At 41.1% G+C, this 56,242-nt stretch overlaps 1 protein-coding gene across 2 annotated transcripts; it reads left to right on the top strand.

Annotated features, from left to right (window-relative positions):
• The first annotated feature begins 23,602 nt into the window (after positions 1 to 23,602).
• RALBP1 (ralA binding protein 1) lies at positions 23,603 to 55,389 on the top strand. 2 transcript variants are annotated; one of them, XM_036419296.2, is made up of 10 exons: positions 23,603 to 23,797; positions 36,408 to 36,703; positions 37,779 to 38,237; positions 40,521 to 40,870; positions 42,258 to 42,419; positions 45,942 to 46,073; positions 47,837 to 47,944; positions 52,945 to 53,066; positions 53,328 to 53,451; positions 54,973 to 55,027. In XM_036419296.2, exons 2-10 carry the CDS (start codon positions 36,460 to 36,462, stop codon positions 55,018 to 55,020), a joined length of 1,749 nt encoding a protein of 582 aa, XP_036275189.1. In that variant the 5' UTR covers positions 23,603 to 23,797; positions 36,408 to 36,459; the 3' UTR covers positions 55,021 to 55,027. The 2 variants fall into 2 exon arrangements, with proteins under 2 accessions (XP_036275189.1, XP_036275188.1); XM_036419295.2 differs by having other exon boundaries at positions 23,604 to 23,797; positions 55,002 to 55,389.
• Positions 55,390 to 56,242: the final 853 nt, after the last annotated feature.

Here is a 56,242-nt window from a genome sequence, read left to right as displayed (position 1 = left end):
GGACGTGTTACACTTTTGGAGTGTAAGCTTGTGTTCATCAGGACTCCTTGCCAGTCCAAGGTAGCCTGGATTGTGGATCTATACTTTCTGGGGAGAGTTTTTGTATCTGGAAACAACTCCAGGGGTTACCAGCCCAGAAAACCTTGTTGTGAGTTTCTTGGTTTACAGGACTCAGTAAAGATGGGTAGTAGACATCTGAACTCCAGCACGCAGGTGCATGATCATGAACTCTCAGGGAGAGAGTTGCCTCATCCTTTGTTCTCCCATTGCCAGAGAGAGAATTGTTTCCAGGCCATATTTTGGGGGGACTCTTGAAAGGGTTCCAGCTTCCTGGACAGGTAGGGGGGGAAGGAGGAGGTAAAAACGGAGGGAGGCCTTCTAAGCTATACTCCCTAAATTTTATGGACCTGTCCTTCATCACCTTTCTTTTTCTTGCCAAATTAAGGTTCGAGTCTCTTGGTTACTGAGATCAGCTGACACCCCCAGGGCAGGAGTAATCCCTGCACCAGTCTGGCGTTTAGCTTCAGAGTCAGTTTATTTTGTTTCTGATCTGGAGAGCTGCCTTAAAGAAAAGTCTGAACACATACTTCCCAATATAAAAAAAGTACATATTAGCCCTCACTGGTTTGGCTCAGTGAATAGAGCGTCGGCCTGTGGACTGAAGGGTCCCAGGTTTGATTCCGGTCAAGGGCATGTACCTTGGTTGCGGGCACATCCCCAGTAAGGGGTGTGCAGGAGGCAGCTGATCGATGTTTCTCTCTCATCGGTGTTTCTAACTCTCTATCCCTCTTCCTTCCTCTCTCTAAAGAAATCAATAAAACATATATTTTTTAAAATGTACATATTAGCAAAGTTGAGGATTCAGAGAAGGACAGTGTCAAGAATTCAAATTTGTCGTAGACATTAACCAGGGTAACTTCCTTCTCCCTAAGACCGCGAGGTGGCCTCTCTGTGTTGTAATTACCCAGCATTCCAGTCACAGCTGATTGACCCTGTGGTCAAAACACCTGACCTAAGTGAGGAAAGCCCACCTCTAGCTCAAGAATTTGAAAGTTGAAGACAGTGACCCAGAAACCCAGTCACATTTATGACACACTCTGGCTAGAAGTTCTCCCAGTGGAACTCTCTGGAGTTGATATGCTGCCCTTCCCAATTTAAGACCTTTGATTCCAAAAACTACCCCAACAGCCTTCCAGTCAAATGCATTATCTTGCTAAAAAATCTCTTTCTGTTGCTTGCAACAATATTAATTATTTTTCCCTCCAAAAAGCTTTATTGTTGCATTTGGTCCAATGCATGGGAGAGGGCTTTGGGTGGTTAGAAGAATGGCTAGTAGTTTGGGGAGAGGCCCAGGCAAAAGCCAGACACAGGGGTGCAGAGGCCTCTCCAGGCCTCTGGGCTCCAAAGGCTCCTGGTGGTGCCGGAGGGTGAGCCTTCCCAAGAGATTCCGGCCTGGCCCACCTGGGGCCAGAGCTGCGGAGGGGAGCCATGTGCGGCCCATCTTCCTGGTGAGTTTCACCTCCTCACCCGGAAGTGGTTCTGCAGGAGCCGCAGGACGAGGGGCTGCTGGGGAGAACCCAGGGCCTGCAGCTCCAAAGGGCCTGGTTCAGGTGCCTCTCCCAGGCCAGGCGGCCGCCATGGCCCTGAGCTTCGCCCACGCATCCTGGGGAGGCTTCAGCGCGTCCCGGGAGAGAATGCGGCCTCCGCGCTGGTTTTGCAGCTTTAAGAGCCGCTCAGCGCGTTCTCCCTTCTTCACCAACTTGCAGAAGCAGCCTACGCCCTCCAGAGCTGCATCATCGCACTCAAAATAGAAGCCCAGAGAGAGGTAGGTGCAGGCGGCCGGCAGATGCAGAAAGGCCAGGCGGTTGACCACAGCCTTCACCTGGTGGAATAATGCTGACACACGTGGGAGCTCAGGGTAATTCGGCAATATGGAGTGAAGGTGGGAAAAAACAAGAAACAACGGTGTGTTGGCTGGTCTCAGAGGTGGTTCTGAAGGTGGTGACTGGATGAGAGGCTGGAGAGTGGCTGGAGGCTGGAAGAAGGGGTGTCCCTGAGTCTGTTCCGTTTAAACATTATTAAAGCAAGAGACAGCCGAAACCGGTTTGGCTCAGTGGACAGAGAGCATCAGCCTTGAAGACTGAAAGGACCCAGGTTCAATTCCGGTCAAGGGCATGTACCTTGGTTGCGGGCACATCCCCAGTGAGGGGTGTGCAGGAGGCAGCTGATTGATGTCTCTCATTGATGTTTCTAACTCTCTATCACTCTATCTTCCTCTCTGTAAAAAATCAATAAAACATATTTTAAAAAATAATAAATAAATAAAGCAAGAGACAGATCCGGGACACCAAGAACACTACAACAATACTATGTGTGTGTTTTTACCAAGTATATTTAAAATCAGGGTAGGGACATTCAGCATGGTATAAGTGTTAGAGTCATTAGAACAGAATGGTACTGGCATAGTAACAGAGGATAGCTATGGTACAAAGAAGTCCCAAATGCATAAAATGTGAAGTATAGGATAAAGGTGGCGGGAACAACTGTCCACGTCAGTTAGGGCTGCTGCAGCAAATACCATAGACTGATGGCAGAAACAGCGAGCATTTATTTTCCTCATAAATAAGTTTGAGGTCAGCATGCCAGTTTGACCAGGTCCTTGCTGAGGGCCCACTTCCTGATATGTGCTCACAGGGTCTTTCCTTGGTGTGTGCACAGAGGGAGAGATTTTCTTTCTTTCTTTTTTTTTCTTTATTGATTGTGGTGTTACATATGTGTCCTTATTCCCCCTTTACTCCCCAACCCTCCCTTCATACCCCTACCCCCCTATTGTCTGTGTCCATTGATTAAGCTTATATGCATGCATGTAAGTCCTTTGGTTGGTGTCTCCCCCTTACCCTCACCCTCTCCTACCTTCCCTGAGGTTTGAGGTTCTGATCAATGGAGGAAGAGATTTTCTGTGTCTTTCTTTTATAAGGGCATCTAGTTCATCCTGGGAGCTCTAATCTCATCATATAAACCCATTTACCTCCCAATGGCCCCATCTCCAAATACCATCACTTTGAAGATTAGGGCTTCAACATATGAACTTCGGGGAGAACACATTCAATCCACAGGGTTAACCATCCAGAAGAGAATAAAACTGGAGTAATACCTCACGTCTTATTCCAGAAGAACTTCCATATCAATCAAAGATTTAAATTAAAAAAAAAAAACTTAAACTGCAAAATTTCCCCCAGAAAAGAGAATTAATCTTTAATCCTAGTGTAGGACAGGCCTTTCTAATTATAACTTTAAAATTTTAAAAGCCAGTAAAGATGGAAACATTTATTACAAACCCAAAATTTGAATTTGGGAATTTAAAAAAGGACATCATAAACAATGATACGATAAAATGGGAAGATTTTTTTTTGTTAATTCAGTAAGAAAAAAGAGTAGCAACCTGATATAAAAATAGTTGAAAGGATATAAATGGACTATGCAAAGAACAGGAAATAACAATCAATTGCTATTAAATGTTTTCAATCTCACAAAATTTAAGAAATGCAAATTAGAATATGAACACAAAATAAAAAGCATGGAAATAGCATTTTCATCTATGAAATGGACAGTGGTCAACATTTTTCACGACTGTGTTAACCTACAAAGAAGTGAAGGCAACAGGAAGGTATTGGAGATCCCAGGAATAGCTCTTCGGGAAGCATGATTCAGGCAGAAAACCAAACAGAGTTCCTATTAGGAGCAAAGGCAAGGGTGTTTATGAGAAAGGGGAGAGGAATCATTAAATTGACAAAAGAGGGGGGGATTACAATAGAAGGAAGACATTTCTGTAGATGCAGTAAGCTCACAGTGATGTTAAGCTAAAAGTTTCTCATTTTCAGTCATATCTGCTTTCTTATTATCTTAGCAAACAGTTGCCTGGAAAACGTTACTTTAGGCTCAGACCAAAGGTTATTTTGCCCAGTATTTTTGGTGGTGTTCTTGTTAATCCTCACCTAAGGATATTTTTTCCATTGAGCTCTCAGAGAAAATGGAAGGAAAAGGGGGGAGAGGGGAGGGGAGAGAGAGAAAGAAGGAGAGAGAAACAGAAAGAGAGAGAGAGAGAGAGAGAGAGAGAGAGAGAGAGAGAGAGAGAGAGAGAGAGAGGGAGGGGGGGGAAAGAAAGAGAGAGAGAGAGAGAGGAAGAGAAAGAGAGGGAGAGAGAGAGGAAGAGAGAAGGAGAGAGAGAGGGAGAGAGAGAGGGAAAGAGAGAGGGAAAGAGAGGGAGAGAGAGAGAGAAACATCATGTGAGGGAGATACATCTCTTGATTGCCTCCCACATGTGCCCTGACCCGGGCCAGAGTTTGAACCTGCAACCCAGGTGGGTGCCCTTCACTGAAATAGAATTGCGACCCTTCAGTGCACAGGCTGATATTCCAACCACTGAGCAACCCAGGCCAGGGCATTTTGCCCAGTTTTAACATTCAAATCCGAAGACATGCAAGGTAATTCTTCTGGATGGCAGCTCCAACTCCCTTTTAAAATGGCTCCTTTGACATTGTTATATTTTTTACAGCAGTGTTTAAAAAGCCATGTAACATTTAATATTGAGGAGGTTATGGGAAACCAGTCATGCATTATTTATGGGAATGCCGTTTTCCATAGCCTGTTTGGAAGAGAGGGGTCCATTTGGCACTAGCCCAACTATTTCATGTCTGAGAGTTTATCCTACAGATACCACTCCTGTGTGGTACAGATACCCCTCCCCCGGCTTCCACTCAGCATTAGTTGTAATGCAAAACAGTGAACCTACTTGTCCAACAGCAGCTGATGAACCATGGCACATTCCTTTTTTTTTTTTTTTTTTTTTTTTTTTTTAATATATTTTATTGATTTTCCACAAAGAGAGGAAGGGAGAGGGACAGAGAGCTAGAAATGTCGATGAGAGAGAAACATTGACCAGCTGCCTCCTGCACACCCCCTACTGGAGAAGTGCTTGCAATCAATGCACATGCCCTTGACCGGAATCGAACCTGGGACCTTTAAGTCCGTAGACTGACACTCTATCCACTGAGCCAAACCAGTTTCGGTCATGGTACGTTCTTATAATAGAATGCTGTGAAAAATAATGGATAATATCTAAGATGTATTATTAACAGGAAAAAAAAAAAAAACCCAGGTGTAAAACTGTATAATATTCTACAATTTGTTTAACACGGAGAAAAATGTATGTACATATGTGCTTGTGTACAAATAAAATATCAGGAAAGATTCACAAGAAAGTGAAAACGTTGGCTGTCTCCAGGGAGGGGCACCCAGAGGCTGAGGGAGAAGGCAGGAAGGAGACGCCATGAGAATGTATTACTTTTCAAAAAATAATAACTAAAATTTAAATGTAAAGAAGACATGAACAGAAATATATTTTTTAAAAATATGTCTTTTGGCCCTAGTTGCTTTGGCTCAGTAGATAGAGCGTCAGCCTGCAGACTGAAGGGCCCCAGGTTCAGTTGCAGCCCAAGAGCACATGCACGGGGTTGCAGGCTCGATCCCCAGTGGGGGGCGTGCAGGAGGCAGCCAATCCATGATCCTCGTTCATCATTGATGTTTCTATCTCTCCCTCTCTAGCCCTTCCTCTCTGAAATCAATAAAAAGAATACTATTTAAAAAAAAGAAGAAGAAGAAGAAGAATGCTTTTGTGATCACATAAAACACACTAACCAACAACTTCACCTGTTGCTGCATTTGTAATCTTTAAAACGACTGCCTTCCAAGCTTTTTGACCTCCCCTATCCCCCCGCCCCCCATGGGGCCTCCTTTACATCCTGGCCATGGAATGTCCTTGCCGTGGCTGGTTACAAAGAGCTCCGTCCATTTGGGCAGCACCCAGCGCTGCGAGGGTGGGGAGAGGAACACGCACTCACTTTACAGTAATTGTCAACTTATTAAAGCCAGCCTTGTCTGTCAGAGTGTTGACCCTCTCCCCTGTTGGGAGTTGTTCTGAATAGACATTCCAGATTTCCTCCGAGGGACCTCGTTCCGGTGCAGAGCTCAGAACAAAGCTCCTTCCGAGGGCCCGGGCACACGCTCAGGGGGTTTCCGGTGGCAGGGTGCCAGGCCTGGAGCTGCCCTCTGGGAGGAACACGCTCTCCTGTGGATCGGGGGTTCTGGACGACATTCGGGAGGTGCAGGTGCTCGGCAGCTCTGGGGGCGAAATTCAAACAGCAGACCCCTCCCCCGGCTGCCGCCCGGGGCCCACTCAGCACTTCCCCACCCTCATCACCAAACATCGTGTCTTTGTGTCAACGACTCTGCTCTTCTGTTCCTCTCTTTGTTATCCAGGTAAAAAGAAAAATAAACATTCACTGGGGGAAGGCGGGACTATTTTTCATTTAATACTGGATTTTCCCGATAATAATAAAACAGGAAAACAGGTTCATGAAACAGGTTGAAAAAAGCACCAGCCCATAATGGACTCATTTCCAAATTCAGATTTTTCTGTGGGAAACAGGAGCACAGAGCAGACAGGCTGGCAGGGGAGGGCGGGGCCTTCTCTGCATGTTTCAAGCCCAAACTTGAAGCGGAGAGCGCAGCGGCCCCAAGCAGGGCCGGGCAGGCTCTGCAGACGCGGGTGCGGGCCATCAGGGCGTCTCCCGCGGGGACCGCGGCCTTGCTCACTCCCAGGGCAGCTGCTAACAGGCGGTGCATGTTATCTGTGTCATGTGTGTTACCTGCGGCCCCTGCGGCAAGTGCACCTCAGTTTCCCCACCACCTCACAGTAACCCAGGCCACCGTGCTGACTGGGTCAGGGAGCACAGCCCAGTGGTCAGCGGCGGGGCTGAGGAGGAGGCTGGCACAATCCAGGTGGGCCGTGGGCCATCTCTCCTGGGCATGAGGACGAGAAGCTGCTGAAAGGACGGAGGTCAGCCGTGGGGACTTGGCGGGAAGAATCACATTGGGAGGATCAGCGCAGCCCGGAGGGTCCTGTGCAAACCAAAGCGGTGAAGGCGCAGGAAATCCATATAGCGGCTGTGAGAAAGAAGAGGCAGGAGATGGAACGAGGGAGCTAGCTGGCTTGTAAAAATGGCAAAGAGAGGTCCTCCCCTCCAGCCCCCCACCCCCCACCCCACACCCCACCCACTCCATAGCCCAGGCTCATCTATGAGGCCTCTAGACCTGCCCTGCGTCCAGAATGGCCACCCATCCTGCCGGTCCGGGCTGCTCCTGAATCCTTGTGCAGGTGCTCCCTCCTTTTTTCTTGAGACGTTTCTGTGAGTCTGTTTTTTTACAGCCCCAGTTCCTAAGTCACACAATGTTCTGCCACTCGTTTTCTCTCTACACAAATCGATGTGCTTTTTCACAGGAAACTGGATCATGAAATGCTATTTTTTAACCTGACAGTGTGTTCCGAGAATTCTAAATATCACTAACACTTTATAGAATTTCTTTGCAAGTTACCCAAACTTCTGAGCAGCTGTCATCCCACAGCAAGGTCCCTTAGCTGCCGTCCTACCAACAGCATACCATCTCGCGCAGAAGCCCTCCGCAGAGCTGGGTGATATTCTCACGTTCGGGGTCCAAAATCAATTTTTAAATAGCAGAAACATATTGGAGCTGTCAGAAGAACATAAAATGAGCCCCCAAAGGTATGAAGCATAACTTGTCTATTTGTTCTGTGACATTTTTTTTAAAATAGCAAATCTGGCTCCAGTTGGTTTGGCTCAGTGGATAGAGTGTCGGGCTGCGAACTAAAGGGTCCCTGGTTCGATTCCGGCCAAGGGCGCATGCCCTGATTGCGGGCTCAATTCCCCCCCAGTGGGGAGCGTGCAGGAGGCAGCTGACCAATGATTCTCTCTCATCATTGATGCTTCTCTCTCTCTCTCTCTCCTTTCCTCTCCGAAATCAGTAAAAATATATTCAAAATAGCAAATGTGTTATCAAAAAACAAAACAAAAAACTGAAATAGAAAGTCTGAGCACTCAGGTATAACTCACGTGAAGCTGATCCTGCAATTGAACCATCTCAGGGTGCTGCCAAATAAAATGGGCCTGCCCTCACCTGGGTGCAGTGCTGAGCATGGACCTATGAACCAGGAGGTCACGATTCGATTATTGGTCAGGGCACCTGCCGGGTTGTGGGCTCCATCTCCAGTACAGGGCGCGCAGGAGGCAGCTGATTGATGATTCTCTCTCATCATTGATGTTTCTCTCTCCCTCCCTCTCTCTCTCCCCCCTTCCTCTCTGAAATCAATAAAAATATATTTTAAAAAAGAAGAATGGGTCTTTCAGGCAACATTTAGTCACCTTCAGCCCACACCTTTCATGCTACTGCGGCTTTAAAGGTCTGCCCTTGGAGCATTCACAATAGCAGCTGCAGCCAGGAGTGCATTAATGGACCTGCAGACCCTGATGCGGGAGCCACAGGCTTTTTCACCAGGAGGTTTATACAAGCACCGTCTGTCCCCCCGGGTCCCTCCTCAGCTTGTTCCTTGCACAAGCCGTGCGGTGGCCTCTCTCTCTGGCCCTTGCTGGCCCGGGCGCATCTCCATCCTGGTCCCTGTGCTAACGGGTGCAATGAGCTTGCTCTGTCACTGCATCAGAGGTGCTTCCCAGGAGCTCTAATGGCTGAACACTGAACTCAGAGTTTCTAAGAAATGTCCATTGTGCTTGGCCTCTAGCTGCTCACTCCTGGCTGCCAGGAGCCTCCTTCCTCTGCTTGATCTAAGAACACTCGGGGCCTCTGAGGACAGCTCCATCCTTCCTGCCTCATGGCTTGGTTGTGAGGCTGTGCCACGGGGAGATGCCGGCGCCATGACACTGTCACCACCTGGCATCAGTTTACACTGGTGCTCACTGAGGTTTCATCCTGTCCCGCCCCCTCATCATTTCTCTAAGGTCATCCAGGAGATGGGAGGGAATGGGTAAGTCAGAAGGCTATAATGCTGGCCTTGTTCCAAGGCAATGTGTCTTAGATGCCTGGCAGGGAAAAAATGTCTTAAATGTTGCTCACTCCTCACAGTGTCTGAACCTGGAGTTACCTGATAATCACCATCCTGGTGGTCACATAGGTTATACAACTGTCAACTTATTGGGCTGGTGCAGTGGATCAGTTGGTTGGAGCGTTTTTGTTTTTTTTTTTGTGTGTGTGTGTGTGTGATTCCATTTTTTTCTTAATCATGCATACACACATCTTTTTAAATATATATATATATATATATATATATATATATATATATATATATATATATATATATTTCTTTATTGATTTCAGAGAGGAAGGGAGAGGGAGAGAGAGCAAAACATCAATGATGAGAGAGAATCATTGACTGACTGCCTCCTACCCCTGCTAGGGATTGAGCCCATAACCCAGGCATGTGCCCTTGGCTGGAATCGAACCTGGGACCCTTCAGTTCACAGGCCAATGCTCTATCCACCAAGCCAAACCGGCTAGGACTACACATACATCTTTTTAAAAAAACGTGAATAGAATCATATTGAATTGATTTTCCTGTCACTTGCTCTTTTCACTTATACTCAGTGTTCTGAGTCAGTATATGTAGAGCGATCGCATTCTTTTTAACGTGTGTTGCCTTTCTTTAAAAATTAGATGGTTGTTTTGTTGTAGTTGATTTGAGAGGAAGAGGCTGGCGATGAGAGAATGACCTGAGAGGGCTGGAGAGAGACTGGTAAGGACCTAACTGGACGCGAGGAAGCCTTGCTATTAACTGGGAGATGTCTAAGGGGGTGGGGCGGCACCAAATATTACTTGCCTCGGCCTCTACATCTCTGCTGGAGGGGTGGGAAAAGTTGGGGAAAAAATCCCATTTGGACCTTTTGAAAGTATTTGCATTTCATCTAAGGTTTCCTTCTACAGCACAAGCCTGTCATGCCTTCAAAGACACTTTAATGACATTAAATGGTTTTTCCTTCCTTTTGTTTCTTTTCCTCCTTTTTGAAAGAATCAAAGAGAAACTTCAAACCTTTAGAATGTCAACGTCATCCAGTTTTAAGCTTTTATGTGTGTTGCCAAGGAAGAAATTCCCCGAGGCAAATGTCCAAATGATACTTGTGAGAGGGGAAAAAAATTTAAAAATCTTATTCCAAATGTCAGTGGTCAGCAATATTCTTGAAATATGATCAGAGTCTTTGAGAATCATCTTTCTTAACATGGATTGTCCCAAAAATCACAGTTGGGCTTTTGTTTCACAGAATGTGCAAATAACCTGAAACTTAATATTAACTGGCAATTTATTTTTCATAAGAATGGCACTGAATCTTCTTAGCAGTTAGCTTGCATAAGTTAATGAAATGGGGCAACACCCAGACCTGGGGGCAGGGCTCAGGGCTGGGCGCCAAGCAGATGTTCCTCCCACGAGCCTGCCTCCCCCCCTGGAGCTTCTCAGGCAGCTTTGCTTTCCTCGCCCAAGAATTTACTTGTTTCAACAACTGCCCAGGCAGCAGAGGAGACCTATGAGCCTGAGTCGGAGAGTTGAGATTTGACTCTTTCTTGTCAGTGCACAGGGGATTTCTCTTGGCAGAAATGCAGCTTTTAAATTATAAAGCTGTATTTCCAAATTCTCTCCAATGTGGGTGTACGAGAGGACCTGTGTCAATGGCTCCTCCATCCCATAGAGTCTGAGGGAGGAAATGCTGAGGGGAGTAAGAGGTCCGGAAACTCGAACAGGGACATCTCCCACTCCCGGTGAGGGAGCCCCCTGAGGAGATCTCAGAGCAGTGACTTCATAAATCAGAGGGGTAAAGGGCATTGTTAGGAGATCGAATTTTAAAAATAATACAGCAATTACTTTTTTAAATTTCAGCCTTAAAACAGAAAGTTTGAGACACACAAAATGACTATCAGATGAGCCAGCTCACATTTTGATACTTGGGGAGGTCATTACTCGGACACAGCTGGGTCACTGGATGGGGTGGACCAGTATGTAGTTTTCATTCTCTTACCCTTAGTTCTGTATCATTTAATTTACTCTATACAAAGTGTGGAAGCAGAGTGAAAAGGAAGCTCACTGAATGGGAGAAAATATTTGTAAGTCATCTACACTAATAAAAGAGTAAGATGCAAATTGACCATACGTTTGTGATGCACACCAGCCAATCAGGAGTGAATATGCAAATTAATCCAACAAAGATGGCTGGTTAATTTACATACAGACACCAACCAGCTGGGAATAGGGTGGGATGTAGGCATTCCACACTACCCCAGCTGCTCAGGGCCTCTGGGCAGAGTGGGAAGGCAGAAAGGCGGCTCTGGACCTGAGCAAAAAGGAGCAAGTGCCGGCAGCCAGGGGAAGGAAGGCCCATTCTTGCACGAGTTTTCATGCATTGGGCCTCTAGTGTATCTGATAAGAGATTGATATCCAGAACATATAAAGAACTCCTAAAACTCAGTAGCGAAACCACCAGATTAAAGTAGGCCAAGGTCTTGAATAGACATTCTTCCAAAGAAGTATTCAAATTTTTCCCACTAGGTCTGTAAGATGTACTTATCTGAGCACAATTCTTACAGAGCACATCAAACTATTTCTGCTTCGTCAAAAATCAACGTAAAAAGAGAAAATGTAGTAAAAGTAATCCAACTTGGCTTTTCACTTATGGAGAAAAAAAGAAGTCATCTATTCACAATGTATGATTTCTGAACAAATAATATCAAATAGTTAGAAATCTTCTCTATCTCCTTTTTTAGAAACTCAACAGAAAAATTATAAAAATAAACCAACTGGTATTTTCTAACCATAAAATACTCACATTGAAGACAGCTGCTTTGATCTATTTTTGATGTCAGAACATAGTGCAGAAAATTTTAATCTAAATTTTTTTCTCATTTAAAATTTTATCCACATAATAGATGTAAATTACTTTTTTAAAAAAATCATGGACTACAGCAGGATTTGTGGAGAAAATCATCATATCTCTCACAACCCAGGCCTGCACTTTTCTATCTTTTGTTTCTCTGGTAAGTTGCCTTCATAATTTTAAATAATGTGTTCATATCACTGCTTCTAGATTAGAAAGGTATTACCTAACAACTCTCTGCTCCAGAAGATGACTTGCATCCACACTGTTGCCCTTCTCTTCTCAGTGTTTGTTTTTAAATATTATGATGAAAGATATTTATTTAAATGCTTCATGGAAAATTAATTCTCTTGTATTTATTTTTAAATTAAATTTATTGGGATGACATTGGTTCTTAGGACCATATAGGTTTTAGGTGTGGATGTCTAATCACAAAATCCGTATTATTGCACTGTGTGCCCAGCACCCAAATCATCTTCAATCACCATATGTTAAACCCCTTCACTCCCCCCACCCCATTTCCCCAGACCCTTCCCTTGGGAACCCCCCACATTGCTGTTGAGTTTCAGTTTTATAACCCACATGTGAGTGAAATCATATGGTCTTTAGCTTTTCCTGCCTGACTTGTTTTACTTACTATAAAATTCCCATTTTTATAGTTATTTTATTCTTAGTTATTCTTGTTTAAACCAAAAATAATATACTTAGACCTCTATTTCTTGTCCAATTAATTTTATGCAATATTCTTTGCCTCTAGGACGTAACATTAGATTTCTCTAATCTTCACCTCTCAACTTAGGTGTCTTAGTCTTCTGTGGATTGTCTGTAGATTAATTTTTAAAGTTCAAACCCATTAAAATATGTTAATTATCATCACTGGGTAGATATTAACTGCAGAAATTTAAAAAATATCCTATATAATAAAGATGTAATATGCAAATGGTTGTTATACCGTGAAGGGTAACAACCGACCACATAACTACCAGATCACTGATCAGCAGGAGGGTGGGGCAGTGAGCTACTAGCAGGCAGCAGAGAGCTACAGGAGGGGCCAGGGCAGCAAACTATGAGTGGGGGAAAGAGGGGTGGGTGGGGAGCTACAGGAGGGGACAGGGTATTGGGCGGAGAGCTACTGGAGGGTGGCAGTGAGCTACTGGCAAGCCACTGGGGCACGGATTCGTGTGCAGGGCTACTAGTATGTATATATTTTTATTGATTTCAGAGAGGAAGGGAGAGGAAGAGAGAGACAGAAACATCAATGATGAGAGAGAATCGTTGATCGCCTGCCTCCTTCATGCCCCATACTTAGACAGGACCCAGAAAGTAGTAATCACAAAATAGTAAGTTGATAAATTGACTTCAGCAAAATTGAAAAAAGCCTACTCACTGATAGACACACTTAAGATAAATAAGCAAACGAGAAGAAAACATTTGTAAAATATATATTTAATGAAGGATGTGTATACAGAATACAGAGAACTCTCACAACTCAATTATAAAAACAACCTCCCAAAAAGCTATTTTTTTAAAGGCAAAAGATTTGAACAGATGTCTCACAAAGGAAAATGTATTAATGGCCAATAAGCAAATAGAAATGTTCAATATTGTTAACATATCAGAAAAATGCAAATTAATAATTTACTTGTCACCACCACTAACCAGATTGCTATAATTAAAAACACTGACAATACCAAACACTGATAGAGTTGAAATAACAAGAACTCTCAGACATTGTTGGTGGTTATAAAAATCGTTCATTACTTTTGGGATATTAGAGAAACATCTATCTTGTAACCAGCAATTCTACTCTTAGGATTTTACCCAGGAGAAATTAAAAACATGTTCACAGCCCTAGCTGGTTTGGCTCAGTGGATGGAGCTTTGGCCTGTGGACTGAAGGGTCCCAGGTTTGATTCCGGTCAAGGGCACAGGCCTGGGCTGCAGGCTTGATCCTCAATAGGGGGCGTGCAGGAGGCAGCTGATCAATGATTCTCTCTCATCATTGATGTTTCTAAATCTTTCTCCCTTTCCCTTTCTCTCTGAAATCAATAAAAATATATTTTTTAAAAATGTTCACAAAAAGGCATGTACAAGGTTTCTTTTGGAGACAGTTCTGCATGGGCCTCTGGTTTTTTGCATGTCTTTTGAGCAGAAGCACTGGCTGCCTTTGTTGTGAGCTGTTTGTATAAAGAACAACCTTGGAAGATCAAGATAATGTCTTTCTCCAGAGCAGTCATAAATGATTCAGGTTCCCTAAGATCAGGGCTTGTCTCCTGTGACATAACTGGGCGTAGCAGGTGTCGCTAGGTCCTGTTACTTCACCCTGTGGAAATGGGGCTTAGGGAACTGGAGCAAATACTGAAACTCTGGCTACCACTATTCCTGTGAGCAATAAAACCCTTCGTGTCTGACTCAGGAATCTTTGTGTCTTCTGCCAGCATCCATGAAACTAATTGTCCCAAAGTGGAAACAACCTAAATTTCATCAATGGGAATGCGATGAGTTGTGATACAGTACTTAATGATGGCATGCCACTCAGTAATAAAAAGCAATGAACTACTGAAACCCATAAGATTGACTCTCCAAAACAGGCAGAAAGAAGCCTTACACAAAATAGTACCAACTGGCTGATTGCACTTCTATGAAGTTCTAGAATAGGCACAACGAATTTGTTGTGTAACAGATGAGGCAGCAGTTGTTTCTTACTGAGAGTAAAGCTGGGGCCTGACTAGGATAGGGCTTGAAGGAACTTTCTCGGGTGATGAAAATTTATCTAAGAGAACCGATTGTCAGCTGTCAGAGGGGAGGGGGATTGTGGGGCCAGGTGAAAAAGGTGAAGGAATGAAGCAAACACAACAAACAAGCTCATAGACACAGACAACAGCATGGTGATTACCAAAGGGCAAGGGGGGCACATGGAGGTAGAAGAGGGCATAGAGGGACAAACGGTGATGGAAGGAGACCTGACTTGGGGTGGTAAACACACAATACAGCATACAGATGATGTATTACAGAATCATATACCTGAAACCTATACAATTTCATTGACACCCCAATTTTAGTGACACCCCAATAAATTCAATTAACAAAGAACTTTTGGACATAAAAAAAACTAGAAAATGTATCTATCTAGATAGGGGATGGGTTGAGTGTTGCATATTTCTGAACCCAGAATGGTTCACTTAATATTTGTCTATTTAACTGCATGCAAATTTTACCTTAAACTGAAAAGGAACTACAGAACAAATATTGCAAGCTGAAATGTTTAGGGATAAAGTGTACTCATGTCTGCAATTTTCTTTGAAATGCATACAAAAATAAGATGAATTGATGTATGTCTTTTTGAATTTATGACACAATTTTGATCAGATCTGTAATGCTTTTAATACTGAAATAAACTAGTATATTAATTTTTTGGAAAAAAATATTTACTCTGTAACACAGTTCTCAGCAACATTTTTTAAAAAAAGGTACTATTTGTATTTTTAAGTTAATAATTAAGTTATATGAGTTTTTGAGTGTTTTACTATCTATATCCCATGTGAGGAAATTGAATTGGGTGACCATACATATCTTCAGTCCAATATTCTGCTTTTTGCTCTGTTTCCTGAGCAATGAAAATACGAATTACAGATGCTTTTTTTCCAAACAGAAAGCATCATTATTTTTCTCCTTCATAATGCATCATTTTAATAAATAGTTCAAATAATACAGAGACAGTGAACACATTCTCATACATGTTCTGTCCAGATAACTAAGTTTGCTGTTTGCTGTCAATCAGGGACATCTTTCATGCCAAAACATACAGATACACAGTACTTTTTAAAAATATATTTTTACTGATTTTAGAGAGGAAGGAAGAGGGTGAGAGAGAGGGAAACATCAGTGATGAGAATCATTGATTGGCTGCCTCCTGCATGCCCCCACTGGGGATTGAGCCTGCAATCCAGGCATGTGCCCTTGACTAGAATCGAACCTGTTACCCTTCAGTCTGCAGGCCTACCCTCTATCCACCGAGCCATATGGGCTAGGGATATACAGTAACTGTTTATATAAGAAATATGGTATTCTATTGCAGTGGGCATATCATAATTTATTTAATCAATCCATTGTTGCTGGACCCCAATGTGTTCATTATTAAAAATAACAATATTATAAATAGTCTCGTGTATACCTTGACCTAGGATAGCTTCGGAATAAGTTTTTGGATTACAGTTTATGCATACTTTAAATTTTGTTAGAAATCTCTGTCTTGTAAGGCTATAGCAATTTATAGTTCCACCAACGGCAGCTTCTAGAAACCTGCAGCTCCTATCTTGCAAAGTAAAATATTTAACAAAGGAACTTTTAAATATTTACTAAAAGAACACTTCTCATCCTTTACTTACCAAAGATTTACAGCTGCTTTTTTCCCCCAAAGACTGCTATTTCACTAAAAGACTCTCTAAAGATGATTCCAATTGATACTCTGTTGTAATTAGACCCACACATAAACTTCCCAGGGAGATGGCAACCCACCATATTTTTAAAAGCCTATGTAGTTTTAAAAGCTTTCAACAGCCACGACAAGGAAATCCTTTTGATGGCGAACTTCAAAGCCTTGTTTTGGTTAAGGCTCTTTTCTTTTTGTTTCCGCTTCAGCAGAAAGATGAAATACCTGATTCCTTTCCTTGAGAAGTAGGTCTTCAGTCGTTACAGGCATGTCTCCACAAGCAGAACTGCACCAGAGCCAGACCGCAGGGAGGTCAGCGAACCAGAAATTCTGCTGCTCCATTAAAAACGCTGCAAAATTAAAGTATGTCAGCTGTTGTCCGATCCTGCCAGGCAAGAGCTTAAGAAACTTGCCCAAGGTCACCTGCTACTAGTTAGTGACAAATCCCAGGCCCAGCCCAAAGATCTATCTGACTTTGGGAACTCATTTCAGTGCCTTGGTTCATATTTTCCCCAACTTAAAATAGAAGTTTAATTTTTATTGAGATAGAATTGACATATAACATTATCTTAGTTTTGGGTGTACAACATGATTCCATATTTGCATATATTGCAAAATGATCACCATAATAAGTCTAGGTAACATCCATCACCACACATAGTTATAATTGCTTTTTCACTTTTTAAATATATTTATTGATTGATTTCAGAGAGGAAGGGAGAAGGAGAGATAGAAACATCAATGATGAGAATCATTGATTGGCTGCCTCCTGCACACCCCGCACTGGGGATGGAGCCCGGAACCCAGGCATGTGCCCTTGGCCGGAACTGAACCTGGGGCTCTTCATTCCGCAGGCTGACGCTCTGTCCACTGAGCCAAGCCGCCCAGGGCTAGTTACAATTTCTTAAAGAACTTTTAAGATCCATCATATTGTTTTCTATAAGTGCCATAACAACCTTACAAAGTAGTTAGCATTAGAACCATTTTTGCAAACAAGGTAAGAATATATGTCCACAGGGCAGAAGTTAGCAAAACACCTCCACTTGTTTTTCCAAATAAAGAATTTTTGGAACATAGCCACACTCATGTGTTTATATGTTGTCTTTGGCTACTATTCATTACAACAGCAGAGTTGAGTAGTTCTAACAGAGACCATATGGCTCCCCCAAGACCTAACAACTTACTTTCTGGCACTATAATGAAAAGTCTGTTGCCTGGCCTATGTGGTTCAGTGGTTGAACTTTGACCTATGAACCAGGAGGTCACGGTTCGATTCCTGGTCAGGGTACCATGCCCAGTGTGAGCCATGCAGGAGGCAGCCAATCAATAGTTCTCTCTCATCATTGATGTAACTCTCTCTCTCTCCCTTCTTCTCTGAAGTCAATACAAATATGTCTTTTTAAAAAAAGTTTGTTGACCCTGCATATAGTAGAAATTAGAACCAATAATCAAATTCCAAAAAATTTATGCCCCATTACTTAGTCTAATTATGCCTGCTCATTGTGTATACAGATTTTTGCAAAGTTTTTGACAGTATTCCTCATATCCTTGTGGACACATTAGAGTACTATGGCCTGGATGACAGTATAGTTACATGTTAATCCTGTGTCTATAGATGAAGGCCATCTCACAGTCATCACAACTGGACTTGCCCAGTCAGTCACATATATGTTTTATACATACAGTAGTGCTCTCTCATTAATGAGGGATACATTTCAAGACCCCCACTGAATGCATGAACTACAGATAGTACCAAAGAACCCTATACACATTGTGCTTTTCCTAAGCATGCATACCTATGATAAAGTTTAATTTATATATTGGACACACTAAAGGATTAAAAATAAAAAAAATAATAAAATAGAGCACTTATAACAATATACTATAATAAAAATTATGTGAATAGGCGAAACTGGTTTGGCTCAGTGGATAGAGTGTCGGCCTGCGGACTAAAAGATCCCAGGTTCGATTCCAGTCAAGGGCATGTACCTTGGTTGCGGGCACATCTCCAGTAGGGAGTGTGCAAGAGGCAGCTGATAGATGATTCTCTCATTGATGTTTCTAACTCTCTATCCCTCTCTTTTCCTCTCTGTAAAAAATCAATAAAATATATTTTTAAAAAATTATGTGACTAGCTTTTGGGGTAGACCTACCGTAAGTAAAATTGAACACAAGCACTGAGATACCACAGCAGTCAATCTGATAACCGAGATGGCAACTAAGTGACTAAGGGGCAGGCAGTGTATACGTGTGGATACACTGTACAAAGGGATGAGTTATGTCCTGCGTCACATCCTGGCAGGATCGAGCAGGATTTCATCATGCTACTCAGCGCAGCATGCGCTTTCAAATTTATAAATTGTTTACTTCTGGAGTTTTTCATTTAATATTTTCAGATCACTGTTGACCGTAGGTAACTAAAACCACAGAAAATAAAACCACGGATAAAGGAGGACTCTGCATGTTATTTTGGTGGTTTCTTGGAGCCGAAGAAAGCCTTACTTACCATGCTTTCTTTTAAGGAGGGGTTTGACAAGCTATTTTAAAAACTCAGAAGGAAAGGGGAAGTTTTAGAGATAATGCTATTTCAACTTCAGCGAGAAAGAGAAAGAAGAATTTGGCAGAAGTATAAACAAATAAATAAATAAATCATTTCCATCCCCCCTTCACCCCACCAAACTTGGAGTCCCATCATTTAGTATAGCTTCATTGTTAATTTGAGTGATTTCAAAGAACATCCAAACACAATAATTAAACTGTGTTCTAGTATTAACTATAAATTATTTGGCATAAACTGGGATTTGTATAAATATAGGGTTAAATCCAGGCAGACTGGCTCTAGAATCCATGATCTTAACCACTACGCAATATAAATATTTATTTCACTGACAGTAAACATACATTTAACCTAAATGCTTGGCACAGAAAGTCAAGTCAATGAGTAACAGATGTTATTATTTCAAGCAGAGGAAGAAGACATATACAGTTGTGGGGTACACTATCCAAGAATATAAACGTGGTGTGTTTGTTACTACATGGAGCGAGTCTTTACCAGAAAATAAACCGAACACAAAAAAAGAAGAATCAAAAGATGGTAAGGAAGAATCATGATGAGGCATTTGAGACCCAAGAACCAGCTGTGCCTGGAGTCAGTATATTGGCCTTGGTTATGTGTGCCAATAAGTTCTCCTTTTATTTTTTAATCCTCACCCGAGGACATACTTAGAAGGGAGAGAGGGGAGGAGGGATGATGGAAAGTAAGGAAGAGAAAGAGAGGAAAACATCAATATTCGGGAGAAACATTGATGTGATAGAGAAACATTGCTAGGCTGCCTCCTGATTGCAGCCCACTAGGGTTCAAACTCACAATCTAGGTTTGTGCCCTGACCGGAATTGAACCGGCAACCTTCTGGAGCATGAGGCGATGTTGCTCAACCAACTGTGCCACTCCAGCTGGGCAAATTCTCCTTTTTTGTTTAAGCAAAATTGAATTGAATTTTCACACTTGTTAGAGTTTTAGCAGCTTTACTGTACAAAAACTTACTATCGATAAGCATCTATTATGAGCCAGGCACTCTATCAGCAATCAGTTAGAACGGTGAACATACTTATGATTTTTGTTCTTGGATTTATTTCAATACTTTCACAGTGCTAGCCGACTACCTGAAGCAGCTGGTTCAGAAAAAGATGTAATTTCACGGTAACTGACAGATCCTGGGAGAGTAAACAATTACCCCCTCAGAAGCCAAGGAGCTCCAGGAGTTCTTGTCATAGATTGCAAATAAGTGACCACAGATTTTTGTGGAGTCTATTTCTACATCCTGGGGTTTGGCTTGTGACATGCTTTGGCTAAGGTGACATTGGTAAATGACATCCAAACATTTGAAATTTTGTGTGCAGAGCAGTGATTTTCAACGTTTTGCATCTCATGCACACCTAAACTAATTATTAAAATTCTGTGGCACACCAAAAGGTGTGTGTGTGTGTGTGTGTGTGTGTGTGTGTGTGTATTTTTTTTTTTTTTTTTTTTTGCCAATCTAACAAAATAATGTAATATTGATTCATTCACACCAATGGCTATTGTGTTGTTGGCTGTTGTCATTTTTAAATTTGACAGTCTAAGGGAAAACAGGTCTGCCCCTGACTCAATAGTCAGTTATTGAATGTTTTAACAATTCTTGCAGCACACCAGTTGAAAATTGCTTGTGAAGAGGAATCGTTGGCCATGCCACATAGCCAAGGCCAAAAGTCTCTTCCACGGTTTATTTTTAAGTATTAATTTGTATTGTCAACACCTTTCAATGTCAAGTAAAGAAATCCAGCAGAATTAGTACGTGTAGAGTTTTGAGTCACAGAACACTCCCAATACAAACCTGCCTAAACAACAGGACGTTCATGACATCATTCTAAACAGTGTAGACATGAGGCTGTATGTAGGTCAGACAGGCGAGGTCTGAAAGTGCAGCTCTAATGATGCCACCAAACATAAGGCTCTTCTCTCCAGAGCTCATCTGACAGTACTGACTTCACCTTCAGGCTCTCTGGTGCCTTTGCCTTAAACCCATTTCCTTCAGGCTTTCCTCTTGTAGGAGCAAAATGGTTGCATGTGTTTAGACTTCATGCACTTACACCACACCAGAAAAACAACTCACCGCAAACCCCAAGTGAAGTCTCTGCGGAGCTCATTGGTTCTGATTGGGTTCCATGACCATCTCGAAACATTCAGCCACTTGAGGGTCTGATTATGCTGCATGGCTTCGGTGAGAGGAATGAAGACTCAGGAGGCAAAAAACAAGTATGTTTGCCGTAACCAGTTTGGCTCAGTGGATAGAGCATCGGCCTGCGGACTCAAGGGTCCAGGTTCGATTCCGGTTAAGGGCACTTACCTTGGTTGCGGGCACATCCCCAGTGTGGGGTGTGCAGGAGGTAGCTGGTCGATGTTTCTCACTCATCGATGTTTCTAGCTCTCTATCCCTCTTCCTTCTTCTCTGTGATAAATCAATAAAATATATTTAAAAAACACACAAGTATGTTCTATAACTACACCAATTAATCCTAAATAATAAAACATAAATAAAAGTATTAGCTGACTCAGCTAGTCTCACATGCTCAAAGCACTCAAAGAAGAGCTATAAAAACGATGGCCTCTGAAATGGGAAACCAGTTTTCATGCTGCCAGCTCTTGGTTTCTCTGCCTTTCCATCCACACCACTTGCCTCTCCCACCTTTGGCCTCATTCATTCCTACTGTAGGCGGGCCTGTTTACGTTATGAAGAACATGGCCAGCAGCTGTTATTGTTAGGCCTACAGGGCAATACAATCCTTAAGGGCCATAAGTTTGCTTCCCGGCACAGAACAAAAAGACCAGGAAAAACTCGCTGGACACCAGGGTTAAGACCACACAAGGCATGAAAACTGCCTGAAGGCAGCTGCTCACACACCTGCATTCCCTTCATATTCCAACCTGCCAGCTCAGCCCCAGACCCACTGATGACAAGTTTCCCACCAATGACTGTATGGAAGGATGAGACTCCAGGTCCTAGGGGCTGCCATCACGGACCCAGTGTCCCCTTGGCTGGGTGCTGTGCAGCCCTTCCCTTTGGATATCTCATCCCCCATGCCCTTCCCTTAAATAAATTCAATTAAACCACCATCTGAGATGGCTATTTAGCCTCCCCCGGCACACCACCATGCTAACCACCCACCATGTTCACCTTCCAGTTACCTCAAGAAAAACCTCTCCCCTCTCCCATGTCTATGTATTGTACATATAACAATTTCAAGCAAGGGCTCAAAAATGCCCCAACTTTGAGTCAGTGTCTACCTTTGGCCCTGTTAGTGTTGCCAGAGGCAAAGAGTATGGGGAGTTGCCCATCTTAGTAACCAGGGGACACTTTTGTTGCCAGAGGGAAAACAAGAAAGCTCAGCAAGCAGTGGGAAGACAGTGTCTTGATGTCTCATTGTGGGAGGCTCTTGAATGTCAGGCGGCGGGGGCTGACTTCACTGGGTAGAAAATGCAGAGTACAAGGGAGAGACCTCTTGTCCAATTTGAGGGATTCTGCTTTGGGAGGTCCAGTGCAAGATGGATTACAGAGGTCTAATTAAATAGGCAAGGAGGTTCTAAAGAGAGTATTGACTGTAGGAATGTAAGGCGTTGGGAAGAACTATCTATCCCAAGTCACATTTCCCTTTCTAAACTGCCAAACTTTGTAAAACAAGAACATTTCAAAAGATCCCTGATTTCCAGCCATGCATTAACAGAACAATTCCTTAAGACTTTATGACAGACTTCCGGAGGAACTCCTTATTTCCACTCTTCCTCCAGATTCAGTTCTATTTGAAAGCTCTAGATGCACTGAGCAATTCTAAGCTCTCAGTCAGCTGTTTCTTTGTAAATGTTAAACCAAAGAAGATGGCGGAAGAGCAAACCCGACTCTTGTCAATACCGATTTTTAAAAGATATATATTTTCACTGATTTCAGAGAGAGGAAGGGAGAGGGAGAGGAAGAGATGGGAGAGAGATGGATACATCACTGATGAGAGAGAGAGTAACTGATCAGCTGCCTCCTGCACGCCCCATACTCGGGATCAAGCCCACACCCTGTGCCACTCCAGCTGGGCAAATTCTCCTTTTTTATTTAAGCAAAATTGAATTTAATTTCTGACCGGGTATGGAAACCCAGGCCCTGCAGTCCCCAGGCCCATGCTCCATCGCCTGTCTTTTTTTTTTTTTTTTTTTTTAAATCTGAGGATGGTCCAGGGCTTCATGCTTTTCCTCACGGGCCAAGACGCTTTCCTTAACCCAACAGCCCTCAGAGAAGGAGTCCTCGCCCCCAGGCAGAGATGCTGCACCCAGCCTGCGGCCGGGAAGATGTCCCACCCAGTCACAGGCTGGGCCGGCCTTCTAGGCTGGTTGAACTGGTTAGGACGACTGAAGCCGCTGGCCCAAAAGGTCTGGTCTTCAGTAGATGAGGAACAGACGGGCCAGAGCGTGAAGAGGGGAGGAATTTCCTTTCTCAAGGCGCTGCCCCCAAACCAAGATAGTAAGAGGCGGTAGGTGTACGTCCCACCCAGTCCCCCAAGACCAGGCACTGCGCAGGCGCCCCCAGGACCCCAGCGCGGCGCGTTCTTTCGCGCGCTCCCTCAGTCTCCTCCGCGAGCCTCGGGGGCCACAGGAGGCGCGGTGCTTCCTGGGAGTTGTAGTGTGCTTCCTCCACAAAGGACCCTCCTGAAGACTGGGTTCTGGGTTTCCGAAAACTACGTCTCCCGACGCACCCCGCGCGAGGGCACCCGCGCGCTTGCCCAGGTCGGCCTCAGCCGTCACCGCAGAGTGGAGGAAACCTGGAAGCCGGTTGCGGCGGGAGGAGGGAATGCGCTTGCGCGCTGGGCCAGCCTGTCCCGTTCGTCCCAATCATTGTAAACAGGCGGAGGCTGGGCGGGGTGAGAATGGGGCGCCCGAGGCCGGCCTGGGGTGCAGCGCAGGAGGAGGCTTCGGTGGCTTCGGTGGCTGCGGCGGCGGCGTGAGCGCGAGGAGGCGGCGGCTGCGGCGCGGGTGGGCGGTCGCGCGGCGGCGGGCACAGGTGAGTGAGGGACGGCGGTGGCGCACACAGGGGTCGCAGTTCGCCCCCCTCGCGTGCCCGGGGAGCCCTCTCCGCACCCGCCTCGCCGCGGCGTCTGTCAGGCAGCCTGCGGGGCCGGGCTGGAGTTGGGGGTGGGGGGCGTGGCTGCCCCTAGTGCGGGTCCTTCCCAGGCTGGCTTTCCCTCCGTTCTCGCCCTTCGCCGTGCGTTCGTTCCTCCCACTTCCTTCCCGGCCGGGCCTCCCTCGTGGCGGCCGCGTTGGTCATTGGGAGCTCGAGGTCCGGAGGAGCACCGCCGGGAGCCGAACCCCTCCCCCCTCGGGGCTCCCAGGCCTCAGGGCAGCTCTCGGGCACCTCGGGACGGAGAGAGGGGGCTCAGCTTTTTATGTAACGGCGCTGCTTTCCAGTCGCACCCGGAGTATTGGTTGACCCGTCTCCCAAGCGTTCCCGGCGGACCCGGAGCAGGCTCTTGGTGTTGCCCACAGCCGGCGTGTAAGCTGCGGGGCTCCTTTGCATGCTGCGGTCCCTAGTTGAGGTTTCAGTGGGAAGGGGTGGACACATCTGGGGCTGAGATTTACTTTCACAGCACATTTCCACCTGTGCTTTTGCCAAAATGCTGTTGTTGAGGTCAGCTGTTTTGTGTGTGTGTGTGTGTGTGTGTGTGTGTGTTAATCGTTGTAAAACAGGTTTTACAAAACATTCCACCCCCCCAGTTTTATCTGAAGTAATTATGCTGTTTCAAGTTTGGGAATTCATTACTGCAGAGCCTCCCTCTTGAGCAAGCATCCTTATTCCCCGAGGGCCTAATAGAATTCTTGAAGATAATTAAAATGTTAATTCGAGATTGCTTGCATGTGCGTGCAGAAGGAGTGTACTGTACAGTCGTTCGGACAGGGCGTTAACACACTGTCCAGCCTCATTCGAAAAGCTCTTCCCTGAATTTTTTCGTTGAGCGGAGTGGGCATGTCCAGTGCTGGAACACTTTGAGTAGCATTCTTTCATACTTGGCAGGTATTCACAAAATCGATAAGTGAATAGATAAGGAATAGGCCCACTCTTGGTTTGGTGATCACGGAGGCAGCATTTACTTCTAAATGGGACGGTGAATGAGAAGGTAACCTCGCTTTCTGCCTTATGAGTTGTCTCGGCGATTTGATCATTCCTCTCTGAGTGTTTTCCCGAAGGTGAATAATTGCTGTGAGCTGTGTTGGCAGTAGGAGAGAATTAGTGGAGCGGTTCTGCTTTTCAAAGTGACTGATGGTTTAAGTGGGGTAGACAAGTTTTAACAGTAACCATTGAGAATTCTTTAAACAAAGTATCTTCAAGCAGTGTACCACAACTTAGATGCTTTCTCTTCAAAATAGTATTTCTCACTTTAGACCTTTCAGGGACCATGTATTCCCTATTTTAGAGAAAGAAGTGGTATCAGAAAATGCATATTAACTTTAATTATTTAGTTGTATTTGCACAGTTGTTTGCTTGTCCAGAAGAGATTGGGTCCTAGACGTAACTCAAAAGTATGTGTGTTTTTTGAAATATATTTTTATTGATTTCAGAGAGGAAGGCCGAGGGAGAGATAGAAACATTAGTGATGAGAAAGAATCATTGATCTGCTGCCTCCTGCATGCCCCTACAGATAGAGCCCACAGCCCAAGCATGTGTCCTTGACTGGGATCAACATGGAACCATTCAGTCCTCAGGCCGATGCTCTATCCACTGAACCAAACTGGTTAGGGCTTCCTTTTCTTTTCCCTTTTTTTCTTTTCTTTTTCTTTTTGAAAGAAAAATCACAATAGTATCTGTGGAGAGAATAAGGGAAAATGTGGATCACTTATTATAGAGGTATTACTGTGTAGCAACTGTACTAGGTGAAGAGGACTTACAGATGGGAAAGGCAGTGCTCCTGCCTTCAGAGTGGTAAGACTCTCATTTGAATTGTAACAAGTACAATATGTTGTTAAGATTGCTTTAATTGTAGAAAGTATGAGGTACAGTGGGTGTAGAAAGGAGAAGGAGGAAGCGGGCAGTAGTAAGGAAAAAGTATATTTAAGAGGGCTGAAAACATTTAAGTATAGGCATAGAAAGTATACAGACAGATGGGCATTTAGGTAGAAGGAACAGTGTGAGCAGAGAAGCACAGGAGTCTAAACTTAAATAGTGAATTGGATCTGCAAGTACAGCTGGAGAGAGTATAGGCTGGTGGCAAAACATGAAATTGGGGAGCGAGACAGAACCAAATTATGGATAGTCTTGTATACAATTGAAGTGATTTCAACTTTACTTTGTAAGTAAATGGGGTCATTGAGACAGGATAAACGAGAGGCTTAAGCCAGCACAAACTATTTTAACCACCTACTGTGTGTTAAGCATTATATCAGATTCTTTCTACCTTAGCTCCTTAAACTTAGGCATGACTGAAGGAAGAAAGAAACTTAAGACAGAGGGAAAGTTGGACTTGATGAGAGAGAGCCTGGTACATCTTTATGAATGGAAAGTTGCTCTCTACCGCAATATCATTGGGTTTATTGGTTTTATGGTAAGTAGCAGAAGATGAGACTGCACAGATAGATCCTCAAGTATTTGGCATTCTAAGGGTTCTAGAAATCTTTTCCTATAGATAATAATAGAGTTTATTGATTTTCAATCAGCGAAGAGTCGCGATAGGGGTTTTATTTAGAAAGATCATTCTTGGTATTGTAGAGTATGAATTTCAGAAGGAATAATGGGAAGATAAGGCAGCAGGCAGAAAGGCTGGTTAGTAGTTTTTGTAATAATTGAGGTGACAGATAAGGGCCTAAACAAGGTAGTGTCAGTGGAGACACAGTGGAATAGGTTAGTACCACAAATATTTAGTAGAAGGTAGACTTCATAGATTTGGGAAATGAGAAATAATAAGATAAGATGACTTGGATTCTAATGTGGGTGACTGAATAAACAATGGTAAAATATACTGAGAGGGAATTCTGGAAGAGGTCCAAATTTGGGGAGGGACAGTATGTTGCTTTTGAATACATCGAGTGGAAGTTATTTAGGAAGCATCCAGGTGGAAACCCCTACTGCAGAGTTGGATGTGTGGGTTTGGAGTTCAAGAGAGGTCTTGATAAGATAATCATCAGTCTATGTATGTTATAAGTGGTAGCTGAAGCCTTCGATGACACTACATAGGAAGAGTTTACTGATGGAGAATAGTTCTGGCAATAGGGCATGGAGAAAAACACATACAGCCAGATAGGAGAATTGGAAAAGGGATTGCCAAAGTGTTTCGAGTTATGGAGAAACAATAAGAAAATATCGTAGAAACCCAAATGGGGTCATTTAAAAGGAAGCTATACTTTATAACCAACTCCAGAAAAGATAAATATTTTAAAAAGGAAGCTGTACTTCAAATGCTCTGAGAACTTTAGTTAAACAAGAATTATTATTATTAATAATGCAATATTCTATTGAATTTGATAATAGTTTTGTAGCCTTCTTAATGCTTACAATCAGGAAAGAAGCTAGGTTTCCTTTAATTTGTGGGGGAAGGTGTCAGTCTGAGAAAAGAAATGTAGACTACTTCAAGAATAAACAAATCTTAGCTGTGAGGGGAAGAATAGAAGGAGGTATTAGAAGGGGGGTAATAAGAGGTTAAAGGGGTTTTTAACATGGCAAAGACTTGAGACTGGTTTTTTCTAACAGTTTTGTTAATATATAATTAAGATAACATAAAATTTATCTTCTTAAAGATTACAAATGACTCAGTGGACTGGTCATGGTTTGGTTTCAGGTGAGGGCACATGCCCAGGTTTGGGGCTCTGTCCCCAGTAGTGGTCTTCAGGAGGCGGCCAATCAATGATTCTCTCTGATGTTTTTCTATCGATAGCTCCCTCTCCCTTCTCTCTGAAATCAATATAAATATATATATATTAAAATAAAGTTTACAATGCAATGGTTTTTAGTATATTCACTGAGTTGTGCAGCCATCTCCACAATAAATTTTAGAACATTTTACTTGGAAAGAAAAACTTTGTACTCATTATCAGTCATTCACCATTCCCCCTCTCCCGTCCACTAGCAACCACTTAATTGGCTGTCTGTCTGTCTGGAGTTGCCTACTCTGGACATTTCACATAAATGGAATCATATATGTAACTGACTTCCTTTCCTTAGCATAATGTTTCCAAGGTTCCTCCATATTGTAGCGTTTCGCAGGACTTCATTTCTGTTGTTTTTTTTAAAATATATTTTATTGATTTTTATACAGAGAGGAAGGGAGAGAGATAGAGAGTTAGAAACATCGATGAGAGAGAGTCATTGATCAGCTGCCTCTTGCACACCCCTACTGGGGATATGCCCGCAACCAAGGTACATGTCCTTGACCGGAATCGAACCCGGGACCCTTCAGTCCCCAAGCCAATGCTCTGTTCATTGAGCCAAACCGGTCCCGGCTCATTTCTGTTTTTGTGTGTGTGTGTGTGTGTGTGTGTGTGTGTTTAAATCCTCACCTGAGGATATATTTTCATTGATTTTTAGAGGAAAAAAGAGATGTGAGAGAGAAACATTGAGGGATTAAACCTGCAACCTATTGGATGACCCTGCAACCAATGGAGACACCTGGCCAGGGTTAATTTTCTTACTCTATCTTCACTTGGTGTCCTGTAATTTTCAATAGTTTCCTTGTGTATTCTTTTGGGTTTCCTATGTAAGGTGATGTCATTTGTGAATAGAGAGATATTTACTTCTTCCTTACCATATATTTATTTACTTATTTCTTTTCTTGCCTAATTGCCCTGACTAGAACTTTGAGCACAACATTGAATGGAAGTGGGAAGAGCAGACCTTGTTTTGTTCCTCATCTTAGGAGGAAAGCTTCTAATCTTTTGCCATTAAGTCTGATGCTACTGTGGGCTTTTCATTGATGCCCTTTATTAGTTTGAAGAAGTTCTTTCTGTTCCTAGTTTGGGCAGGACATAGCCAGATGGCATGAGTTTTTATCACACTCCTCGATGTACAGCTTAAAACTTATGCAGTTTGTTTCTGGGATTTTCCATTTAGTATTTTCAGACCATGGTTTACCGTAGGTACAAACCACAAAGCAAAACTGGATAAGGGGGAGACTGCTGTACTGCTCTGTTTCCCTCAAATTCAAGATAACCCCATGGCTCCTCCGTGAGTTTGCTGAGCCTCAGGTGCTCTGGGTGCCTCAGGGCATTGCTTTGGATCAAAGACTGGATACTTTTAGTCAGTTTCTCTTGTAACTAGTGGTGTGCTTTTAAAAAGGTTATTAAGTAAAGTTTTTTGTCCTCCTCCCCCACTCCTTAGTGAAGTTCTAATTTAAGATTTACTTGAAGATAGAGCCTGTGATTATGAAATGTGGCAGAAAAGAGGCCTGCCCCCACCTAAGGATATATCTCCCTGTAAAAATGTTGTTTCACTGGTAGGGACTAAATGGTATTTTATTATTTTTTATAAGAAAACTTTTGTTTTTTTGTCCTCTGTATTAGAATGACTGCTAGTGATAACACTTTGGATTTTGTTAGAATTTGGCAAGAATCCAGTGTGGGTTTTCCCTCAATACTTAATATACAAATACGTTATTTTACTTGGGCAGCTGTTTGTAGAACTGAATTTGGTCCTTTTCAGCCTTTCTAACCTTATAGAAATTATTTGTCTGCTAGGTTCAATATGTTTTGGCTGTTTAGTTTCTAGTACCTGACACTCTAATCCTCAAAGAGTTTGAATGCTCTTTATATTTTGGTCTCATCTGGAGGTTGATTTTACATATTATGCTAATCTCCTAAAATAACTTGTTAAATTATTTTGTTTTCATGTTATTAATCATGTAATACTTATCAGCATTAAAAACTCATTCATATTCATTATGAAGAACTTCAGAATTTCATATTTTTAAAACTGATTTTAGAAAACATGTCTTAGCTATGTTTTAATCAGTAGCACTGAGAATGTTGGGAAGCTGAGTGAAAAACAGTAATTCACTGTGTCATTCATTGAATTTCTGTGAGTGGCATATGGGATTCTAATTAAAAGTTTGGATAAGCACCTGGGGGTAGGAGAGAAACTAAAATAGATGAAATCTGATTCTATATAAGAAGGATACAGAAAGGAAACAACCTAAATTAAGAGTAAAATCTCTATTAAAGTACAGCCTTAAATGTTAGGGGATTTGAAGGGACTGATTACATAGCTAAATTGGATGACATTTAGTCTGTGAGGATGTGCATGAGAAATTACTGTCAAGGCTATAAATTCGAATACTACGGTAGTTTGCATTTTTACTGGGTACCAGCCATAAAACCTCAAACATATTATCATGGGAAAGATTTCATTGTTAATGATGTGAAACCCTTCAAACCTAATCTGCTTTGTCTGAAGGATTGTTTCTCTCCCATTTCAGTTTGTAAACTTAAAAATTTGAAAGCTCTTTATTTCTTTTATTAGATTTTAAAATGATTTGCAATGATCTTTTCTTGTGAGATATGATTTTACTTTTTGTGTTTTAAACTTTTATCAGTAATTCATAAGGACAGTTTCACAAATCAAATAGTACTGGGGCAGAAAGCGATAGCAGACCTGGAACTGCTGTCTTTAGAAAGGCCTGCTTGTTCGGCTGGCCCTTTGGCCCTTGGCTGGCATCTGGGAACTTGACTGCTAAAGTTCCTTATATAGAAAACCTTTCCTAAATGTGTAAAAGTGGCTCACTGTGCCTACACCACTTACAAAAATGCTGAATATCTGCTGTCTCTCTGGGAGTCTGGAATTTTGGTACATGCTAGAGGGAGCATGCCTACATGATCCAGCTCCACACAGGCCTTGGCCTCTGAGCCTAAGGAGCTGCCCAGCAGACACTTAACACATGTTGTTACTGTTGCTGAAAGAAGTCCTCTTACTTCTTTCTTTCCCTTTGCTGTTTCAGCTTTGTATCCTTTTATCGTAATAAATCTTAGCCATGGGTATGAGTACTATATAGTGAGATATGCAAGTCCTTCTAGCAATCACCTATCCTGAGGGTGGTTTTGAAGACTGCCAACATAGAACTAAAAGACTTACAATGGAAATGCTATGCCCTACCTCATTCTTGTATCTCAGTCTTAGTTTTGTTCTTTCCTCTGTTTCTTCTGGTATTTTCTTATTTCTAAATAATACACTTCAACTGCTAATTTTTAAGATACGTGTTTTAGACATTGTCTATTAACTAGGTGTTATAGTACTAGAGAATTTAGGTCTCACATACACATCCCCTAGTTTCTGCCTCAGTCCTCTGATAGAATCGTTATTCGTTGTTTTCATTATGATGATTAGAGATATACTATCTAATGGTGAGCCAGGCAGTAGACTACGATTTCATTTTCTTATCTACATTTTTATTTTTCTTAGAGTTAATGCTTATTTTTATTTGCTATTTTAGTCTATTCTTATGACAAAATTATTCTAAGTGCACCAATGGCTTTTTACCGCATCTTACTATTCTTTTCCACATGGTCAGATGTGTCTGTGTTTCCCATTGTCCTCTGGAGCTCTTTCCTCAGTGTCAGAGTGAAATGTGTCCCATGTTGGTGACAGGCCTGCTTCTCTGGGGCTTCCTTTGCTGCTCTCCAGGCTTGCATTTCAGATTCTCGGGATTTTTGAGAAAATGGGAACTGCCTTCCCTGCCATGGTGTGTATGGAAATGCCTTTATTCTACCTATATACTTGAATGGTTATTGGAACTAATTTTCTTTAAAAAATTTGAAGATATTCCTTTATTGTCTTTGTTTCCACTGGTTGTGTTGATAAGTTGGTCCCGGTCCTTTGTATGTAAGTTTTTTACCCTGTCCCAGATCCAGCAGGAATCTTAGTATCCTCTTTCTATCCCCTGTGCTCTGAGACCTCGTGATGTGCTTTGTTCTGGGTCTCATCATTTGCAATGCAGCGTACCTAGTAGTCCCTTATGATCTGGACCCTCTCTTAATTCTGAGAAAAAACTTTTTCACATCATTTCAAGAAGAAAAATATATAGTATATACAAATACTGCTTACAGAATTTGGCATTCTCAAATAGTATGTTAATACTGGTTAGTGTTTAGTATGTAATATATTAATGAACTGTATTTGGATTCCCTGATAGAGTTTTAGATTAGAGACTTTTTTAATTTACAGATGCTTTTTAAAAACCATAAAATAAGGAAAAGCTGTTTCTAGTGAATTTTAGCCTGGTAATTATTAATAAAGAACATTTATAAGATATTTTAAAAATATATTTTATTGATTTTTTTACAAAGGGAAAGGGAGAGGGATAAAAAGTTAGAAACATCAATGAGAGAGAAACCGATCAGCTGCCTCCTGCACATCCCCTACTGGGGATGTGCTTGCAACCAAGATAGATGCCCTTTACCAGAATTGAACCTGGGACCCTTCAGTCCGAAGGCTCTATCCACTGAGCCAAATGGGTTTCAGTGACATTTATAAAATATTTAATTTGTTTAATTTATTAGCCAGTTAAGCTGTTTGTTTTCTGGAATAGGCATGCGTATGTATGTATGTATATGTATATATAGACAGACTAGAGGCCCAGTGCATGAAATTTGTGCATGGAGACAGGGCGTGTCCCTCAGCCCAGCCTGCATCCTCTCCAATCTGGGACTCCTTGAGGGATATCTGACTACCCGTTTAGGCCCGGTGGGATTGGACCTAAACGGGCAGTTGGACATCCCTCTCACAATCCAGGATTGCTGGCTCCCAATTGCTCGCCTGCCTAGCTGCCTGATTGCCCCTAACTGCTTCTGCCTGCCAATCTGATCACCCCTAACCATTCCCTGCCAGCCTGGTCAACCCTAATAGCCCTCCCTTGCCTGCCTGGTTGCCACCAACTGCCCTCCCCTGCTGGCCCAGACACCCCTAACTGCCCTTTCCTGTTGGCCTGGTCACCCCCAACTGCCTTCCCCTGCAGGCCTGGTTGCCCCCAACTGCCCTCCCCTGCAGGCCTGGTCGCCCCCAACTGCCCTCCCTTGCAGGCCTGCCCCTAACTGCCCTCCATGCAGGCCTGGTTCCCCCCAATGCCTTCCCCTGCAAGCCTGGTCCCCCCAACTGCCCTGCTTTGCAGGCCTGGTCCCTCCGAACTGCCCTCCCCTGCTGGCCTGATTGCCCACAACTGCCCTTCCCTGCTGGCCATCTGTGGCAGCCATCTGTGTCCACATGGGGGTGGCCATCTTGTGTATTGGAGTTACAGTCAATTTGCATATTACTTTTTTATTAGATAGGATATATATAGTCTCAAATGTGTTCTCCAGGCCTTTTTGACTTGACTATTTTTCTTATAGTGTCTTTTGATGTGCAGAGGTTTTTACTTTTGATAATAGTCCAATTTGTCAAGTTTTAATTTTGTACTTAATGCTTTTTGGTCCAGTCTGGAAAATTCTTATCCCAAGGTTTCAAAAATATGGTTTTAGAAGTCTTATGGTTTTTAGCTTTTAAGTTTTAGGTCTGTGATTTATCATTAATTACATCTTGTGTGTGATCTGGAGAGCTTTTTTCCACATGGTTATTTAGCACCAGTTGAAGTCTTTCCTTTTCCACATGAATTCCTTTGGAATCATTGTTGAAAATCAGTTGATACCTTGGTCAGGTATTATAGTTCAATTGGTTAGAACATTGTCCCAATAAGCCAAGGTTTCAGGTTTGATCCTTGGTCTGGGCATGTACAACAATCAACCAATAAATGTATAAATAAGTGGAACAACAAATCAATTTTTCTCAAATCAATCAATCAAAGAAATTGAAAAAAATCAATTGACTATATTCAGATGGGTCTCTTTCTGAATTTTGTTTTGTTCCATTAACATCATTACTTTGGCTTTAATAACTTTGTTCCTTTTCAAGATGGTTGTGGCTGTTCTAAGTTCTTTCCATTTCTAAAAAATTTAGTATCAGCTTGACAGTTCCTTTCAAAAGTTTTAAAAAAAACATATATAGATATATAGATATAGATATAGATATAGATATATAAAAGCCAAGTGGTTGGAACCTCGGAACAATCAGTGGCTATGATGCACATTGCGGCTGGCCAGATGGGGGTGGGTGTGGCTGGCCAACCTCCCGAGGCCCCTCCCCTCTGCAGGCCGGGGCCCTATCATCCCCCATTGGGATGGGCCAGCCAGATGCCACCTGTGCACAAAACACAAAAAAGAATTTGTGCATTGGGCCCTCAGTTGATGTATATATACTGCAAAATGCAACCAGTGGAAAGTGTGGTTCTTCGTGTTTTGAGAGTTGTGTATACCTATGAAAACACTACTACAGTCATGACATAGAACATTTTATCATGCCAAAGACTCTGTCATGTCCCTTTGCATTCACTTTCCTAGCTGGCCATTTCTAGCCCAACAATACCACTGATTGGCTTTCTACAGATTAGTTTTGCTTGTTCTGGAATCCCATATATATGGACTCACACTGTGTGAATTCTTTTTTTGTCTGGAGTCTCATTATTATTTTTGAGACTCATCTATGTTGTGTTTAACAGTAATTTGTCTCACTTTATTGCTGAGTAATATTTCATTTTAAGAATATATCATAATTTACGTTAACTAATTGTTGACGTATATTTGGACTATTTTACATTTTTGTCTATTGTGAGTAAAGGTACTCTGTGAACTTTGAAAAGTCTTTGGTTGTCTTAGATTTTCATTTCTCTTGAGTAAACATCTCGGAGTGAAATTAATGGTGAATAAGTATATTAATTTTATAAGAAACTTGAGCAGTTTTCTGAAGTGCTTGTGCAATTTTACATTCCCACCAACAGTTGCTTCACATTCATACCAACACGTGGCATTGTCAGTAATACTAGTTGGTGTATAGGGATTTTGTTCTTTTAATTTGCATTCTTCTAATGAGTAATGATATTGAAGATTGTTTTCATGTGTATTTTTAACTATATGTTTTATTGGGTGAAGTGTCCAGTCATATTTTTTGCTCATTGCATTGTGAGTTGTCTTAACTGATTTATAAGATACGTATATCTTACATATATAGTACAGATATATGTATCTTCTAAATCAATGATATGTACACATATACATTTTTTCCCCTGAAGAAATTATGTATTACAGGTATTTTAACCAAGTCAGCTATATGTATTACATGTATTCTAATCAAGTATGTGACTTGCCATTTGATTTTCCCAATTTCATTTTCTTTCAAAGAGTGGAGGTTTTTAATTGTGATGAAAATCGATTTATCAATTTGTTCTTCTATGGTTTGTTTTTTAGTGTCCTAGGTGATGTACTCTTGCCTATATTTGTCTGCTTGTTCTATTGTTTACTGAGAGAGGAGTTCTGTAATAGTGATAATTGGGGATTTGTCTTCCTTTATTTCCTTTAAGTAGTTGAATCTGTTATTAGGCGTGTACTAGTACATGTGTAGAATTATGTCTTATGGTTGTGGGAATACCCTTTTTTATTTCAGACACTACTTCCTGTCTTGAAGTCTATTTTGTTTGAAAGTATATGTGTTTGCTTGATATCTTTTTATGATACGTGTTTGCTTGATATATCTTTTCCCTTCATTTGCCTTTTAAAAAAAATGTTTTTATTGATTTCAGATGATGAGAGAGAATCATTGATCAGCTGCCTCCTGCACACCCCCCGACTGGGAATCGAGCCCACAACCCTGGGACATGTGCCGATGCTCTACCCACTGAGCCAAACTGGAGCTCCCTTCATTTGCTTTAACCATTCTGTGTAGTATTATTTTCAAAGCACATCTCTTATAAACAACATATAGTTGAATCTTATTTCATTCAGTATGATTATCTCTGACTCTTAATTAGAATGCTTAGTCTTGTTATTTATGGCTTATGGATTTTTAAAATTGCAAATTAACCTTAAAAGTGATTGCAAAGAGAAACAAGTGATTCCAATAGTATTTCAATTGAATATCATGAGAACCAATGCAAATAACTTATGAACACAGTACTTGACTATGATGTACCCTCTGTCTAAAGAAGAAACGATGCAAACAAATCTTGACTTCTTACTAATGTTTGTCCTTTGTAACATCCATTGTAGTGAAACTATTGTATTTGTATGTATTTTACGATTGAGCAAATGAGGTAATTGCAGTGCAAAATAAAGTTATCAACACATGGACTGTTTGCAACAAGGAATTACAGTTACTGATCTACCGGGCCTCTAGTTAAATATATAATTTTAACTATATTGTAAATTTTGATACTGAGCTATTCATGTGTAGGTATATAATTTTTTTAAATTTATAGTTGTTTGGTCATAGCTTAAAGGAAAACAATATTTTAAGAAGGATAGCAGTTGAAATGAAGCCCTTTATAATAGTGAGTTCTTTTTAAAAGGAACTCTATTTTCTACTTTGAGTTCTCTAACTCTGATTTTCATTTGGTATATTTTTCTAATTCTTGAAGATCCCAGGCCTTCTTACTAAAATGTATGATGCATGGAATGTAACTTTAGATGATAAAATGAAAGCATCTTTTTAAAGGAGGGTAATGAAAAAAATACTTTTGATTTATAAATGCAAGATTAATTGCACTGTTGTGTGTGTGTGTGGTGCTTTATGTTTTGATTGGCATTTGACGACTCTGATTATCTTTTTTTCCTCTGTGCAGGTGTAATGGATAGGTAACAGAGAAGCCTTCTGCACTGTATCAGGGAGACAGAATGACTGAGTGCTTCCTGCCCCCCACCAGCAGCCCCAGTGAACATCGCAGGGTGGAGCATGGCAGTGGTCTTACCAGAACCCCCAGCTCTGAGGAAATCAGCCCTACTAAGTTTCCTGGATTGTACCGCACTGGTGAGCCCTCGCCTCCCCATGACAGCCTCCATGAGCCTCCTGATATTGTGTCTGATGATGAAAAAGACTATGGGAAGAAAAAAGGAAAATTTAAGAAAAAGGAAAAAAGGAGTAAGTGCCATTTTTCTCTTATGTTTTTGATACATTTTAGATAAATGTCTACAGTCATATGTACTTGGTGTCTTCTGGAAATATATCCAAAAACTTCCATTTGACATTTATTGTTCTTAATTTTCAAGGTCTCAATTTTTGTATACTAGAGTTAATACAATATTTTAGGGTCTTTCACATACACAATGTTGTATCAATTTACACTCACCCCAGCAGTGTCTGAGAACTCAATTTGCTATGCATCAGAGTATGACCTTAAGATTTATGTCCTTCTGGTTGGTGTGGGGTTTGTGATATTTTAATTAGAAGGGTATTTATGAAAAACTTGAATCTTTTAAATAAAATAGCTAGAACAGTACTAGCTTAAAAAAAGAATAGGAGAGTTATAGGTATGAAAAAAACAAAACCAAACAAGGATAACTGATATGACATAAAGCAACTGTTAGTGTGTGTAAACTAGGACTTCTGATGCTGGGAAGTGGGCTGATGTATTCGGCCCCCATCTGGAAGTTAGGGAGTTTCCTGATTTGTCCTCCACCCAAATGAGACTTCAGTCTCTGATGCAGCCTTCAGAAGGAACTAAACAGTGACAGGGGAGTGAAGTGTGATAGAGGACTGACTGGAGCATCTAAACAGAAGTACAGTTCCTGTCATGGTTAGAAATGGATTCTAATTCAGAGACCAAATATAAGAAAAATCTAAGTTAAATAAAGTAAAATTCAGATGACAAAAGAATGCTCTATTTTATAGGATTCTTTTCCTTAGCCAACTGTGTAGAACTTTCTGTGTACTTGTAATACTAAAATTCCACTTAAACACATACAATAAATGCACTTTTCACCACCTGCTATTGCAAGAATAACTAGCTCTCTACGTGTTGTCCTCTTGTGGTCAGGAGTTGTCATTGCAACATCTCATTTTAGCTTAGAGGAACCCCAGTTTTTGCTAGGCCATGATGTGAAAAGGTAGGTAGCTAGTGCCAGGTGGAATTTTTTTTATCCTGTATTTAAAAAGCACACGAACAGGTTGATATTAAACAAACATGTAAGTTACACTCCCTGCATTTCTTTGGCAGCGGAAGGCTATGCCGCCTTTCAGGAGGATAGCTCTGGAGATGAAGCCGAAAGTCCTTCCAAAATGAAGAGATCCAAGGGGATCCATGTTTTCAAGAAGCCCAGCTTTTCTAAAAAGAAAGAGAAGGATTTTAAAATAAAAGAGAAACCCAAAGAGGAAAAACATAAAGAAGAAAAGCACAAAGAAGAAAAACATAAGGAGAAGAAGTCAAAAGACTTGACAGCAGCTGATGTTGTTAAACAGTGGAAGGAAAAGAAGAAAAAGAAGAAGCCAATTCAGGAGCCAGAGGTGCCTCAGATTGATGTTCCAAACCTTAAACCCATTTTTGGAATTCCTTTGGCTGATGCAGCGGAGAGGACCATGATGTATGATGGCATTCGACTGCCGGCAGTTTTCCGAGAATGTGTAGATTATGTAGAGAAGTACGGCATGAAGTGTGAAGGCATCTACAGAGTTTCAGGTATTGGGGACACCTTGGTGATTTTTAAAAATTAGTTTCATTTTTTTTTAATCTTTTTTAAAAGTTAAATTTATTGGGGTGACATTGGTTAATAAAAGCATATAGGTTTCAAGCGTACGACGCTATGATATGTCATCTGTGTATTAAATTAAATCCATTTTTCAAAGGAAGGACAAATATTAGCTTGTGAGAAAAATTGTGACATGAGTCCTAAGACATTCATTTCCTTGATTTTTCCATTTGAAAAAAAATCCCTCTGTGTGTGTGTGTGTGTGTGTGTGTGTGTGTGGTGTATTTTGGCAGTTTGATTTTTTTTATGATACTCCTTTTCATTAGGAGGATTTACACGCATGAGTTGATCATAGCTTGTAGCAGCCTGGAATGAGTTAGTAATATGCATTTAGAATATATAAAAGAAACTAGACTTAGTTTTCCTATTTAATTGGTTCATACACATTTCTAGAAGGTAGATTTGATATTTAGTTCTGTTGAGAAGGGGCATGTATTTTTTTAAATTGGGGAAGCCCTTTACACAATCTCATAGGTAACATATTTAAGAGTACTACTTTATAGAAAAAAAATTAAAAATTGAATACAACTTTATAACTCCTTAGCAACATTCTATATAAAATGTTGACTTTTAAGAAGAGCTTATGATGAATTGATTTTTAAAGAATTAAACAATATTGAAATAAGCTGCTTCTCTCACATGGTTTTGGTAGGCATGGAAAAAATTTGGTTTTGGTGAAAGTTGCAGAGTCTCCATAGCCTTGTTCAAAAACTATTTTGTCTTTTGTCTTTGACCTATTTTTGATGCTGGTCTTCTTTTGGGGAGACAGCTGCAGACCCCTTCATTTGTATATCGGAGCATTCAAATTGAGCCATCCCCATGGAATCCTGCAGGTTGAGCTCCTGCTCTGATCAATTTGTTATTTACCTTTTTAAGCTCTGGTCCTATGCTGCATTCAGCACACCGCATTACAGTTTAAGGCTGTGACTTCTTTTTGTTTTTTGTTTTAATGCTAATAAGAATATTTTTTTCTGCTGGAGATTTTTGATTCTTGCTTATTCATATACAAGTTCCAGTTTTAAAGTTTAAAATACATTAATACCATTTTGTATGTGCTACTTCTCTACCTGGAATACTTTATTGGAAGTGTCCAGTTTTTAAAAGGAAAACATTTAAGAAAATAGGGATTATTTTCTAACTTTTCTGCCTCAAAATAAAGATTATACAAAAATGAGATTTATAATACTTTAATCTTTGGAGTTACTGATTTTATTTTGTCAGTGCTAGGTAAGGTACACATTTATTATAAGGCCATTAAAATGTTTTCACATAAAATAAGGAATGCCAAAGCCCAGATGTCAGTGCTATAAGTTAAAATGCTGTTTAGATAACACTTTAGTATTCGAATTTGCCATTACAGTTGTTCAGCCTTAAGTTGTTCTTGTTTCTAATAATTAGCCTAAAGTTTTAAGTATTTAAAAAAAAAAAACCAGAGAGCTACTTTATACTCTGATGAACACTCACTGTTACTTGTTACTTAAATACAGATTGAATTTAAGACTTAAAAAGCTTAGATAATGTTTGAAAACATTCGTTTTGTGTGTCAGTGTTTCTTTCAGAATAGGAAGAAAAGCAAAACCCAAATTTTACTTTTTTTGTTCCAGTTCTATTCTAGATTAAGAAAATATGTAAAGAATTAAAACTTAAAAATTAGGTGGGAATTTCTTAACGGAGAATTTTCAAAGAATTTGTTTTGATAGTGAACTCACTGTTTGGATTTTACTTATAAAAATTGAAATATGCATATATATATATACCAAGTTGTCATTTTATGTTGTCAGTCTTGTGACTAGGTAGAAAAAGCAGTTGGCTGACCTTGTAGAGCAAGACTTTATGCTTAGATTGTAGTTTAGTTTTTGTCTGAATTTTTACCTATCTATCTTTAACTTTCAAAATAATATTTTCCTGAGTTTCTTGGCATATTTGTTTAAAATGTCGCTGATTGCTATGACTATGTTTCTGAATATTGAGTTTCTATTATCATTTAACTTTTAGTAAAATTCACCCTCCAGTTATAGTTTTTCCTATTATCTTATTTACAGAGGAATTGTATGAACCTTGTACAGATAAATACTTCATAATTAGAGATTTGTCATTGTCAGATTGGCTTTTCTCACATGTCCCCCCCAAGGGGTGGGCACAAGGGTAAATAAAGCTGTTTGATTTTTCTTCTTCTCAATATTCTCTTTTTCTCTGAATTTGAATGTTTTAAGGAATTAAATCAAAGGTGGATGAGCTGAAAGCAGCCTATGACAGAGAGGAGTCTCCAAATCTGGAAGAGTATGAGCCTAACACTGTAGCCAGTTTGCTGAAGCAGTATTTGCGAGACCTTCCGGAAAACCTGCTTACCAAAGAACTTATGCCTCGCTTTGAAGAGGCTTGTGGGAGGAGCACAGAGAGTGAGAAGGTGCAGGAATTCCAACGCTTACTGAAAGAACTGCCAGAATGTAACTTTCTTCTGATTTCCTGGCTGATCGTGCACATGGACCATGTTATCGCGAAAGAACTGGAAACAAAAATGAATATACAAAACATTTCTATAGTGCTCAGCCCAACTGTTCAGGTACATGTGCCATGGGTTTTGGGGAAAACATTTTCACTGCTGAGTTGCATACAAGCAATTAACCAGCATAAGTAGATAATGGTTTAGCCTGAATATTATTATTTTTTTCTTTTCACAATATGGACAATGTCAACACAGAGTATGATGAATGTAGCTATATAATATGAATATTATAGTCTTTGGTGTGGATTTATAAACCAGTTCCTGATGATAGTGGTCTGTCATTAGAATAAGAGGAACCCATGGTACCTGCAATTACAGAGTTCATTCATAGAATTCATTCATAGAATTTCAACTACTTCTGCAAATAGCATCATTGCTTCAATATATCACACACACACATCACACTCATGCACAAAGGACCTAGCATTTGCTTGGTTAGGGATTTAAACAGAGGGTTCCATTCGTAAAGATAGGTCCCAGAGAAGCATTTTATAGAATCTTAATCTGAGAAGATTTCAGGGAATTGAATAGTGTGTTAATTGGTATTTCTTTATAACAGAAATAGTTGGCCTTCATTTATTGCTGCTCACTTGGTGCTGACATAGAGGATGTGTTTTCCTTTAATTAGAGTAATTGATATCTTACTCAGGTCAAATACAAATGACAAAAAATGAGATGATGTTTATACTTTTTATTTTAAGCCTTTCGGGCCAATATACTGTATTATTATTATTATTAGTCATTGTCTAAGTACACTGTGTAAGTGTATTTCCTTTTACTACAGATTCTCTTATTGCTCATTGGTTATACTTTGGGAGCAAAATATTTTTCAAATTTCAATGTTATCATTCTTAGGATTTCAGAATTTGGTAAATATTACATTGTTATTTAGTAATAGTATAAGGATGATAGCACATGTGCTATAGGAGTTTTAGGTAGAAGGTAATTCTTACTAGTTTTCCAGCCAACCTCATGTCCTGATGTAGCATAAAAAACGTCATCTTTAAACACTGGCTATGCAAATGTGCCCAGATGACATTGTCTCTGGAGGTCTCAAACTCTGTCCAGCTTTACAACTCCAAGTGCTCTTACTTTCTTCATATTCTTCAGTAGATCCAGATGTGTGTTAAAAGGTCTCAAAATAATAAGATGATAAGATTTTTTAAAAATCAGTTTATAGTGCTAAGAAGAAATAAATTGGTTATCAGCTTCTGTATCCTTTTATTTTCAGTTCCTTATGGTGCTAAGTACAGACTCAAGTATATTTTTTCCATTCTCTTCTTTAAATTGTCCGCTAATTAGCAAAGCATGTCTAGTCACTATCGAGAATTTTCATTCTCATGCCCAGGATTAAAGGATACACATGCAATAGATACAAAATAAATGAAACAAAACAGTGTTATTAATTTTCTTGCAAATCCTTTTCTTTACTTTCCCCCCTTAGATTAGCAATCGTGTTCTGTATGTGTTTTTCACACATGTGCAAGAGCTCTTTGGAAATGTGATACTAAAGCAAGTGACAAAGCCTCTTCGCTGGTCTAACATGGCCACTATGCCCACACTGCCAGAGACCCAGGAGAGCATCAAGGAGGAGATCAGAAGACAGGTGTGTGAGCTCAGCCTGTGCTTTAGCCCTGAAAGAGCCTGCCTTTGCTCTGACCCTTTTGGAGACATGATGACGATGCTGAAGATAAACTGTTGTTCATAGGTACTTTTTAAAGTATACCTGGAGCTATGTTAGGCCTATGTTATGGAGATTAAGTCAGTATCATCGAGAGAATACATGTTTTGAAATGAAAAACCTGGCTTTAAATTCTTGGTCTGCTTCTAATTAACTGACAGATTTTAGGCAAATTGTTTAACCTCTTTAAGCTTTAGTTATTTTAAAATGGGGCCTCTCATAATTTGATGTGAACGTTACAATAAATGAAATAATGCATTAAAGATGCTCAGCATGGTTCTGGGAATGTTTTAAGCAGTCTTATCTATTAATAGACAGGATTGCTATTACTGACCATATACTACACATAAGAATACTGACATTATAAGTAACGTACTCTGTGTCACATGGTTACTAAGCTATAGAACCAAGACTTGACCCCATATTCCGTGATTTTCCACTTGCTACTTTGATAGAAGAAAACAGTGCCATTTGGTTATGTGTGTGTGCTTGGCAAGCCGAGTAAGAAACTCAGGACTAAATAAGAAACTTACATTTTATTATTATTACATCTTTTATTTGCATACACATTATCAAATCCCTGCTTCTTCCGTTCCATTGGCTATGAGCTCCCTCATTTTTTAGTAGTTGATGATGTCTTGAATGAACTACTGTTGAACTAATGTAAATAATGAGAACCCAAATGCCTAGGCAAAACAACTAAGCATGATTTTTTAATCTTTATTGTTCATATTATCGCAGTTGTTCCTCTTTCCCCCCTACCCTATAACCCTCCTTCACCCGGTTCCCACCCATCCCCTCCACCCCATAGCCTTACACCTCGCCACTATCCTCATCCGTAGGTGTATGATTTTTGTCCAGTCTCTTCCCACACCTCCCACACCACTTCCCCTTGAGGACTGTCAGTCCATTCATTCCCTTTCAATATCCCTGATTTTATTATTTTCACCAGATTATTCTGTTCATCAGATATTTTACTCACTTGATTTTTAGATTCACTTGTTGATAGATATGTATTTGTTGTTTATAATTTTTATCTTTACCTTTTCCTTCTTCCACTTCTTAAAGAATACCTTTCAGCATATCATATAATACTGGTTTGGTGGTGGTGAACTCCTTTAGCTTTTTCTTATCTGTGAAGAACTTTATCTGACCTTCAGTTCTGAATGGATAGCTTTGCTGGGTAGAGTAATTTTGGTTGTAGGTTCTTGCTATTCATCACTTTGACTATTTCTTGCCACTCCTGTCTGGCCTGTGTATAGTTTCTGTTGAGAAATCAGCTGACAATCATATGGGTGCTCCCTTGTAGGTAACTGTTTTTCTCTTGCTTCTTTTAATATTCTCTCTTTGTCTTTTGCTCTTGGCATTTTAATTATGATATGTCTTGGTGTGGTCCTCTTTGGATTCCCTTTATTTGGGGTTCTGTGCACTTCCTGGACTTGTAAATCTATTTCTTTCACTGGGTGGGGGAAGTTTTCTTCAAATAGGTTTTCAGTATGCTGTGCTCTCTCTTCTTCTGGCACCCCCATAATTCTGATGTTGGTTCGCTTGAAGTTGTCCCAGAGGCTCCTTACACTACCTTCATATTTTTGGATTCTTTTTTCTTTTTTCTTTTCCATTTGGGTGTTTTTTGCTTCTTTGTATTTCAAATCTTTGACTTGATTCTTATGATCCTTTAGTCTGCTGTTGGATCTCTGTATATTATTTTTTATTTCAGTCAGTGTATGTTTAATTTCTAATTGGTCCTTTTTCATATCCTCGAGGGTCTCACTAAATTTATTGGCCTTTTCTAGAAAATTCTTGAAAACCCTTATAACTGTGGTTTTGAACTCTATATCCAGTTGTTTGCTTTTCTTCCTTTCTTTCATTTGTGACCTGTTTCTTTGTCTCTGCATTTTGGCTGCTTCCCTGAGTTATAGAGTGGCTTTGTGTGCTAATCCTATAGGGCCCAGTGGCTCAGCCTCCCCAGACACCTGAGGTGGATAGCTTGTGCACCCCTTTGTGGGCTGTGTGCACAGTCTTGTTGTAGTTAAGCCTTGATTGCTGTTGGTATCACTGGGCGGAATTGACCTCCAGACAAATTGGTTGTAAGGATCAGCTGTGTCTACGATGGGAGAACATATGTGTTGGAGACATCCTTATGGGGCAAGTTTTGCTTCAGTGGGGCTTTGTGCTGAGTCTGCCCAGAGTGTGTCCCTTTATGGATCTGAGGAGTTGTAATCTGGATGGTCCTACTCTGACCTCTGGGTACACTGGCTCTTGGATCTCCAAGGAGTGTGTTGATTTAGCCTCTGCCTGAGGCCACCCAGTAGTAGCTACAGAGAGATCTGCAGATTCCTCTACTTTGTTTGGGTTTTGGAGGTACCCAGATGAGGCCCAGCTGTTAACCAATGCAAGCTACTGTGGGGCCTTGGGCCTTTTATTTTTGTGGATGTTCTGGGTCTTTCTGATTCAGCTGCAGTTTGTTAGGCAAGTTTAGTTTTTAAAGGACCAGGCCATTCATATGCAAAAGCTTCTGTGCACAGCTTGGATGGGGTGAGCCTCAGGGCAAAGCAAACAGCAATGGCTTCCCATCAGCCCTTTCCTTAGAGGCCCCTGGGTCTCAGTGTCCCTTGGTAATTACTACAAGCACATCTGAGAAAAAGCTGCCCTAGAGTTCCACCTGCTGCCAGACAGTCCAATTTCTTCCCATATGAGTCTAGGTCCCCAGAGTCTCGCCCAGAACTGGAGTTCAGAGCAATCGAGAGCTTGTGTCTTCCCTATGGATTGAAAAAGCCAGCTTCGTACACAGTTGCCAGCCCTCTCTGCACACATGCACGCCTCTGTACCTCTGGACTTTACTTCTGTCGCTCCTCTGAGTCTCACTGTGCTTTTCTCTTCCCTTCTAGTTGTAGAATTTCCACTTAGCCAGCCTTCCTGTGGTTCTGGATGATGTCCGTTTTCTCTTTTAGTTGTAGTTTTGAAGTAGTTGTGCACTGAAGCAAGTTTAGGTGTTTACCTATGCTGCCGCCATCTTGGTTTCTTTCAAGCATGATTTTTTAGTCATATCCTAAAAAAAAAAATTGGTGCTGCTACTTCATTCTTTTAATGATGATTAAAAAATAGTGGATCCCTGGCCTGGTAGCTTCGTCCTGTACACCCAAAAGATTGCAGGTTCAATTCCCAGTCAGGGTACACTGTGGGTTGGACCCCCATGCCATTCCAGCCTCCAACCCCCACCCCCAGCCCAGTCAGGGTGCCCACAGGAGGCAACCGATAAATGTTTCTCTCTTACATTGATGTTTCTTTCTTTCTACGCTCCTCTCTCAAATCAATAAACATCCCCTCAGGTGAGAATTAAAAAAAGAAAAGCAAAACAATTGATTCTACATCTTTAGAAATTGCATGGTTTTATTTTAAGGTGATAGGGTGTGACTGATCAGAAGTGTGTAATTTATTGTTTTCTAGGAGTTTCTTTTGAATTGTTTACATCGAGATCTGCAGGGTGGGATAAAGGATTTATCTAAAGAAGAAAGATTATGGGAAGTACAAAGAATTTTGACAGCCCTCAAAAGAAAACTGAGAGAAGCTAAAAGACAAGTGAGTAAATTTATTATTTTTGGTATGTTGTGTTTATAATAAAATATAAAAAGAATGTACTAGGATCTTTCATATACTCTTTTAAGTTATTTCTTTTAAAAATACAATATATACACATTTCTTGAAGCAAAGGTCCTGATGGAAAACTTATTTGTTTAGAAGTTCCCAGTTCTAACTTACTGATTCTTCAGATTGGTATTAGAGAAATGTTTCATTTGAACAAATTATTTGACTAAGAGATGTTTTGTCATTTCCTGGTTGGTTGTACCTGTAAAAGGAGCTTCCTAAGCATGAGAAGCAGTTGGAAAGTGATACTTCCACTGGGGCATTTGAGTCAGATCTTTGGAAACACATGGAGGTACTAAAGATCAGGAGGGATTTCCTTTATGTAGGAACAGGAAGAGTGGCATATGTCTCCTGGTAAGTGTGGGTGCATGAGTCAGACTTTTGATCTCCCCTGTAGGTTAGTGTATGTTGCTTGGCTCTGGGACTGATAAAATCTATTTTTAAAAAACCTTCTTACAACTTAATAGGAAGACAAAACTTTTTTTTTTTTAGATTTTATTTTTCTAGAGTAGTTTTAGGTTTATAGCAAAATGTGAGAAAGGTATAGAGAATTTGCATATATCCCCTCTCCAACACACATGCATAGCCTCTGCCATTATCAGTACCCCTCACCAGAGTGGTACATTTATTACATTAACAATTCAATTTTAAATAGGCAAAAATTTGAACAGGCAGTTCACCAAAGATGATATACAGATGGCAAATAAGCATGTGTAAAGATGTTCAACATCATTAGTTATTGAGGAAATGCAAATTAAAACCACAATGAGATAATACTACACAACAATCAGAATGGCTAAAATTAAAAAGAAAAACAAGTGTTGACAAGAATATAGAGCAACTGATACTCTTATTGCTCTTGATAGTACAAAATAGTGCAGTAATTTTGGAAAGCATTTTGGCAGTGTCTTATAGTTAAATGTACGGTTGTCATATAACCCAGCAATGCCACTTCTAGTTATTTAAGAAAGCATTACTCACCCACACAGAGCTTTTACAAAATGTCCATAACAGCTCTAGTTGTAATTGGTCAAAACTAAGTAGGACCCCAATGTCATCTGCTGGTGAGTGTATAAACTAATTGGGGTACATTCACATCAGTATTACTCAGCAAATTCCTGATACAAACAACAAAATAGAATTGTTAAAATCATTATGCTAAGTGAAAGAAGCCAGAGAAAACAGACTACTGATTGATTTAATTTATACAAAACTCACGAAAAAGCCAAACTACAGCAATAGGAAGCAGATCAGTGGTGCCAGGGACAACAGATGGTGGAAGAGCTCAAGGGTATTTTGTGTGGTGATAGAACTGTTCTATAATATATTATGATTGTGGTGGTGGTTCCTTGGCTGTATACATTTGTTAAAACGAATTGTATGCTAAAATCCCCACCAAAAAAAGTACCACAGAAGACAATTTGTGTGAAAGGGTTTCAGAAATGGTGAGCACACTAACCAAAATTGCATGTTTTCACGCTGTAGCTACAGGTTAAGATCCACATGTTATTTTCCAATTAACATTTCCTGTTAACAAATGTCCATTTATCCAGATGGTTCCTCTGACGGTTAATGTTATTTTTTTTCAATTCTAGGAAATGAGAAGGAAACTTCTAGAATGGTAATGATGTGATTTATTGAATATGTGTTACATATAGGCTGATGAGTTGTTTTTTTTCATTTGTCCTACTTGACAGGAGTGTGAAACCAAGATTGCACAAGAGATAGCCAGTCTTTCTAAAGAGGATGTTTCCAAAGAAGAAATGAATGAAAATGAAGAAGTTATAAATATTCTCCTTGCCCAGGTAAGTTAGTCTTTTCTCTGTTCTGCATGCTTCCTTTTTTTAAAAAAATTAAAATTATATATATACGAAATGAGATAGTTATTACAGTCAGGTTAATTAATATTATCGCCTCCCATAGTAACTTTTTTTGTGTGTGTGTGATAAGAGTACCTGAAATTTACTCTTAAGTACATTTTTAATATTCAACACAGTATTATCCTATATCGGGGACCCAGTACACACATCCGTGCTCCTTGAAAGGAACTGTGGGCTGCAAGGCTGCGGTGAGCACAGGGGTAGGTCTTGGCCCATCCTCCTCACCCCCCCCCCTCCCGCCAGGCCCTTCCTCCCACGGCCCCCAGTCTCATCTGCCAGCAGCCCTGTATCCACCACTACCACTACCACTACCACTACCACGCTGACGGGTCTGCCCTCCTTGCACCTGCTGATGGCACAGAGAGATTGGGGTTGGTACCAGTAGTTGGTGTGAGCAGGGCCGGCTCCATCAGTGCTGCCCCAATCGCCCCTCAGGAGCAGGGGGAAGGGGAGAAGCCCTCAGGGGCAATCGGATCCAGCTGCCACTGCTCCCACCTGCTGATGGAGCCTAGTGATCAGGACCAGCACCAGGCACCATCAGCAGGTGCGAGTGGGGCCAGCACTGGGAGCAGGTGAGTGCCTGACAGGATTGCAACGCCTGGGAGCAAAGAATTCTCAGTGACTACCAGAGGCTCGCCCCAATGACAGCAACCAGTGCCCGGCTGTGGTCTGGACCCCCTGCTCACCTGCCCTACCATCACACTGCAGCCAATGCCTGCCATGTTCCACGCTGTGCTGCCTGCTGCTGAAGCCCACATGTTGTGTGCACATCATAGCGACCAGTTCTGTTGGTCAGCCATTTGGTCTATTTGCATATTAGTGTTTTATATATTCTAGATAATAAAAGCCTAATATGCAAATCAATGCAATGGTGGAATGGCCAGTGAAACAATTGTTCACTTTGATATGCACTGTCCACCAGGGGGCAGATGTTCAATGCAGGAGCTGCCAGATGCCAGTAGAGTGGGCCCCCCCCCCCCCCCCCCCCCCCCCCCCCCGCCTAATTGCCCCACTGGTCGCCCCACAGATCAGTCCTAATTGCCCCACTGGTCGCCCCACAGATCAGTCCTAATTGCTGGCCAGGTCTAGAGATCCTACTTGTGCACAAATTTTGTGTACTGGCCTGTAGTATAGATAATATTCCTCTGTGTATGTGTGTACACACACCACTTGATCCATTCATGTGTTGCTGATTGGGTTTTGTTTTTTTTGTAGTTTGATTCTTGTGAATAATGCTGCAGTGAATATGGGAGTGCATTTATCTCTTCAGTATCTTGTTTTCATTTCTTTTGGATGTATATTCAGAAATGGGATTACTGGAGAATGACTTCTATTTTTTAGTTTTTGAGGAACCACCTGATTTTCATAATGGCTGTACCAATTTATATTCCCACCAACAGTGTACAAGGGTTCCTTTTTCCTGTGTCCTAATTGGTATGAGGTGATATTTCATTGTGGTTCTGATTAGCATCTCCCTGATGATGAGTGGCATTGAACATGTTTTAATAAAGCTGTTAGCCATTTGTATATCTTTTGAGATGTTAGGGTTCTTTGCCTGCTTTTTAATTGTTTTTTTCCTTACTATTGAGTTGTTTTGTTTTGAGTTCCTTATGTATTTTGGATATTAAATCCTATCTATCACATGTATGGTTTTCAAATACATTATATTTATAGACTGTCTCTTCATTCTGTTGGGGGGCGGGGGAAGTTTGCTATGCAGAAGCCTTTTATTTGATGCAATTCCATCTATTTTTGTTTGTTGCCTGTGTTTTTTGGGATCGTGTCTAAAAAAAATTTAATTGTCCACACCAATGTCAAGGTACTCTCCTATATTTTCTTTCAATAGTTTTATGGTTTCAGGTCTTACATTTAAATCTTTAATCCATTTTGAGTTGATTTTTTTCCTAAAATTTGGAGATAAGGGTCTGATTTCGTTATTTTGCATGAGGAAAACCATTTTGCCAATATAATTTTTTGAAAAGATTCTTTCCCCGTTGGGTGTTCCTGGCAACTTAGTCAAAGATCAATTGACTATAAATGAGTGGATTTATTCCTGGGCTCTCTATTCTGCTCCATTAGTCTATATGTCTGGTTATATGCCAGTATCATACTGCTTTATTATAGCTATGTAGCCTATTTTGAAATTAGGTAGTGTGATGCCTCTAATTTTATTCATTTTGTTTAAAATTGCTTTGGCTTTTTGTGTTTCTGTATGAGTTTTAGAATTGTTTTTCTATTTCTGTGAAAAACACCATTGGAACTTTGATAGAGATTCATTGAATCTGTTGATTGATTGCTTTGGGTAGTATGGGCATTTCAACAATATTATTTCTTCTGCCCTAGCTGCTTTGGCTCAGGAGCTTCAGACAATGGACTCAAGGGTCCCCAGTTTGATTCTGGGTCAAGGGCACATGCCCGGGTTGTAGGCTCGATCCCCAGTAGGGGGCGTGCAGGAGGCAGCCAATCAATGATTCCCTTTCATCATTGATGTTTCTATCTCTTTCCCTTTCTCTCTGAAATCAATAAAAAAATATTTTAAAATTTCTTCTGATCCATGAACATGGGACATTTTCCCATTTATATCTTCAAATTCTTTTATCAATGTTTTATAGTTTTCAGTGTATCGATCTTTCACCTTTATATGTTATATAAATTTATTCCAAGTATCTTTTGATGCTATTGTAAATGGAATTGCTTTCTTAATGTATTTTTCAGATGGTCTGTTGTTGGTATATAGAAATGCAACTGATACTGAATGTTGATTTTGTATCCTACAGCTTTACTGTTTATTAGCTCTAACAATTATTTGGTGGAATCTTTAAGGTTTTTTTTTTTTTTTAATATATATTTTATTGATTTTTTACAGAGAGGAAGGGAGAGAGATAGAGAGCTAGAAATGTCGATGAGAGAGAAACATCGACCAGCTGCCTCTTGCACCCCTCCTACTGGGGATGTGCCCGCAACCAAGGTACATGCCCTTGACCGGAATCGAACCCGGGACCTTTCAGTCCGCAGATCGACGCTCTACCACTGAGCCAAACCGGTTTTGGCCTTTTTTTTTTTTTTCTTAAAAAAAAAAAGAAAGTGTTTTTATTTGAGAGGAAGGGAGAGGGAGAGATAGAAACATCTATGAGAATCATTGATCGACTGCCTCCTGCATGGCCCCATAATGGGATTGAGCCTACAACCAGGCATATGCCCTGTGAATTGAACCTGCAACCTCCTGGTGCGTGGGATGACCCTCAACCATCTTCGCTACACCAGCCAGGCTGTAGGGTTTTCTACATATAAGATCATGATCATCTGTTTTTTTTTTTTTTTTTTAATTATTATCTGCGTACTATTTTAACAATGCCCCCCCCCCCCCCCCCCCCCCCCCCCGCTCTTATTTTTTTACCAAATTTGGTTATCTTTTTTTTTTCTTATCTAATCATTCTGGCTAGGACTTCTGGTTGAATTTTGTCAACTGTTTTATTGCATTGATTGAGATATAATTTTTATTCTTTATTATGTTGAGCTGTCCTCATATCCCAGAGATAAAATTCCACTTAATCATGGCATCTTATCTTTTGTGGTGTTAGTATGTTGAGAATTTTTGCATGGGTTCAACAGGGATATTGGCCTATAATTTCCTTTTCTTAGTGTCCTCACCTAGCTCTTGGTATGAAGGTGACGTTGACCTTATAAAATCAATCTGAGAGTGTTGCCTCCTCTTCAGTTTTCTGAAAGAGGGAGGAGGATTGACGTTACTTCTTTAAATGCTTGTTAGAATTCACCTATGAAGCCATTTCTTATAAGTCTGTTTAGTTTGTTGGGAGATTTTTTTTTTTATTATGGATTTAATCTCATTCATTATTGGTCTGTTCAGATTTTCTGTTTCTTCATGATTCAGTCTTGGTAGATTTTATGTTTCAAGAACTTACCCATTTTTCCTAGGTTCTCCAATTTGTTGGTATATAAATGTTCATAGTAGTTTCTTAAAACCCTTTGTATTTCTGTGGTATCACTTATAATTTTATTCATCTGATAAGTTTTAGTATGTTGTGTTTCCATTTTAATTTGTCTCAAGATGCTATTTTGATTTCTTCTCTGACCCATTGGTTATTCAAGAGTGTATTATTGGTTATCTTATAAATTGAGAAGCTCATTTACAAAGGTGTAAGGTTTTTATTTAATATATTTTTATTGATTTGAGAGAGGAAGGGAGAGGGAAAAAGAGATGGAAACAGAGATGGAAACATCAATGATGAGAGAGAATCATTGATTGGCTGCCTCCTGCACGCCCCACAACCCAGGCACGTGCCCTTGATTAGAATTGAAACTGGGACCCTTCAGTCCACTAAGCAAAACCAGGCTGAATCCATCAGTTTTAGAAATCCATATTCTGTTAAAGCAGAATATTTACTGTTTGAATATTCTCGTTGGGGGTGTGGTTTATGGGGGATGGTGGCTTGCAGTGAGATTTCTTCTGTGAACATCTTTCCTGCACAGGATCTGCTTTAAGGTGATGCTGACACCAGCTGTACATCTGGGTTCTTCTCTTCGCAGTGACACTCCTGGAGGCCGGCCATCTTGGGCCCCAGATACTCTCCCTTTATTGAGAAAGGACTGGGAAGCAAAAACTTGGAACTTCGGCTTTGTGCCCAGAGTGCAAACCCCATAGGGACTCCTGAGTGGCGCTTTATGTGTTGAGAAAAATCTAGTCATTCCTTCCAAGTAATTTAGTTTACCTTTTCTCACAGGAGCCTTTTCTTGGCAAGAAAGAAACAGGATCTTTTTTTTGGTTGTGCAGTACAACAAGCTTTCCCATTACTAGTGTGTTATGTGTATGTGGCTACAGAATTCGAGACAACATAGGAGACCCCAAAAGAGTGACATACCTTCCAGTCTTAATCTCAAAGGGTTCACACTGATCATTATTTTAGGAGAATGAGATCCTGACTGAACAGGAGGAGCTTCTAGCCATGGAGCAGTTTCTCCGCCGACAGATTGCCTCCGAGAAAGAAGAGATCGAGCGCCTTAGAGCTGAGATTGCTGAAATTCAGAGGTAAAGGAGAGGCAAAGGATTTTGAAATTTCCCAGGTGTTTCCTTAAACATAAGCATAATGGTTTCAGCTCTCAGACTTCCATGTAAAAGAACTAGGCATGTAAAATTAATCATCCTAAGTTTCTTACTTATTAAATGTAAACAATGGTGTTATATTAAGTAGACTTGTGAAAACCTGGTAAATCTAAAGAAGGAAGGTAACAGACAAGCATACTTTTCTCCAGTTACCTGTCACGTTCTTCTGCCTCTGTCACCATTTAGTCGCCAGCAGCACTGCCGGAGTGAGACGGAGGAGTATTCCTCTGAGAGTGAGAGTGAGAGTGAAGATGAAGAGGAGCTCCAGATCATTTTGGAAGATTTACAGAGACAGAATGAAGAGCTAGAAGTGAGTTTAAAAAAAAAAAAAAAAACAAAAATCACACTAACTTATAGAAAGTTGTAGCAACTATGTATTTCTCCTTAGAATTTTCCTTCTCCTTGGTAACCAGCTAGGGAGGCTGAGTAGAGAGGAGTTAGGTGGATGTTGACTGCTGGCCAAGCAGGTGGCACAGGTGTGGCCGGGCCAGGCTGTCCCTGAGGTGCGGTGACTTTTTCCTGACTGTAGAGACCTCTCCCACTTGGTAAAAGCCTCATCTGACAGTGCCAGTTTGAGCAGCTTTGAGTGGTCTGGTCTGTGTTCACACAGAAGGTGAACAGAAAAAGAAAGGCTAATGTGAGAAGGAAAACCTCCTGAATCTCCCTCTGGGAGACATGAATGACAGTTTTCTCTTGGAACTTTACCTGTAAAGCAGCCAGAGAGTAAACTCTGCACTAGGGAACTGGGAGACAATTGCCGTAAAACAACAAAAGTAAATTATCTTGATCAGAATTTCGGCTTACCCCAAATAAAACATTGTCTCTAGGTGTTTAATCTAAAGGTTCCGAGAGGCCATTCTCTTCTCAGAAAGGAAATGTAAGAAAGTGATACAGCTTTGTCCCTCATTCAGGTGTACTTAGCTCCTGGGGCAAACCAGAACCTTCTACCTCATAGAAAATTACCGTATTTTTCGGACCATAAGACACACTTTTTCCCCCCCAGAAGTGTGGGGGGGAAATGTCCCTGCGTCTTATGGTCCAAATATAGCCTACACATATACTTTAAAAAAAAAGTTTTACTTGCCCGGCTCTGTGTGGTCTCTGTGTGCTTGCCCGGCTCTAAAATGGTTCTAAATGCTGCTGTTTACTTTACAGGGTTGATTACATGTGTTTATGACTGTGATGTTGGGTTTTAATGCACATAAAATATTTTAGGACACTATTTGTTTCAGAATCTTTTTTTCTTCATTTCCCTTCTCTAAAAACTGGTGCGTCTTATGGTCCGGAGCGTCTTATGGTCCGAAAAATACGGTAGATGAATTCCATACAAATCCGCCACCCACAAAAGTCCTCTCCACAGAACCTGGGGACAGAGTTCATAGAGGCTGCCCAGTGAGGCTCAAGTTCAAGACACTTGCTATGTAGCCAGAGAAGCAGAGCAGTGGCTGAGTCCTAGGCCACCAGGTAGCTTCCATTCTTTAGACAGGTTTCAAGTTGGCACCTTATTTTGTTAACATTTTACAAATTACATTAAAAATCCTAAGTAGGGAGATATATTCTAGGATTATAACACTTGGGATACAAAGATAATACTCTCATGGTTTGAACAAGATAGTTAATTATTTTAATAAGTTCTAGTGTTTCTGCATGTCTGCTAAAATATATTATTTCCTATTAGTACATTTGTCTTAAGATACTCTCTTTTTTTGTATTTTGGAATAGAGTTTATGGGCCTCAGTTGCTTATTCATGGTCATGTCTTTCACTTCACAACTAAATTTACTAAAACAAAAACAGCAAATCTGTTCTCTGCTCGGCAATCAGTCATTTTGAGAATGGTTCTTTTCTGTCATTCCTCAAGATCAAGAACAATCATTTGAACCAAGCAATCCACGAGGAGCGAGAGGCCATCGTGGAACTGCGCGTGCAGCTCCGCCTGCTCCAGCTGCAGCGAGCCAAGTCCGAGCCCCAGGCGGTGGAGGAAGATGAGAGGTGCGGGGGCGCTGTCCCACCCCCCAGAGACGGCGCCCCGGAGGCAAAAGCAACTAAAGAGCAGCCAAAGGCAGGCAAGGAGCAGGCCAAGCCGTCCCCGAGCAGAGACAGGAAGGAGACGCCCATCTGAGTATCCTGAGGTCATGGAATCTCCAGACCTAACCAGACCTGTGCATCTTACTGTAATCCCGAGAGTCAGACTGGACAACTCTCTGCTGTACATTCTGTGTACATTCTGTAAAGATACCTTTTCTTCCCAGAGACTCTTCCTTCTTACACACACACACAAACTTCTCTGCGTCAGGCTCAGGTTATGGGAGGAGAACACAGTGGTCGCGCTGTAGGGTTATAGGGGACAGATGAGTTTTCCAGAAGCTTATTTGGAGATTAATTTTCTTTGTTAACTTAAAATAACTATTTTAACCCTTGAGTGGCTTCTTTTTAAACCAAAAATCATCTTTGCTTTTTTATTACGGCAGAATCAGGATCTCTTTCTCTCGTTTAAGGGGCGGAACCAAAACAAGGTAAATACTGTTCCTGCCTTGTGGCTCGCCCCAGTCTCACCCTCCAGGGTCACTGCTTACCTAGTCACTCTTGCTTGTGCCTTTTATACCTTTTTGGTGCAGATTATATCATGGGAAGCTGCCTCGTAATTCCTGACTGGCCAGAATGGCTCTTACTGGGGTTACCTTGACTCACTCTCCTCGTCCTCTCTTTTGACAGTCCTAAAACACAGTCCTCGCGCCTGAGTCAGCAGGCTGGGCAGACAGCTGCCTGAGCAGCTGGCCTGCCAGTCCTGGAGCAGCCTGGCTCAGCGTGAATGAGGGCGAGCGGCTCCTCTAGGTCCTCATTGCTGTTGATGAGCAAATGCTCTTCGCTGGGTTGGTCTGAGGTAGCCACCTTGACCCAAGGAATCCACACAAAGCACCCGTTTCTCAAACCAGAAATCTTCTGTTACTGACCTTCCATTACAAACAGAATGACTTTGATTGCTTGCTTGGGCTAGAATGTAAATGTCTCTTTGCCTGAATAAGCCATATATATGCTGTTAAACTAAAGTTCTCAATAATCCGAACTGCCGATGGACTCCCAGTTGACGAGACTGAGCAA

Source organism: Pipistrellus kuhlii, unplaced genomic scaffold (genome assembly GCF_014108245.1).
Source record: "Pipistrellus kuhlii isolate mPipKuh1 unplaced genomic scaffold, mPipKuh1.p scaffold_m20_p_6, whole genome shotgun sequence".
Taxonomy (NCBI): domain Eukaryota; kingdom Metazoa; phylum Chordata; class Mammalia; order Chiroptera; family Vespertilionidae; genus Pipistrellus; species Pipistrellus kuhlii.
This window is presented reverse-complemented; position numbering and strand designations above follow the sequence as displayed.

What these genes read in the sequence shown, in the direction of transcription:
- RALBP1 (XM_036419295.2), top strand. Translation starts at nt 36,460, where the DNA reads ATGACTGAGTGCTTCCTGCCCCCCACCAGCAGCCCCAGTGAACATCGC. An exon ending in TAAGAAAAAGGAAAAAAGGA is followed by an intron (nt 36,704 to 37,778) that starts GTAAGTGCCATT and finishes TTTCTTTGGCAG; the next exon opens with CGGAAGGCTATGCCGCCTTT. An exon ending in TGAGAGAAGCTAAAAGACAA is followed by an intron (nt 46,074 to 47,836) that starts GTGAGTAAATTT and finishes CCTACTTGACAG; the next exon opens with GAGTGTGAAACCAAGATTGC.